Here is a 72089-nt window from a genome sequence, read left to right on the forward strand (position 1 = left end):
ACATTATCTGTGTTCATACCTGTAATCATTTAGGTATTATCATGTTCATTGATAATTTCACATTAGCAAATAAGCATTAATTCAGGAAAGGAAAAGGTTGATCAAAATAAAATATATGGATGAAATTTACAGGTACCAATTAACATAATGTGGACTTTGTATTTCATAGGTAAAATTGCCATTCATTTTTTTTTGTTTAACTGATTGTAAACCACGGCTACAGACTTCAGAAAAACGAATACAGATTAGAAACTTCTTCCTCCGAATGAAAGTACCTGACATATATTTTTTATGCAATCATTATTTTACCTGATAAACAAGAAACAAGGGCAATGTCAAATGAAACAGAGTACCTTGATTACATCGATGGCTATTTGTCTGTTTTAGTAACTTTTGTTTATTTACATAATCATATCATATTTTGTAGATAAAAGAGAATGATGAACGGACTTCAATTTCAAACAAATTCTAAACTCATCTCTAGAGTACAGTTGTGATTTTATTTGTCATATGGACGTTGGTATTAGCTAACATGTTATAAAATGTATGTTTCGATTATCTTATAACATATACATATACCAATTTATCTGCGTTACAAACGCAACAGGACAAAAGAGAGCCTGTGATTAGGGGGTAGTACAACTGATATGCCTCATTGCTTGCTTTATAACATTGAGACCTACTATAGACCTATAAACAAAAAAGGCGTTAGTGTCGTTATTACACAGGACAGCACGATTGTATCTACACGACGTACAGCTATCACATCTAACACGTAAGTGGTACTCCTAGATTACTTCAATGAAGAACTAGATAAAGAGTATTACTTTTAACATTGATTATATATTTATTTTGTTTTCTGACAGATAAATTATCAATTAGAAGAACACGTGAAATATTCGCATGTTACCTTTTTCATTTGGAGGATCAAAATATCATTATTGTTGTTTATGTTAAATATACTTTTTGTCAAATATATTAAATACCAGGTGTCTCTATCTGTTGCTATGTCTAAATACCAAATGTTAAAAAGAAAAAAAAACGTTTAAGTATTCATATTTTTTAACCAGGCCCTATGTTCCTTTTGTTTTCGTACTGCTTTGTTGAAAGATAAATGTTCTGCCTCAATAAGAGATAAAACAGCCCATAATATCAACGCTCCGTGAAAGGGCTTGTTTCAATCCTAGTTAATTGTGCATTATGGTTATCAGAGATTAAAGTTTATCAGGCAATTGTGACTGGTACTGACATCGATTGGTAGAGTATCCAATAGTTATTCTGATGATTTTTAATTTGTCCTTATTAGTGTGTGAGCAAATATGCCTTAGTCTCATAAACATAATGATGTGCAAGGTTAAAGAGTCACTATCGGTCTAGAATATCGCCCTCAGTAAAGATAATGTTCTACTAAAACAATATTAATTGCATTCACAATGAAAAATAAAATAAATGAAAGATAAAAAATAAAAAAAAAACTAAAATCGTTGTGTTTTGAGTAGTTTCGAAAAAAATGAAGTTTGATATATGCATCGTCAGTTCCTTTTATAAGGTCAGCAGGTGATAATTACATTATATCTTGGTAAACATAATATGACTTACATAATATCCTGACTTCAGTATAATGGTAGTTATATTTACTTAAAACAGTATAGAGGAAAGATATTTCATTCAGATGTACTTAACTTAATAAACCACACACGGAAGTATTATGCATACACGTCTGAAATAAGCAGAATAGAAATTGCAAAATACCTCATTGTCTTTTCGCCTGTTGCTAAAGGTAATTCAACACCAGTGTTTGCTGTTTAGGCATGACTAATAGAAACAAAAATAGAACATTGACTCAACGGGTACATTCTACATATACACCGTAGTGAAACAGGACATTGCTTAAGCAATTATATATAAGAGTATATAAATTTCTCATTCCTTGTTTTATATTACTCGAAATAAAATATGAGCTGTATTTTCGCGAGGGTGGAGAAAGACATTTGGGGTGTGATGACTGCGGTTGGAATAAACTTCTCGCAAAAGCATACAATATTCCTTTTAAACACACACATATTTGGTAATATTCGCATATGGTTTTTTCATATGAATATAACTTAAAATGTTTCATGTCCTTGACTTATCCATTTCTCTCTCCCTAAACCCCGACCCCTCTCAGACTTGTTTGCCATCCGCCTCGCTTTCGATGGATATATCACGAGCATATTGCGTTTTCTGTTGATAGAGATTAGAGAGTAGTAAAATAGGTTGTGGACAACATTGTGGTATTAGACGATCTATCTATGAAAATTAAACACATAAGTGAAAGAAAAAACAAAAACAAACAAACAAAACATATAGCGTTTCTTAAATAGTTTCGAAATAGTTTTTATATGTGCAGCTCGGCTTTCCTCTTATAATATCAGCAAGTGATCATTACAAGTTGAATTTTTTATATGATATCTTGAGTTCAGTACAATGGTAGTTACCCTAAGTTGCCAAAACAGTTGGTTTTTGTTTTGGGACAGGAAAGCCATTTCATCCACATGGACTGAACTTTGTATATAACACAAAATATCAAAATTAAGCATAACCAACACTTCCCGATTGCCTGTCAATATAACCAGTTATATAATGCATACCAAATATAGCAATCCATACCGAACAAAAATAGAACATTTGATATCTATCGGGATGCGTTTGACGGTAAGGGCACGTTGTATATGTACACGGTAGTGAAATAACGCGGTGTAATCGGACATTGCTAAAGCAAAGAAATAGATATAAATTTGTCATTTGTACTATACCATTCACTAGTTTTGTAACAATTGAGTTGTGTCCCTTGAGAGCAAACTTTAATTCTGTACCTGTACTGGTAACTGCGGTTGCCAAAGGAATATATCCTTCTTAAAAACAACTTATTTGAAAAACCAGGCCCAAATATATTTTCTTATCTATCAAACACATGCATTTTGATAACATTCACATCTCTGTGTTTTTTTTGATAGATACATACACTTTTAGAAATGTTTCATTTCCTTGATTCGTCAATTTCTCTCTCCTTGGGTCACTTCCGAATCTCACCCCTCATAATCGTCCTCCCCCCTTTCGATGGACATATGCATATACCATGTTTTTATTGATAGAGACTAGCAAAACAATCTGTAGTATTTTCAGTGGGTATTATTAAAATTATTCGAGTTCCTTGAGCCAAACACATCGTGATATATAACATCTTATCTTTCGTGGTAGTAAGCTATCACGGATGAATATTATTCAGGGAATTCACTGACACAACATTGTCACGTTAACTCGTTATCAGATTTCGATTCGCAAACATGATACAAATGAGACCACCGTTCATGCATTCAAAAGAGAAAGATCTGATAAAACGATAAAGAGTAAAAATCTTCAGAATAGAATGTTTGTGGATGTTAAACATATTGTCTACCTGGAATTCGGCTGATAATCTGTCAAGTGATACGTAAATAAACAATCTCGAGAATTGTTATTAACTACTGAAGTTTCGTGATATATATATATATATATAGACTTGTATCTACACGAACCGGTATAAAACTGGAATGTCCGTGTAAATCTCTCTTTTGTTCATATTTTGCCTTAGTGTTATTTAATTTGAGTTTGTATTATGATTATATTGATATGTTGGTATTTTTTGATGTTCTTTGTTATCAGTAGAGTTAGACAGAACTAAATATTCATTTTAGATAGCACAATTAATTGATAATAACATTTACCTTTTAAGAAGCTTGTCCTATGGACAGTTTTGTAAAGTGCCAGCTTTTATTATTCTTATGCAGCCGTCTTGTTAGTTTATTGAAAGCAAAATGATATTGCACAAAGATTTGGTTTAATTTTAGAAGGAAATATTATCACGGTAGAAATTTGATCGAGACAAAATCGGTATAGGTAAACAGCTACGATATAATTTACGAATGTCGTGAATAAAAAATGATCGCATAACCACGTCGGTTTTATAACTGATATGCTACGTGATAGGCCTCTGGATTTCTATTTGTTAACCTTTGACATTCGAACTCGAATTACTTTACAATAACACCCATTTTGTTGTCATAAGAAGATCATATGACCACCGACCGACAGTTTATCCCGGAAACCCATTCTTCATTGAGACGAACACCAACTCGTTAAATCTGACAAACAGTAGTTATTTTAACTTCAAAAAGCCAGACAAGACATTGGGAAGCCTATGTCTACCCATTAAGAGAGGAAATAACGTATGTAGTTGCTCAAGAAGTTTCACACAGATTACAAAATGAAAATACCTGTGTCTAAGCTAGGAAAATAGGTCTAAAATTGCAAAACAGCGTAGGAATAAACACTTTTCAAATTTTCATATCGCACTGTTAAAAATGTCGAACACATGCTGTTCTGTATCGATGAAATAAAAAAGAAAAACGGAAAGTACGATATATCATGACTACATAATGAATTATACCTATTTCATCACTCTTTGGTTCATGCGATATCTGCTTAAACACGACATCGTCATATACGATTCTTATCATACAACATACTGTATACTGTCATCCCGGTTACTGTACAACCAACAGGTGTATAAAAATGAAGATATATTGATCGAAAACAATAAAAAAGAAAATCAATGCGTAATTATGGTGGGGGATAGAGAAATCTTAATTTTTCATTTCAACCGTAATTTGCTGGGTATTTCTGGTTAGTAGACATTGTTATCTTACTGTTAAAATTATAATTGTATTATTCATTAACATATATTACATACCATAAACTTGTAATTTGTCATTCCCAAATCCTTTGTTTTTATCTAAGGACCATTAATGCGACTTCACATTTCCATTTTGATAATAAGTGCGGACCAGACGACCAACTATTGGCAGCTACCGAATTAAAGCTCAATATCCCGCACAAGGCAACTCCAGAAGGCTACCAAACATACTAGTTCAATATTGAATTGCCTTACTTTCTTATCGGTCACTATTTGGATGTTGTTTATAAATGTATGTAATTATTGCTAAGATGAGATCAAAGCGTCTCCCGATGATTTTTTTTCACTCAACTGACCTAAAGACAGACACTTTTCACCAGATTTTCAGGAAACTGGGAAACTATCGTTACTGTCATTAAACTACTGTGTTATTGAGATGCGTGGTGATGTCGGCGGGCTGCTACACTGTCTAGAGCGTAATACATGGGAATTGTTGTGTTGCTGACGAATTAACATTACATTAACCATATTTGTACATTCCCCACATACAATATGTTGTTTTCTGTTCACAAGGCCGTTTTTATCAGTTCAATGATAGGAAACAACTAGTCTCCAAAATTGAATTTTATGTTTTTATATTTGGGATATGACTCAAAACAAAGGTATGTTAAGTTATTATTTAAAAGAGCATCGAAATGTCAATCTTGCTATCCATTTCATTACCGTATTATTATTTACAATAGTTGCATTTGCCTAATTATTAAACTATTTTTGAATAGCCGTGTTGTCAAATCAAACAAAGGTTTCATCTACTAATTTGTTTGATTTATGGTTTGCTGTATTCAAGAATCATGATCTATATTTTATTACAACCATAATACGGATGTGTTTCTATATGCCTTACAAAAGCAAAAAAAGAATAGCACCATTTTATACAAAGTTTGATGAAATACAGTACAATGAATTCAACTGCAACATACAGATAATTCGTCTTTCTAAAACTCGAGACTCGACAGTTATGCTACGAGTCTAAATGGTAAACCATTGACGACTTAGGAGAGGTCAAAATGATGAGAAAATTGTCAAAATTTAGATATATGAAATACATTGTTTGCAGTTTATGTTTCGGGTACTATCGGGAAACATCACCACTGCTTACATCAGGCTTCTTTGACATAAACACATTTCTTACTGCAAGTATCCGTTTATTTGCAGATTCAAGTCACTGTTTAGAATTCTATGAACATACATATTTGTCACAGTGTCATACTTTTAATGATATTAAATATAACGAATTTCAAATTATACGTAACCCCAGTAAATTGATTATGTATTTCCACATTATTATTCTTTGCCAAAACTGCATGAAAGTTTTAGTTTTGGTGCTTTATTTGATATGCTCTGATCATCTACTTCAATTCAGATTATCACCGAGTAATGAAATATATCCTTGCCGTATCGAAAGTTGATCACAAAAAATATATGCATATGTTCTGTATTGACGCTTTATTAATATGGGGACCTGCAAAACAAAGAATTTAAAGAATAAGTCCAGGTGCTATTTTTGCCATTCTAGTAATTAAACGGTCCAACTGGAATTGCTTTAGTCCTAGTTGATAATGCATTGCCTTTAACTTCTGAATATCTGTTGTGTAGGTATTGGTGACATTGATTGGTAGTTCATAACCGTAATGTTGTGTGTATCTATTTAATTGTCCTCACCTAGACGTAAACATGTTATTGAATTGCTGACGTGGCTCTCGAAAGCCTCGCATTTTTTTTATTAATTTCATAAACACACAGACGTGCATATCTGTTTTGTCAGTGTTAATTGCATAATATCATTATCCTCGTTTTATATCTCCATGATATTTAAATAATACTAGGCATTGGGATTGCCATTTCCGTTCCTGTCTAATCATATCCAAATGGCAGTATACAATTCTTTATGTATTGTTAAAATCACAGGTAGTTTTCCATTCATTTTCGTTCAGTAAAGGTGTTGCAGAATATGTGACCCTGAATTTCACACTTCAGGAATTTCATTTCAATTCTTAAGACGCTCAAGCCAAATCCAGCAAAATGACTGGCTGTGCGAAATATTAATTCAGAACATAAATACAAATGTAATTTTCATCTCTTTTTAAGATACTGGAAATGTGCTTATTTTAGTGGAGACTTGAAGGTATGTTTTATGAACGTGGACATTAGTGTAGTCGGTTGATTCAAATCATTTTCCAATATCGGGTAGACCATATTTAGCTTGATATTAGATATGTTGGAACACAAACGTGTTACATAAGTTACATAAGGCATCGGCACGCAGGCGAACACCGCCATGGCCCTGTCTATGCTGACTTGTGCACAAGTATTTAGATAATTAACTACAAGTAACATTAGCTGTAGATCAACAAAGACTGACTATGTGTTAACCAACATGTGATCGCCTACCATATCACAACCTAGAAGCAGGGTACTTGCATATGTCTGCTTTTTACATTCGTATTTCAAACAATTTTTTCATCAAATCAAATTTCTAAAATAACCTGTAATGGTTCAATATTAAAGATAAGCAGCTTTACATCTTGCAGTTGTACTCACCCCAATTGGTTCCATATTACTATCAACGGCTCTGTAATCCGTATTTAATTACTAAAACACACTACCGCTGCTGTTAACTCGACAATGCTGTCGATAGAATGGGGTGGCGGTCGACACACAGATTATATATACCGTAGAGACGTCACGTGTCATAACGATGATTATTGCTTAAGCATTAACATACCTTTCGTGTGTATTTATTATTGCTGGTTAACATTGCTCAAGGAATGCATGAAATTATTCAATATGTGTGTTTAGTAAGATTGTACCATATGTGTATACGTAAAATATTACATCATGAGTGACATTATCTGTGTCCATACCTGTAATCATTTAGTTATTATCATGTACATTGATAATTTCACATTAGCAAATAAGTAATCATTTAGTTATTATCATGTACATTGATAATTTCACATTAGCAAATAAGCATTAATTCAAGAAAGGAAAAGGTTGATCAAAATAAAATATATGGATGAAATTTACAGGTACCAATTAACATAATGTGGACTTTGTATTTCATAGGTAAAATTGCCATTCATTTTTTTTTTTTTTTTTTGTTTAACTGATTGTAAACCACGGCTACAGACTTCAGAAAAACGAATACAGATTAGAAACTTCTTCCTCCGAATGAAAATACCTGACATATATGTTTTATTCAATTATTATTTTACCTGATAAACAAGAAACAAGGGCAATGTCAAATGAAACAGAGTATCTTGATTACATCGATGGCTATTTGTCTGTTTTAGTAACTTCTTTTTTATTTACATAATCAGATCATATTTAGTAGATAAAAGAGAATGATGAATGAACTTCAATTTCAAACAAATTCAAAACTCATATCTAGAATACACTGGTGACTTTATTTGTCATATGGACGTTGGTATTAGCTAACATGTTATAAAATGTATGTTTCGATTATCTTATAACATATACATATACCAATTTATCTGCGTTACAAACGCAACAGGACAAAAGAGAGCCTGTGATTAGGGGGTAGTACAACTGATATGCCTCATTGCTTGCTTTATAACATTGAGACCTACTATAGACCTATAAACAAAAAAGGCGTTAGTGTCGTTATTACACAGGACAGCACGATTGTATCTACACGACGTACAGCTATCACATCTAACACGTAAGTGGTATCCCTAGATTACTCCAATGAAGAACTAGATAAAGAGTATTACTTTTAACATTGATTATATATTTATTTTGTTTTCTGACAGATAAATTATCAATTAGAAGAACACGTGAAATATTCGCATGTTACCTTTTTCATTTGGAGGATCAAAATATCATTATTGTTGTTTATGTTAAATATATTTTTTGTCAAATATATTAAATACCAGGTGTCTCTATCTGTTGCTATGTCTAAATACCAAATGTTAAAAAGAAAAAAAAACGTTTAAGTATTCATATTTTTTAACCAGGCCCTATGTTCCTTTTGTTTTCTTACTGCTTTGTTGAAAGATAAATGTTCTGCCTCAATAAGAGATAAAACAGCCCATAATATCAACGCTCCGTGAAAAGGCTTGTTTCAATCCTAGTTAATTGTGCATTATGGTTATCAGAGATTAAAGTTTATCAGGCAATTGTGACTGGTACTGACATCGATTGGTAGAGTATCCAATAGTTATTCTGATGATTTTTAATTTGTCCTTATTAGTGTGTGAGCAAATATGCCCTAGTCTCATAAACATAATGATGTGCAAGGTTAAAGAGTCACTATCGGTCTAGAATATCGCCCTCAGTAAAGATAATGTTCTACTAAAAACAATATTCATTGCATTCACAATGAAAAATAAAATAAATGAAAGATAGAAAATTTTAAAAAACTAAAATCGTTGTGTTTTGAGTTGTTTCGAAAAAAATGAAGTTTGATATATGCATCGTCAGTTCCTTTTATAAGGTCAGCAGGTGATAATTACATTATATCTTGGTAAACATAATATGACTTACATAATATCCTGACTTCAGTATAATGGTAGTTATCTTTACTTAAAGCAGTATAGCGGAAAGATATTTCATTCAGATGTACTTAACTTAATAAACCACACACGGAAGTATTATGCATACACGTCTGAAATAAGCAGAATAGAAATTGCAAAATACCTCATTGTCTTTTCGCCTGTTGCTAAAGGTAATTCAACACCAGTGTTTGCTGTTTAGGCATGACTAATAGAAACAAAAATAGAACATTGACTCAACGGGTACATTCTACATATACACCGTAGTGAAACAGGACATTGCTTAAGCAATTATATATAAGAGTATATAAATTTCTCATTCCTAGTTTTATATTGCTCGAAATAAAATATGAGCTGTATTTTCGCGAGGGTGGAGAAAGACATTTGGGGTGTGATGACTGCGGTAGGAATAAACTTCTAGCAAAAGCATACAATATTCCTTTTAAACACACACATTTGGTAATATTCACATATGGTTTTCTCATATGAATATAACTTAAAATGTTTCATGTCCTTGACTTATCCATTTCTCTCTCCCGAAACCCCCACCCCTCTCAGATTTGTTTGCCATCCGCCTCGCTTTCGATGGATATATCACGAGCATATTACGTTTTCTGTTGATAGAGATTAGAGAGTAGTAAAATAGGGTATGGACAACAATGTGGTATTAGACGATCTATCTATGAAAATTAAACACATAAGTGAAAGAAAAAACAAAAACAAACAAACCAAACATGTTGCGTTTCTTAAGTAGTTTCGAAATAGTTTTTATATGTGCAGCTCGGCTTTCCTCTTATAATATCAGCAAGTGATCATTACAATGGGTCTTGTTCAGTTGAATTTTTTATATGATATCTTGAGTTCAGTACAATGGTAGTTACCCTAAGTTGCAAAAACAGTTGGTTTTTGTTTTGGGACAAGAAAGCCATTTCATCCACATGGACTGAACTTTGTATATAACACAAAATATCAACATTAAGCATAACCAACACTTCCCGATTGCCTGTCAATATAACCAGTTATATAATGCATACCAAATATAGCAATCCATACCGAACAAAAATAGAACATTTGATATCTATCGGGATGCGTTTGACGGTAAGGGCACGTTGTATATGTACACGGTAGTGAAATAACGCGGTGTAATCACCTAAAGCAAAGAAATAGATATAAATTTGTCATTTGTACTATACCATTCACTAGTTTTGTAACAATTGAGTTGTGTCCCTTGAGAGCAAACTTTAATTCTGTACCTGTTTGTCTCCTATACTGGTAACTGCGGTTGCCAAAGGAATGTATCCTTCTTAAAAACAACTAATTTGAAAAACCAGGCCCAAATGTATTTTCTTGTCTATCAAACACATGCATTTTGATAACATTCACATCTCTGTGTCTTTTTTATAGATACATACACTTTTAGAAATGTTTCATTTCCTTGATTCGTCAATTTCTCTCTCCTTGGGTCACTTCCGAATCTCACCCCCTCATAATCGTCCTCCCCCCTTTCGATGGACATATGTATATACCATGTTTTTATTGATAGCGACTAGCAAAACAATCTGTGGTATTTTCAGTGGGTATTATAAAAATTATTCGAGTTCCTTGAGCCAAACACATCGTGATATATAACATCTTATCTTTCGTGGTAGTAAGATATCACGGATGAATAATATTCAGGGAATTCACTGACACTAAATGGTCATGTTAACTCGTTATCAGATTTCGATTCGCAAACATGATACAAATGAGACCACCGTTCATGCATTCAAAAGAGAAAGATTTGATAAAACGATAAAGAGTAAAAATCTTCAGAATAGAATGTTTGTGGATGTTAAACATATTGTCTACCTGGAATTCGGCTGATAATCTGTCAAGTGATACGTAAATAAACAATCTCGAGAAGTGTTATTAACTACTGAAGTTTCGTGATATATATATATATAGACTTGTATCTACACGAATCGGTATAAAACTGGAATGTCCGTGTAAATCTCTCTTTTGTTCATATTTTGCCTTAGTGTTATTTAATTTGAGTTTGTATTATGATTATATTGATATGTTCGTATTTTTTTATGTTCTTTGTTATCAGTAGAGTTAGACAGAACTAAATATTCATTTTAGATAGCACAATTAATTGATAATAACATTTACCTTTTAAGAAGCTTGTCCTATGGACAGTTTTGTAAAGTGCCAGCTTTTATTATTCTTATGCAGCCGTCTTGTTAGTTTATTGAAAGCAAAATGATATTGCACAAAGATTTGGTTTAATTTTAGAAGGAAATATTATCACGGTAGAAATTTGATCGAGACAAAATCGGTATAGGTAAACAGCTACGATGTAATTTACGAATGTTGTGAATAAAAAATGATCGCATAACCACGTCGGTTTTATAACTGGTATGCTACGTGATAGGCCTCTGGATTTCTATTTGTTAACCTTTGACATTCGAACTCGAATTACTTTACAATAACACCCATTTTGTTGTCATAGGAAGATCATATGACCACCGACCGACAGTTTATCCGGGAAACCCATTCTTCATTGAAATGAACACCAACTCGTTAAATCTGACAAACAGTAGTTATTTTAACTTCAAAAAAGCCAGACAAGACATTGGGAAGCCTATGTCTACCCATTAAGAGAGGAAATAACGTATGTAGTTGCTCAAGAAGTTTCACACAGATTACAAAATGAAAATACCTGTGTCTAAGCTAGGAAAATAGGTCTAAAATTGCAAAACAGCGTAGGAATAAACACTTACAGTTGATTAGTGGTGGACTGATAACACATCTACTATACCTTTGTAAATTTTCATATTGCCCTGTGTAAAATGTCGAACACATGCTGTACTGTATCGATAAGATAACATAGAAAAACGTAAAGTAAGATATATTCTGACTGCATAAGGAATGTACCTATTTCAAACACGTTCATGCGATATCTGCTTAAACACGACATCGTCATGTACGATTCTTATCATACAACATTCTACATACTGTCATCTTGGTTACTGTAAAACCAGCAGGTATACAAACATGAGGATATATTGATCGAAAACAATAGAAATAAATCAATGCGTAATTATGGTGGGAAAGAGAGAAATCTTAGCTGTTCATTTCAACCGTGATTTGCTGGGTATTTCTGGTTAGTAGACATTGTTATCTTACTGTTATTATAATTCTATTATTCATTAACATATATTACATACCAAAAACTTATATTTTTGTAATTCCCAAATCTTTTGTTTTCATCTTGACCTACTGTACTTCTTTCTTAGGACCATTAATGCGACTTCACATTTCCATTTTGATAATTAGTGCGGACCAGATGACGAACTTTTGGCAGATACCGAATTAAATCTCAATTTCCCACACAGGGCAACTCCAGAAGGCTACCAAACATACTAGTTCAATCTTGAATTGCCACACTTTCTTATCGGTCACTATTTGGATGTTGCATATACATGTATGTAATTATTGCTAAGATGATATCAAAGCTTCTCCCGAAGATTTTTTTTCACTCAATTCACCTAAAGACAGACACGTTTCACCAGATTTTCAAGAAACCGGGAAACTATCGTTACTGTAATTAAACTACTGTTTTAGTGAGACGCGTGGTGATGTCGGCGGGCTGCTACACTGTCTAGAGCGCAATAAATGGGAATTGTTGTGTTGCTGACGAATTAACATCACATTAACCATAATTGTGCATTCCCACATACAATATGTTGTTTTCTGTGCACAAGACCTTTTTATCAGTTCAATGGAAACAACTAGTCTCCAAAATTGAATTCTATGTTTGTATGTTTTGGACATTACTTAAAACAAAGGTAAGTTCAGTTATTATTTACAAGAACATCGAAATATCTTAGTCAATCTCTCTATCCATAGCATTACTGCATCATTATATTTACAAAAGTTGCATTTGCCTAATTACTAAACTATTTTTGCATAACATTGTTGTCAAATCATTTCATTTCTTGTTTGCTGTATTCAAGAATTATGAGTATTTCTAAGATTCGGGAATCGTCAGATATGCTACTAGTCTGAATGTTAAACCTTGGAGGACTGAGAAAGGGTCAAAGTGATGTGAAAATTGTCAAAGTTTAGATGGGGAGGTGCATTAGCCCTATAAATAAATAAATTACGTAATTTTCATATATCTGATAATTATATAAGAACGTCAGGTATATGTGTTTCTTCTGAACATAGCCACTTTTCAAATGAATCAAAACGCCTGTTGTTGATACGGAATGTCCATTCAATTCCTGTATTTTAAATGCTAAGATGTTTAAGAACAATGCTAGAGCTTATTCGTTATTTAAGACTGATATATTCACTGAGGAAACCTTTTTAAAAGAAAAAAATACGATCGATCTAAGAAGTTACCTACTTTTCTGCAGTCGATATTAGTTTTCCTCGATGTTACTTATTTAGACTACAATGGTTTTGTAGGATGATGACGAAGGAAATATAAAGTCAATAAAACAACGGGCGAATCATTGGATACACTGAAAATCAAAGAGAAGTTTTTCGAGTATCTATTATGTTATTTTGTTTCTTTTTCTTGCTACTTTCCAGAAGAACCTGCGTTTGATAAATGAAGTAATGGAGTATTTCCTTACATCATTGTCGCATCTGCATAACGTTGATTTTTTTCACATCAGTAATGTCACCAACGCGCATGACAAGTGCTTGAAAATGAGTCGTAGATCATTGTGTCTTACTCCGTTGTATCGAAGGAATTTTACAAAAAGACACACAAAAACACATTTAGATAATTTAGAGCTAGGTAGAGTGGAGCCGAACAATGAATCAAACTGCATAATTCAGTTCTTTCGTCCTTCGAGGGCTCACAAGTCATACCAAGGGTCTGAATTGTGAAGCTTAGGAGGCGACTAAGGAAAATCCAAAGTGATCAAAAGCAAAAGTAAAAATCTAGACCAGGAGAAATAGCAGCGCCATAATTAAATACATTTGTTAATTTTCATATTTTTTATTTTAGAACGTCGTCAAGAATATGTGTATTTTCTGAACCATGCTAATATTCGAACCACGGGAATTCGATCAGCAATGTCTATCAAGTGATAACTTAAAATATTCGACGAAAGACACACAAGGTAATATAGAGTAGAGCCAAACAATGGATCTGACTACATCATACAGTTGTTTGGTCCTATTAGAACTCGTCAGTAATGGTAAGGGTTTAAATTTTTGAAGCCAAGGAAGCGACTACGAAAAAAGTCCAAATCCACATGAGGAGGTACAGCAACCCCATAATTACATACATCGAACCCAGCTTTGTGCTTCTATATTTATTTTAATCAATCATGTCCGTTACCGACAGCATACCTGTACATTTCATTGTATATGTAGCTGGCGGTTTCAGCGTAAAAGATGTTAACTTGTTGCAAACATTTTTGCACTCCTCGAAACGATCGGCAGGGATGTGATTATAGCGTACTTGATCCTTTGTGAGGATAATTGTGGATTCGTTTTACAGTCACTAAAATATCAGTTCGCATTACATTGAACAGCTCTTCCTGTAGAAACAATAAGCATAAACTATTCAAATAATGAATAGTTGGATCATTTGACCTTGTTTTTCCGTGTCCTTTAATAGTTTAATGTCTGTTTTCTTTTATTTAAATGCTATTCTGTAATGTTATGAAACGTGTGTAGATATTTGACGAATATATTACGACTACAGGCTAATTAAAGTGCTGATATAGATTAGAAGTGTTGTGAGTGACATTTTCTTGACTTCGTGTTTAAAATATGATACTATAATTATGTATAATGATACCATCAATTATGTTATTGCATTGATGTGTAAATGCCCTCAAATTATTTCAAGGTGACAAATTTACATAATCCTTAAAGTTGCCTTGTACAAATAAATTACTCCTTCATCGTCTTTTTTATCTGCTCATTTTTGTTCACCTGCTATGCAGGTATTTTCAAAGACCACCTTATAACCTGTTAGACAGTTTGCAAGCCTTATATACATAGGTATGACCTTACACGTTACCAAGCAAGAACAATGTCTGCCACTTTCTTTAGATACGCCTTTGAACAAGTATTCGAACAATTCAAAAAAGTTTATTTCATTGTCTTCTTTGTAACATAAGTGCGGCTCAAGATCGAGTTTAATGTTCTGATTTCTATACGCTTGGTATATCGTTAATTCAGCCAGTACATGAGACTGATCAAACTGGGGATTTTCATGAAGACCAGTAACAGTGACAGAAATTACAATCAGATTATTTTGTAACAACTACAAATAAGGTAAAGATTAATACAAGGGAGACTTATTTGACTTCAGAACAACTTATCACGTGGAATGTTTAAGCAAATTATTTTCAAGAGAAAGACACTGTTTGTAGTTAGTATAGCTAATAATGGAAAAAGGACCATCAAAAAATAAGTTTTGTTGATTTATTTTAATTTCTGATGATACATATTGCCGTTTTTCTAAGTTATGAATACAATTTTTTACGCTTAAAATAATGTCCTGTTCGTGATTCCTTTGTGTCATGTTTTTCAGCTTCCATTGAACCTGTAGCTATCTGAATTAAGTTGTATGTAGAGCAGTCAACGTTTCCATTAGTTTTGATTTTGTTTTTCAGTGAAGAGGGATATGGTAATCAGTGAATTTGTCCACATTACATTTAGTAATCACACATCGATGTCAGTCGTGAACTATAGATGATGTCCTGTTTTAATTATCGCCTGTGTATTGGACACAGTCAATAGAGCTCACTAATCTATCTCTAGAACTCACTCATTTTTATATAAAGGTCACTTAAGTCTCATTGGAGGATTACAACGCTTTGTAAGTAGGTGCTCACCAGTCACTATAGGTCACTCATATGGGAATAAAGGTCACCCATCTTGCAGTATAGGTCACTCACCGGTTAGTAGAGGTGAGTTGCATGTCAGTACAGGCAACGTATCCGTGACTAGAAGTTACTAGATGTTAATCGTTTTATCAGACATGTGCCTAACTTGACTATGAAGAGATCAACCTCATATACTTAAAAGCTTAGTGTTAGTTGATTGCGTGTTAGTTGAAAACGTAGAGGCAATATCTATATTGTGTGTTTATATAGTGTTCGTTGATATCACCAACTCACTGGTGTCTTCTCACTTAGCCAACATTTTGATTTTTGGGGTATACAGGTAAGGTATTGTTGGCCAGGTGAGACTAGGTGTGAAAGGTAGAACAATAGGAGATAATTACAGGTAAGGCTATAGACTGCTTCATAAAACTTCCTACTTTCAAGAGAAAAATAACTCTGGATATTGAAGAAATACATGTATTTTTATTTCACATTCAATACATTTACAGTATTAACTTACTAATATACCCTATATATAAGAAACATAGCTACTATTTTAAATTATAGACAAACAGGAATATCAGAAAGAATACATATATCTACTATTTTTCAATTACAGAATCATAGAAAAACATAAAAATATAAGAAAGTACACGTATAGCTACTATTTTTCAATTACAGAATCATAGAAAAACATAAAAATATAAGAAAGTACACGTATAGCTACTATTTTCCAATTACAGAATCATAGAAAAAACATAAAAAATATAAGAAAGTACACGTATAGCTACTATTTTTCAACTAGTTCAATTATTTATGTATAAACACATATATAGACACATAAAGTAGCCAGATTTCAAACGTCCTTTTGAATAGAAGTATTATAATGTTCTGTGCATCTATAACATGTATTAAGATTACTTATTAGTAATTAATGATAAAAGCTTATAAAAGGTGTTCCCATACAAAAGGAAATGAATTAATTCATTTCGGTACTAGAATGTTTTTTTCGCAACAGAATTTTTCATAACTGATAATTCTTTTTTATGCAACACATGCAGTTTATTGTTGGGAAGCAGCATCAGCATAACCGAGCACATCAATATGTCCATTTCTGTATTGTTCCTTTAGTTGACAAAGGCGGAAGTCTATGTGGCGGTATTTCCTCTTCTTTGGTCTTGGTCTACCTCCGGTCGAAGGTTGGATCATCTTTGCTGCATCGGTAGTCTGATTTTTCTTTAGAAGCTGAACAGCCGCAAAGATGTTCGGGTGCGCATGCTGACAGAACTTGTTGACCCTGCTGTGCTATCCCTCAACATGATTTGTTGTCCGTGGGCCATCGTTGTCATAGTGGTTCTACAAAGCTAGTGGCCGGGCACGGTCTCTGTACACATCTCCAATCAACTCTATCATTACGTCTGGTCCTGACGGAAAACTTGTAGTCTGCATGAAGAAGATAGTATCCACCCCTTCCATTTTCTATGACGTTGATGTTGGCCTGTGCATGAGCCATAATTGAATATGAACGATTTGAGAATATGAACATGAGCGCAAGACCTTTGATATGTTTTATCTTAATTCCAACCCACCCAAGCCAAGAAGAAATGGTAACACCCATCCAAGTTTTAATGTCTTCTTTCATCACATCCATGTTTTAATTAATATGAGTTACAACAACACTAGGTACACAATTACCATTATTTCACGAACGGACTATCAAGTGATAAAACAACATTTAAGCAATTAATGTTAACAATATCTAAATGTATTTAACAATTCTATCAATTATGTAAGTGATTAACAGAAGACACAACAACATCTGATAGGACATTATATATTTTAGAATTACTGGTAGCACGAAATAATATTTTTTTTTGCGTTTTCAGTTCTAAATCTGTCATTTTGAAAAAAATAATATTGATTAAAACACTTGTAAATACATTTCTTATTGATTTAAACTCTTGAGATTAAGATTTTAGAATATATTACATAATGCATGTAGATTTTAGTACATATATATTGAGTAATTGCAGCAAACATTTAAGACTTCAATATGATTTCCTAAACGAATTGATTTAAATCGTTATTTCATAAATCATATTCAACTAGTCATTTTTTATATTTTCTGTCAAGAAAAGTAGGAACAGACTATAACTGAAAATGAATCAGGTGTAAAATTTGACATGTTGGCCAAGTAGTACAGATAAATTTCAGAATGTTGGCTAAGTGAGAATGAACCTTACCTTACTTACTCAAAACTAAAATTATCAAGTGATGTCAGATCACGTTTGTACATTTTATCATTGGTCACTGGTGTATTGTTATTTGAGCTCACGTTCTAGAATATATGTATAGTAATGAAGTCAGATTATCTACAGGAGTTGTTTCCATCTTTGCAAAAACCTAGCTTTTACGTTCAGGTGATATATCTACAAAACAATTACAGCTATGCCAGGTTATGACTATATGGACGACGATTGGCGGCGATTAGGGGTATGGGGACGATATCAATGCATTCAGATAGTTCTTCAGTTAACTACGGTGATATCTGAGGCTTTGCATCTAATGGTTATAGTCTTCATAGGTAGGTACATATGTAGGCGTTGTTGTTACCTATTAATATCTAATCAGCTGGTATGCGATTTTTAAAAAAAAATATTTCCTGGTGTGTGACATTTTAATTTATAAGCTGGTGTGCGACCGTTTAAATATTTACATGTGTGAAAATGTTTACTTAACCAGCTGGTGTGCGACTGTTGAAATATTTCCTGGTGTGTGACATTTTAATTTACCATGAAGTGTTAAGACGCGACTGTTTGAATATTTGCATTTTTGAGACAATTTAATTTGCCAGCTAGTGTGGGACTTTTTAGATATCTGCTGGTAAGCGACAACTGTCTTTTTCTGCTGATGTGGGACTGTTTAGATATCATAGACGTTCATATTCTACAGTGTGTATATGCTGGGTTTCACGATATTTTGAACCAGCGAAGTTGAATCTCTGCAAGTACCAAGCAATATAAGTCGAGTACATAATATGATGGGTATTATATTTATATAGCAAACCGCTCCTCACCCCTTGGACCGTATCGTTCGGTAGTTCGCCCAGGTGAATAAGAAGCTCACCATACGATTATTACGGAAGACCACGAATATCATACAAAACATAAAGCAAGCATAAGGAATATAAAGGTTTAGAATACACACGAGGTAACTCTATGAGATAATTTTGCCTTTGAATAGTTACATTTATGGTACAATCATCAGTAGATAATCTTACTGGCAGTCTTACTAAACACAGTTAAGAAAGGCGAACAAAGTCTTCATTCCATTTTCATTGAAATAAAATTCATATTTGAATAAATGATTTACATACATGTTTATGAATTCAGACAAGTGTATTTAGATCCTTAGAAGTACTACAGTATTGTAATACATGGCATATTTTTATATGTCACTAGATTAAGATAACGTAGTGCAAGGGAAACAACTCTTTACGGTATATAGCGTTGACAATATAGCACGGGCCATATGATGATATGATTGGAGAGAGAGATAAGTGGATAAAACACAGAAAAAAAATAAAGAGAGAAAAAAAGGAATAGAACGAAATATCAAGATACCAAGTGTTCCAATAGGAGTAGTAGATATTTTAATACCTTCAATGCTTTAAGAACATGCATTGGAATACAGCACATTAACAGATGCACTCCTTCATAATAATAAACTTTATTTATTTTACAACAATAACGCAACAAGTTTTTCCAACTTATATTAATCACTCTTGTTGGCTCGGATGGAAGCGCGCGAGAGGTCTTAGTGTGGGATGAAACCGGAGTACCCGGGGAAAACCCATGTGGTCGGGCAGGTGACCCTATGCCTTTTCACATCCATTCCGGGAATCGAACCCCGGACGGCTAGGTGAGCTCCTTAGAGAAGATATGAGAGAAAACACATAGATGAATGATTATTAATCATTAGCCTAAAAGTCTTATCAAGAGATGGTCATTATCTGTTTTTCAGGCTTCCCAGAACCAACCTAACTCTTTGCAAAATATTTCAGGAATGGAACATCTAAGCAGTCCTGTAATCATTCCTAAAGCCTGTAGTTGTACCAATTCTTATATTTGATACTTAATTTTGTTTATGGTCGAGAACATGTATGTCATCAATAAAAATCATTCTACCTGCAAATATATTTGTAATTGAAAAGTAAGTAAATTTGGCTTTAAAAGTAAAACAATTCAACAGTATCAATTGATAAGGTCTTCTGTTCATATACATAAACATTGTATTATGAACTAATGCCAAGGGCAGTATAAAGGTCACCGAATGTCAAGCTGATGATTGATATTTTGTATTCCTTATTTTAACGTTCAAGCTTCATGACAAAGGCATTATATTGGTCAATAACGATCACAAGTCTAATCAGAGTCTAATTTCTCTTCAATGCCAGTAAATATCAGATATAATTGACGTTAGTAATTAATTAAATTATTTGATTTATGGTTTTATATCACATTTGTTTCCATTCAACTAGTCAAATATATTTCTTCAGTTAAGTTTGAAGTAATGATTACATTGAAATAAAATATTCTTTATATGAAAAATAAAAAACAATCTGCTATTCTCTCCGAAAGTTAAAAGGCAGAAGCTAACCATGGGTTACTCCTGGTCATATGGTTATGCAATATATACCATGTAAAACACCTTCATGGGTCCCTTGCAGCAAGACAGAATCATTTGCCCAAGCACAAGGATACGTCTAATTAATATATACATTACAGCGGTTTATTTGCCTATATAACCTAACATGTTCCCGTGATTTCGCCCGCAGAATACTAACAAGTCAAAACAAACACATGATAAGTGATCAAAGCTTAACGTAAATAGTAATTTTGAGCTATTTTGGAGTGAGGATACATATCAGCAAAGTTTTAGAATATTCTATTTCCGGTCTTTTTATGCAATCGGTTGCGTAAGCTGCTAAAGGAGTATATCGGACCAATACTCTATACCTGTACGAAGTGTGGAGAAAACAAGGTATATAAGGCTGATAAAAGTGCATTCAGATAGTTCTGCAACTAACTTCGTCCTTGTCCAATGGTTGCAGTTGTTATAGGTGTAGGTAGTCCTTTTTTTATCACAATTTGATATCTTTGCAACAACATTTCAACATACCCTTTAGGGATACAGTGATTTATACCATGAACATGTTTGTCAGATATACACTTATTTGATTTAAGTATTACATGCATCATAATACACGTACATGTGAACATTGATATAATTTACAGCATCAATTTGTAATATTACAATACTTTGTATCATGTTTAAAGCGCGTTCAGATTTTTTCCAGTTGAAAGATATATTATTTCAATTTGAATTTAAGCCAAGGGTCAATAAGAATAGTATTTGTTTTTATCAATATCAAATATTTTCATTGCTAACTTTAATGTTCCAGTCTTCTGTCAGATGTCAATGTGTCGGTCAACAAGAGTCACGAATCAAATTTGTCTTCAATATCAGTCACCATTGTATGTCAATTGTATTGATTATCAATAGTAATAATCGATTGAATATATATTTCAGGTCAAATATTACATATTATAAAGCTTTAAATACGCAATACTCTATCCTTACTTTTCCTTCCACGACTCTGTATTTATATACAGCTGGAGGCTGAATATTGGCTATACCTAGGTTCATAATAAATTAGTACCATGTACACACCCTTGTTTGTTCCCTGTAACGACCTACATGTACATTCATAGCATAAACCACTGAAACCTCAGACAACACAGAGGCATTTGCTATATACACGAATTTTTATATTAGCATTCTAAATAAGTACAATTTTTGAAAATTAACCTTATCATGTAATTAAAAAAAGACTAACGGTCTTATTTGTTCATCGTTTAATAAACAAAACTCTGAAAAAGACTATACTTTGTCAAGGATTACGAACCTCTTCACATAATACAATGTTTTGAATTAATGGAAAGCATCATACAGACCTTCATCTAATTCAGAAGGTTTTATCACTGTTCGATGGATTTCAATGTGTTTTTATTCTTTGCTAGTGCGCGATTGTTTATAGCATTTTCTTGTTTTCTTTCTTCTGGGCTGATACTAAGGGTCAAATTTGTAACAGATTGGCAAAAAACTGGTATTGCTAATGTAGTTATTAATGTGTTCAAAAGTAATGATGATACTGACACGGGAAATCAGATATGATAAAAACAACTTCTGAAACAGAATATAGTAAATAAAGCAAGAGACGATTAGCTTTTCTGAACACCTGGTCCAATTTTCCTTCAATTTGGGTTTAACTGAAGATACTGGTAACATATCGGCGTTTCCTTGTAATTACCCATACGGGCAAAATGATTACTTGTTAAAATGTGTGGGAGTACTTGTTTATAAAAGTGTAGAAGTTTTCACTTTTGTCATTTTGTTTGATGTACTTAAACCACTTTAAACTCATAAATATAATTTGTAATCACACAAACGTCAAGGATTAATATAGTTTGGTCATACCTTCATACATATACTTCAAATGGAATAGTGTTGAGAACCCCAACCCTAACCCAGATTTGAATTGTTGCTTAATATGATAATGCATCCTATATTATAACAATCTATGTATCAATTGCTGGTAAATTCATGTTCATTTGGATCCGAACGAAGTCAGAGGAAAACAAGAAAACAATTGTCTATTGGCAGACTAGCTGTGATAAATTTATGTCATAACAACGTATCACTGATTCTAATCTGAAGTTGGACATGTTTGATACTCGTTAGTTTGCCTGTTGTTTCCGTTGTAATAAACCTTTTTTTTAAATTTAGAACAGAACATTACTTACTTGATCAAACCAAGGTTTACATGGCGAGTGTCGTTAAAGAAGCAGAAGACGCTTACTCTACCGGAACACCTGATCTTATTATTCCTTATTCTTTTTCAGGAGTCTCCGTGAGAATCTTTCGTTTGTTTATATATTGCCGTGGTTCTATTGAATTTGACAGGTTGATATTTTAAACTGAATTGCTTATGCCTTAGGATATCGTCCATCGTATCGGTGTGCCGACCTTGTGAATACAACCATATACGACATCCCGTCCAATGTCAGTTTTACACATCTGTACCAGACATGTCACATCGATGTCACAATGAATAACACAAACACGACTCTGATGACCTTGTCACCATGTCCTGAAGGATATACGTACGATTTGGAGAAGACTCGAACGTTTGTTACAGAGGTAAGTAGTATGTATGCGTAAGTCTAGAGAAAGATTGAACGCATACGATAACAAAACTTTAATTATATAAATATATGTACAAACGGATGGAATATATAACTATTGTGATGTGTTAAAGCGACTGAGGAAACCAAAACTGAAAAAAAAGCACAAATATCAATTCAAGAGGAGTACAGACCCTGTGATTCAAGTAGAATACTTTCAATATTTGATGATTTCAACAAAAAGAGCATATGCTTTTTTGGATCTCGTCACCATTTAACTAAATTACTACGTAACATTTGTGATAAAACAAACCGCAAAAGACAGTTTATTGGATAATTATAATAATGTCGGTTAGTACTTGGTGTGTGATGAAATACAGTCAAAATGGATTAAATTGACTTCGAGCTTTCGTCAGTAATATTAGGGATCAAAACCATTTATGTTATATTTTCTGACAAAGTGGGATCTTGTCTGTGATGGCGCGGAAAGAGCAGAGGTGTCTCAGATGTTGATGCTGGTTGGACAGATGGTAGGTGCGGCCTTCTTACCACAATTATCCGATAAATATGGACGGAAGGTGATTTTGGTCACCTCACAGATCGTTCTGTTTGCCTCCGGAATCGGCGCGTCTCTTCTCCCCAGTTTTACATACTACATCATTATGCGGTTTATCTGTGGATTGGCACATCAGGTATGTGAATTCATATTGTCTTATGTAAACCGAAAAAATAATGTTCTTAATATGTTATCTGGACCAGGACTTCAATTTTTCTTTTTTAACTTTTCTTCATCAATTTCTAGTAATACATATTTTTTTTTATTTATCACTCCATATAGTATCTATTATTTAGATATCTGATGTAATCTTATTTTCAAGTCCGCGAAAATTTATCTCGAATTATGAAATCTGAAATCTTAGTTGAGAATTTTTCTATACATGTATGTCTAATTGCAATATTATATGTTGCTATTCATATCGAGTCAAGAGTTCGTTTGATAATACAAGTTTCTTGCGTATAGTAGAACATATCAATGGTTACAAAAAATAATCAGTAAGAAAGAGATAGAAATGATAGAAAGATGAAAATAAGAAACAAAAATAAAATGATAAAAAACGAACAATGAGCTATTTATGCTTTTTACATTGAAAAAAGTAGTAAATGGCTCGGAGAGCTGATTTCATAATTCGATAGATGTTTAGCAAATAGTGTATAATAGCTAAATGATATAAATACATGACAAATGACTGTCGTGTATACAGTTAACTGTTCATACTACACATTTATAAAACTACGCAAGTGAAGTATTAACTTGAATTTTTGTATCAATCGAGTGTCGATCCTCCTCCAACTGCTTCGGCATGTTTTATGATAAAACTGAGCTGTGTGGCAAACATTATCATTGTTATTTTTGAGACAGATATCAACATGTTCAAGAATAAATCTTACACTGCTGCAAATTTTATCAAATTTATTTGATATCCGACAATTCTCTGGAATGTATCAAATGAATTAAACGTGACAAAAAAACCTTCTTCACAATATAGATAACTCCTCTGATCCTACGTATCAATCACACCCAGAAAGAAGAATTGATATTTAATTCTACTTTCCTTAGATTATCATTAATCGATATGCAATTTCTTTAAAAAATTTGTCTATAACGACGACAGTACGAGATCAATTCAATGTGTAAATGGTAACATCTGATGAATTCCACAGATGAAATAATAATTGATAGTGAATTACATTAATAAAGCGGTCGTTGAATCACAAAAAATGAATTTGTATGAATGTTAATAAAACTTTATGGCCGTAGCTATTGTGTTTATTATTACAGGGAATGGCTACGGCTAGGGCTGTGATGAGTGTTGAAATTTTACCAGAGGAAAGTCGATACATGGCAGAAGTGCTTGGCAGTACAGCCTGGGCTCTAGGATTATGTATGATTGCACCAGTTGCTTATATCATGAAGGATCTGTCCTGGAGATACCTGTATCTTGTCCTATCGTTAATGACGATTCACAGTCTTCTCGGATTTTGGTATGTTTTGGTAACATCATATTGATAAAAAACTGACGATTTTTTATTAATGCGTTGCTTTTTAATGTTTAAAAAAATATATCTGTTTTTGTTTTATTTCTTTGACAACAAGTGAAAAGACGAAGCGTATTCGAATAGAAAGATGATATACATTGTTCTTAATATCACTCACAAAATTGATCAAACGCAACCAGCAATGACATATATGATGATATAATTTAAGCATGTATTTACATAAAGCTAAATTTATGGAATGTCAAATCTATATAGACATGTCATAATTGAACATACAAAATATCTAACCTTTTTGGGGGGTATGTTTTCATCTAAGGACCTTTGACGAATCTGTTCGTTGGCTCCTCTCAAATGGAAAAATACAGCAAGCGAAGACATTGTTGAAAAAGGCTGCAAAAATGAACAAAGTCAATGAGATGGAAGTATTTCATCTTGTTGATAAAACTACACCCATGATTTTAGCAGCAAAGGAACCAATGACGGAGCAAGGGGAAAGTGATATTGATGATGCCAAAAAGGAAAAGCGGAAAGAAATTATTTTGGAGCAGCCACAAACAATTTTACCAAAATACACGGTATTGACTTTATTTACACGGCGTCGTCTGGCAATGATTACTGTTATCATGACATATACCTGGTGAGTTAATATCATAAAGTAGTTAGAAGACATGTACATCAGAGATGGACTCATTGTAAAATGTATTGTTTATTTTGTCGTAGATTGTGTATACTGAACATGTTGTTTTACTACTGATAAATATGCAATCAATACTAACTTGGTTTCTGTTATACATATCCGATCCTTGCGAAGGTTAGATTTTATAACATTTGATAATGTGTCCAACATAGATGTTTTCAGGTATGTCCTGGAAACGGTTTGGATGAGAGAAATGGAAATTAAGGTTAAAAAGGAGTTCACAGTCAAGTGTTAGGAGTATTTTCACTTTTAATTGGTGATAAAATCCTGCATGATGAAATAGCTTGAGCCAAATTGCTGGTTGCTTGCGTGTTAGACAATGCCACTGTTAATACTGTAAATTAAATAGTATCTTACATTCGGTTTCATTTCATGTCAGAGGCTGCACATGCTCCCCGGTTAGAACGTTGGCCTGGGTAACCTCAGATTAAGATCTGAGGTGCTTGGTTCGATGCCATCTATCCGTAACGGTTTGTGCTTCTCGTAAAACTGAGAAATGAGTTAGGCTGTGTTGATGTGATTGTGACTTCGGGTAAGACGGACCGCCGTATGTTCCAGAGAGGTAGCCACCAGCTACTACAGGAGATCCACGCCTAAAAATCACACTGAAAATAAAAAGCAGACAGTTGAGACTTGATGAAATGAGTCTTGGACGATTTTGTTTTTTGAGACAAGTTTTATAAAGTCTCATATAACATAAAATTTTGTGATTTTGTTTACCGTGTAATTCGGGAAAATACTTTTTATAGGTTAAAATGTCAAAATTTAGAAAACTAAATAAAATGGAAAAAAACATTTTGAAGTGTCATCTACAATAACAACGTAACGTCATTGTCAGTATTATTATAAGTGATATCACAATTTATTTTTTCACTGGCGCAGCCACTGTTTCAGGGTATATAACACTAGTGACATAAGCAAACATATAAACACGAATTCAGTGGATAATCGGGGGTGATTTTGTGATAAAGATATTTCATATTTTTCTGCTACAGGACTGTCAACAGCCTGACTTACTATGGATTGTCTCTTTCATCTGCCTCCCTGCCTCTAGATAGATTCTTAAGCTTTTTCCTCCTTTCTATCGCGGAACTACCAATACCAGTGATAGAATATTTCACATTTAACAGGTAACTGTCATACTCTTGATATCTAAATAGATGATACGTTCCTCGAAGGATGAAAAAATAATGAATGATGCAGTTTAATTCATTCTTTTTTCTGTATTGTAACCGATTCTAAATTTGCAGTGGAAATTGCTATTAACTTTTGTGTCTATTGTACAGTTTTTTAACAGAATACAGATATAATAGCCATAAGTACATGTGTCGGCAATCTTGACATGCTCATGTCCATTCTTTTAAAACTGCAGCAAGTTACAAATTAATATATTATACATATTATATGAATATATTGTTTAAATTATGTTGTTTTAAACTTTTGAAAACTGTTTGAACGTGAAAACAGTTTTCAACAGTTTCCAAGTTTAAAAATCGTAATGATAACAAAATATCATTAACAGATCAGTACTTTATCCTTGAATCTACAATTTTCATCACTGAATTTATCATTCATTGATTTATATCCAGTACTATGATCTTTGTAACAACTTAAAGTAGAATATTGAGCTATACAGAGTGAAAATGATTGTTGTATTGTTTTCAAGTTTGACGTTATCGCAACCACTACGATAACAGGAAAACAGATTGGTATAGAAAAATCTGCCACCACTCAAAGACGGGCATTTGTTTATACAATTGTATTGCACCGTCACAACGATATGTATTTAACAAAGTATGTGTAGGACATGCCAAACGGTCAAATCGTTATAACAACAAGCTGAAAACTGAAAGAGAGGCAGAGAGTACTATACATTTTAAATATGCAGACATTTGTTTGAATTGGCCAATTGGAATGATAACCTGCGTTGATGTAGGCTCAGTGCTAGGACAAAAAGAAGATGAGAAGCTAATTCGATGTCCTTTGGAAACGTTTCTTTTCTTGATGCAGCAGCTAAAGAATTTGCTGTGTTGTCACTATGAATTTTAGAATATCTACAGAAGTTTTTTTTTAGAATGCATAACAATAAATATCAACATTCAACACAAATAATGAATTAGACTGCACTATACAGTTCCTTCTAGGTATGTCAATCCAGACGGCAGATTTGCAAAACCAATATCTATCGAAAATTAACAAAAGACGCACAAGTCAATAACACCTTGCAATACAAATTTAGATTTTGCTGAATAACAAACTTAACTACATCATACAGCTTGTTTGTCCTTCTACAACTCATCAGTGATGCTACATCATATAGCTGTTACGTCCTTCTAGTGATGCTAACGGTATAAATTGCTAGTTCCCTAGACTTAGGGAACTCCAAATTGCTCGAAGTAGATATCAACCACAATATCAAAAATATTCTTTCAAAGGAATATCAAGTACATGATTATGTTACCGTAGAGTTTAAACATAGATAATTAAATGAGAATTAGAAAATATTTATAAAATTCTGACTTTTTTCTTGCCAAAATGTATTAGTCTTTTACATCATTTGTTGAGCTACTTAACTGTGACGTTTTTTACATGGTTCAGACTAGGTAGAAAGAAATTGTGTATCATATTCCATGCCGTAGCAGCTGTAGCCCTTATTGCGGGAACTGTCGCAAATTATTTATCAGGTAAGAAATAATAATTACTTATGATATCAAGAGCATATCTTTTCCACTTTTTCATTGTGTAAATGTACTAACGGTTGGAAAAATATCTGGCATGATATATACCACTTGTGGTAGATGACCTTTCGGTCTTTTCATTGGTTGAGACGTTGACTTTTGACGCTTCACACGCAAATTTGCGAAAATGAAACCAGCAATAAGTTGTTCACGACTCCTTTCCGAAAATATGATTTCGTGTTGATTTCTATCAAATTATTGCTTTGTAGATGATAAAATATAACGTTTTCACATGTTTCTGAAATCGTCAGCTTTGCATATTTATAAGCGTCAATTCGCTATGTGTCAAACCGTTGCGTCCCAACTGATGTCATAAGCAAACCACACATTGGAATAGCTATCTATTGTATGTGGCTGTTATATATGATATTTCTTTCACTTTCGTTAACTATTTTCAAACGTTTCAAAAACAATTCCTAATGCTCGTACTTTTTGCAATTTTCGAACAATTATTAACGCGAGTGAAAAAACAATCTATTCATTATACATTTAAGGAGGCATATATGTATGTATACACACTGTGCGATCATCACTCTCCTTCTTTCAAATGTTCAAATGTGTTTATTATGTTCAAAGTGACATGAATGTATATGAATAAAATTATTTCTGTGTTTGATCTACATACGCAAATAATTTTGAATTTGCCATATCGTTTATTGTTTTGTTTTGTTTTTTTTCCTCTGGTGATTTTTTCTGGGTTCAAAAATTATCTTTTACAAGCAGAAGATGAATCAGAGAAGATATGCTTTGTAATATACAGCAGTATATCGTGATTATTATCTCACGCGTAACACAGACAGTAAAAAAGGGATATTTGGGATAGCATAATCACGTTACACCACCGAGCTGGCAAATTAAATCTCGAGAAACTAAAAAACAAAAAAAAAAAACATCAGACGTGTGACTAAAATCCGTGAAAAGGCGGTTATTAAATTTAAACTACTTTTGTTGTTTTCATTTATGTGTTATGTGTGTTTATTTTCCTGAAAAGATAGAAAAGGTGCTGACATAGCTGTGATGGTATTTTACTTTCTCGGGAAACTCGGCATCGCTGGCTCTTTCAGCACACTTTTTCTCTTCACTCCGGAGCTGTATCCTACTAACCTCAGGTCAGCATTTTATAATACTCTATATGTTAAAATCTTATAAAAGTTACTTTTTAAATGTACCATTTATATGATAATATAGGTGAAATGTACCGCCATTGTGCTTCAAAATTTTGGTAATATTAAAACAAAATAAATAAATATGTAAGGAAAATAACTTTTACACTATATGATATTAACCATCTTTGATGCAATATGACTTAACATATTCTACTGGAGTTAGTTCCCCTACTGTTACAGTAACTTTAAGAAACACAATAGTTTTCCTTTTTGTAAACATCACTGGAAACGTACCATGTAAGGTTATATACATATATAAGTAATGAGTTGTGAAAAAAAATAAATACAGAACAAAAAATACATAAATGATTAAGTCGTGTATTGTAAACTGTTTTTACAAACATAAGTGATAAATGTATTATTATATTGAACAGGTATGCTCTTTGGAATGTAGAAGCTTACCTTTTTTCATTGCATGGGCATGTACATTTTTGTACTCAATGACAGCTGAATAAAAACAAATAACGTTTAATGTGTTACCGATGACCACTTAAACAGGCTTTCGGCCTCATAGACAATTGCCCGCAAGTAAACACACCAATCAATTCAGATTTTCAAGCGGGGAAAACCAATAGAGATAAGAGAATGTTCACAATTGAGATGGCGTTGTCATTTTCACATTGATTGTGTACATGTGTATTATAAGCGGTGCCACTATAAGTTGTAAATATTATGTTGGTATATCAGCGTACAATGCAACAAATGATTTTAGAAGAAAAAAACAAGAATTATTTGACGTTGTCGGACAAAGGATCGCAAATAATTGGTTTCGCGTTAATCAAGTTATTTGATTAGCATACAAATAGTGTGATATAGGTCTCACAACTATGATATACTGATATAGAAAAGATAAGTGTCGTTACACATGATTTTCACATTAACATCATACAGCAGTTTCGTCCTTTTAGGACTCGTCAGTGATACTAAGTGCCTATATATTTGGCCTAATATGACTTATATTCCACCAACAGTGTCTATCGCCTTCAATTTATTATACAATAGACATTTAAGTGCATAGTGCATTTCAATGCATATATAAATAACATATGTTTATGTATAAATATAATTTTTCATTATTCAGGAATGTTGGCATAGGATTTGCTTCTGCTGCCGGAAGAATAGGTGGAATGTTGGCACCATTTGCTGGTCCGCTTGTGAGTATATTTTCTAAAATTGTGATGCATATCATAAAACAGAAAAACAAGAAAGAAAGAAAAAATAACTTCATTTGTATTATGGAAAAAAAATAATCAAGAAAATACCATCATAGCAACATAATCATAATCCAAACTCAGATTCAATCAAATTAGGGCAAAACATTAACAAAAGATGTACACCAACACTCCTGCAAAACGTAATAAGAGAACGAGAATAAGAGCATATGCTTCGAAAGGGAAAATGTAACATCAAGAACAAAAATGACTAAATTAATGTATGGATTCCGTCCTTCTCTTATCTTGTAAATTCCAATCCAGTCCATTATGTTACATTTATCACTCAATACCCAACCGATCTTGCTACAAAACATGTACTATGTAATATCGTATTATACTCATGTCGACAAATAGCACTGAAATGTATACCTCATTCTCTATTCTTTCAGGCAGAGAGAGTAAACTGGGCCCCGGGTGCGATATTTGGAACAATATGTTTAACGGTCCTAGTACTGTTGCCTCTGTTACCAGAGCCTACTGGACACGAGCTCCCGACCACAGTTGAGGAGCTGGAGCGCTGGTACAAACAACACAGCGGCGTAAAAGGAAAGAAAAAAATCGACAATTCATTGTAGATTTAATATTACCAAGAAAATTGAGTTAACTGATGTATTTGCGCCTTTTAAAAAAAAATATTCCCTGTAAGATAATTATGCACGGCTTGTGGTTGAGGTCCTTATTTTACCATTGACTACAGATATCATTTGGAATAAATGTACAAGCGCATCACAATTTGTTGTTTATATTCATTGGACATTTAAGGACCTTGTTTATTGGATTGATTAAAATACACTGAAGTGAAAATACCTTGAGTTTCAACCTTCTCGGAAAAGACAGAGGTTCCAATGGCTTGAAGCGTGGAAGTTTATAAAGCCAGTTACGTAAAGCCACAGTCGATTAAAACAGGGAATAAATCAAATACAACAAGATGGAAATACAAACATGTAAACATAATAATGATTTAAACTCAAATTCAGTAAAACTAGGACAAAATATTAACAGGAATGTTTACACGGAAACTCTTGAAAAAGTACAAGAAAAATAAGGCTTAGTGTTCCGAAGGAGTACACGCCTTCTGCTTCATTATCAACACCCGCTTTATAAATGTTGACCAATCAAAGTAAGCAGTGTAACATTCTCAAATGAGAACAAGGTAACGAAGCCAATAAGCAAACTTACCAGCATCAAACACGTCACATTACATATAATTCCTATAAACGAGGCCACAATGACAACAAAACAGCCCTCATAATCTTCATCAACCTGTATAAATCGAAACTTTAAACCCCGTTTATGTGTTTGTCAGGTCAGTTGCTGACATCTTGGACGAAATTTGTGATTTTGGGAACAAGTCCTTGAATATCGACTGTATACATCATAGGTCGAGATTACGGTGATGTTTGCTAATTCAGAAATGGACCGATCTCAATAGAGATATTGAAATGATTATATGATGATCAAACACTTTGGTGAGTTGTTGATTCTGTTGTGTGAAAATTTCAATGTAAACGTTAAATGTAAAAGAGTCTGTCCTGCATTTTTTCCCAATTCTGGTTCGTATGTATGATGGACATGGTCCATAGACGTATCTTAATTAAATTATAAGTTATCATCAATACATATTACATATTGACGTCATCAATTATACTTAATATTTTCCCTAAATCCTCAATATAGGTAAAGAATGAATCAAGGTGCGATATCAACGTTTGTCAACATAGATATATTGAGTAAATTTCTGTCTCAATTTTTTACACTGCTGTGTATAATCATTTTCTAAATTGAAACATGGATGTGTGATGAATTCCAGCTAAATCGGCAATCAATTTGTACAAAAAGGTTTTTTGAAAACAAAAGAATCGCATCAAATGAAATCATTTCATTGTTCAAATTAATGAATATTATTCTTATGCGTGTACATTTATACATTTGTAGAAATTGGTAACAATAAGATAAAAAAAGTATAAACACCAAAAGTAATATAGATGCATATGTTATCAAAGTCAGCATTTCCTTTAAAAAAATAACTATAAAGAAAATCAAGTATTACTGTTATATTGTGTAAGTAGTAAATATACAAATGAAAACGCACACACACAAAATTTAAGTAGACCTATACATATAAGTGTTCACGTCGAGCCAGGTTTGTTTCCATACTTCGTACGAATTTAAATAAAAGTACAAGATACAAGTGCATATTTCTAAGAAAGAGTTAAGAAAAGACAACATTCTTAAATACTTGACAGTAGGAAAAATATATGATCACTTTGTCTGTGTTTCATTTTCAAATCATAAAAAAAAAATCCTAAATTCAAAACCGTTATACAATCTAAATAACCTAAATTATCCACAATATGTGGGAATGAGATATTTCCCTAATATCAATAAAAACATCCGATAAGTTGTAAACCGATATATCTAGAGACAGTTATATTTATATGTGAGTGAAATATGTGAGGTTACTGTTCAATATATCGATACATTAATCGACAACATATTTATATCGGCACATATAAAATTTAGGAATCCGCCAGTAATAGATACAGTTCATATCTGCTATTTCTTGGTTTACTTGTGTTCTGTTTTGCAATGTTTATTCTCTGAGTAATTAATGAGTATTCAATTTATCGATACTGATGACTAATCGGTGTGTACCCCTTGTATATTCATGGTTAGATTCAATTCATTATATCACCTAGTCCGCCGGAGTTCTCGGAACGGACGTGAAAAGGTATGGGTCACCTGCATGGGTACCCCGGTTTCCTGTCACAGTAAGACTCCCGCGCGTTTCAATCTGGGTCAACAAGAGTGGTTAACATGCGCTGAACGTCCTTTTTCGAATAATTGTAAACCAAATAAAGTTATATATTTAATGTATTGGTAACAATGATAATTAGTCCTTATTGAATATATCAATGATCATATTATGTTCGAGATATTAAATATTGCATTATATTAATTGTCGGTCTGTGTTTCATTGCTTGCCTCTACTGTATCTAACTCTAAATTATCAAACGGTGCTATTCACGTTTGTACAATCTTATTATCAGTTTGCATTCAGTCAGCAGTTTTGTGAAATTCAGCTATTGGTTTATCGATAGTATACTGAATTATAAACTTGATTTCACGATAGAATAGAACACAGTTTACATACCGCTATTAACATGCATTTTCTGTTTAAGTACAAGTATATGTGCCGTCGTTCATATCGTCATACCAAGCCTTAAGTCTTGATAATTTGCATTTGAAATAATTTCTTACTGACAAATGATGTAAGAAAATCATTAATGTTGATTCTTTAGATTATAGTTAGTTTACATAGAAGGTATCTGCCTGCAGGTCTACCCCGTTTGAACTGTGTTTAAATGTATGAAGTCTGGATGAAAATTTTAGAAATCCGGCTTGTCTCAATCTTCTATACAATTCTAAATTTTTGGGATTTTGTGACTTGTCTGGAAATGTATATGATATTCCGTGAGAAACTGTTTGATTCTAGGTAACATTCCACTGTCTAGCAGGTACTCAACCACTGCCCACCTCGTGGCCCTCTACGTCAATCTTCAATACGTCAAGGTCACGCTGAAATACGGAAGTGAGATACAGGCATTAAAACATCAGACACTTAGTACTGCCGTTAATTTATATAAAGCATTAATACTGCTAGATACAGCAATTGTGAAAACGTGTCTAAAATACTATCATGATGTACAGTATTAAGCTACCTTGTGTCGTAGATATTCTTGGAACATGTATTCGCTTCCTGAAACATCTTGACGCATTTCGATATTTATGTTTAAACGAAAACAAAAACAAAAACAAAAAATGAAATCTTACTTCACAACATGTACTTACATCGGCGTGACCTAATGCTGCCATTATTGATTTTAGTGTCATCACCATCCAGGTTTGCTTCTTTCTTACATATATATCTCTTCTTGCTATCAAGTCTTCAACTACCTTCACGCCAATACCAAAGAAACACATTACTAACATGAACTTAATTCAAAAATAACAAACAAATTCATGGAATTTACATAAGCACGGAAATGAACCGACCAATGAAATCAAAGGATACCTCATTAGTATGCATATTTATTAACAGATGACACTGATAGTCAACCTCAGTTTTGATGACCCAAAGATGCATCTGCTGACCAAGTTTCACCCAAATTGGATGATATTTGGGGAAGTTAGAACACGGAAACGAAAGTGTGACAGACAGACGGACGGACGGCCGGACGGACGAACCCGTTTCGGTGATGCGCTTCACAAGTTACCAACGTAGACTATTGTAGACTATGTGTGTTTCATACAAAATACACGCACACTGATGTTTCATACAAAATACACGCACACTGATGTTTCATACAAAATACACGCACACTGATGTTTCATACAAAATACACGCACACTGATGTTTCATACAAAATACACGCACACTGATGTTTCATACAAAATGCACGCACACTGATGTTTCATACAAAATACACGCACACTGATGTTTCATACAAAATACACGCACACTGATGTTTCATACAAAATACACGCACACTGATGTTTCATACAAAATACACGCACACTGATGTTTCATACAAAATACACGCACACTGATGTTTCACACATATTACCAACACACTGATGTTTCACACATATTACCAACACCCTGATGTTACACACATATTAGCAACACACTGATGTTTCACACATATTACCAACACTCTGATGTTACACACATATTACCAACACACTGATGTTTCACACATATTACCAACACACTGATGTTTCACACATATTACCAACACACTGATGTTTCACACATATTACCAACTCACTGATGTTTCACACATATTACCAACACATTGATGTTTCACACATACTACCAACACACTGATGTTTCACACATATACACAACACACTGATGATTCACACATATTAACAACACACTGGTGTTTCACACATATTACTAACACACTGATGTATTTCGCACATATCGCCAGCATCCTGACGGCTACTAATCCAAGACCAACAACAACATACGTTACAGTCCATTTTAATGATGTATCAGATCTTCCATTTGTTATCCAAGCATGTTATGATATCGTCGTATATAAACATCACATTTACTTTAACATTTATTAATAGACCCATACCTCCATTGTATTTCGAAATTTTCAAAAAAAAAAAAAATAAATAAATAAATAAAAACGTGATTACGCAAATTTTGATATTTTAATCAAGAACATGGAACACAAACATCAGAAAAATACAACTGACACCAAATTATCACATTGTTAACACATATGAAGTCGAAATAATTGACAATGTGACAATCACTCAAGTCACAGTAGACAAAAGTTACTTCTAATTTATTACATTTGAGTATAGATAGTAGTCTTACCAAACTTTATACTATTATATACAATCCACAGCTTGTGTAGAAGCTGAGGGATCTTGTATAGTGTTTCTTTAGTTTCTATGTTTGCGCGTTGTGTTGTATTGTATGTATGGCTGTTTGTTTAGTATAATATATATTTCCTATGGTTCATAATCTCAGGGGATCGGGGACGCCATATTATAGTCGGACTGTTGAATATGACAGGCTATTAGAGATGAGATGTGACGATGCTTCTAGGAATTAGGAAATCTCAAACATACCCAAATGAATATACTAAACAGGGTCGACCAGGATGATATTTCTCTTCTAAGCAGATTTTAAAGTTACTGCGGGCACTTATATTCCGACAAAACTAATCCACCGGCCTCCTTTTGTAATCGCTGTAATAAAAACACAAAATGAATCGAAAGTAAACGTTTTATTTTGTATGACATGTTTGATGACATATCCATAATGTAAGGGTAACCTTCAATAATCAGTACAAATGATAAAGTTAGATCTAAACATAAACCCCCCATTGTTTCCCTCTTGTCAAAATAGCAAAATACATCATTTCGTTCTCCGTTTAATATACATGTATTTGTAACGAAAAAAATGAAAATGTGTATTACATGTAGTAAAAGACTTAAAAATCTCCTCCTGTTTACAAATATTTCTGTAGTACAGATTGTATCAAATAGAGTGATGATCCATGCGAATGGAACGCTTCCTCCATGATTCTTCGATGTGATCAAACGAATTAGGGTCTCCTGCCTAAAATATCATACATATTGTAGAATAAGATGTTTAGCTTTGATCAAATTTTAAGATTTTTACAATTTTTTATTTTCGATTTCGTTAACATTTTCTATTATGATATATCTCACTCCTGATATCCACATGTGCTAAAAGCCACGTCAATAAGCATCCACTAATGATATCGCGGATATAGGAATAAGTGGTACATGATTGGCCACGAACTACACGAAAATTAATTTCCCACGAAAATAATCATGATAATGAGGAATTTCTTTTATTCATCGCAAGGGTACAGGAAAGCATGTATTCATCAAATGTATTTCTGGAACATGTGCATTTATCGTTAATGAAACAGATGCAATCAATATAATTATGATTGTATTCCCTCTGCAGCAAGGGCCCCAGAGAGCCTATTTTGTTTACTTGCTTTCCTCTTTACATAAGAAATGACATCACTGGAGGGAGTGAATTTGAAAACTTTCAAATTCATCCTAAACTGCATATTTCATATTTCTTCTTCACAATTGCAAATGAAATAACATAACATACACATATATATACGATATCACTATTATTTAGAAGAGAATGTTCTATCTCTATCACCTTCAAAAATCGTGGATATCAATGTCATTGATTGATCAAACTTGATATCTCATCATCTAACATGTCATTGGTAAAACGGATGTCCGTATCTCATGTTGATAGAGAAAACGTTATTTAAGGGTAAAGGTTATCAACTGACCATTTGAACTGAATCGCCGTTCATCCCAGCATGTTAAAGAAAAAAAATGTAATCTTGGGCATCTTGTTAAATGGGAAGAATTTAATTCAAGACTGAAATATACATTACAACATGTGACTTTGAAAGTGGCCAAGGTCATTACTTTGCATAAACCTTGTAATCATTCATCACATGAAGTTACATTCCGAGTTTTGTAACACTGCTTTTAATAATTGTATGCATGTGATCTATTTCAATTGATATCGACAAAAGACCCATACAATTTATCTGAACAATATGATTCCCTTCCTTCCATCAGGATGCTGATCAAAGTCATGACCCCAAATCGTTTTACAAGTATTAGGAAGATTTTGTTTAAACGAAACAGTGGGAATTCTGTTTTTTTTCTTTTTTTTTTAAATTTCATTTTTGGCTTTAATCCAATTTAAGTTAAATTTTTTTAGTCATTTGAGCCTTATCAATGGCATGTATCAGCAGAGAAAACATGCTTTACATTCAATTAATTGAAGTTCGGATTCAATGTTTACATACATTAGAAATAAGATATGAAGGACGGTATAGAAATCTGTCGATATACTACATGTTAAAAAAGTGGTTATGGTCAATGTAATGTACACACTGTAATGTCAAATAAATACTTAATGATTAATGATTCTTCGGATATATTTCTGACTTGCTACCTTACCTCCTTGGCAATAAAAGAAGGTATCAATATTATGTTCTGATTTTAAGAAAGATTGATAAATTAAACAATAATGCATACTGTTAATTTTTTTTTTCGGTGGGGACTTATTTTCGTTCAATTCATAGGTGCTCTCGATCCAAGAATTCCAATGTTTGCGAATTAATGTAATGCTATAATTTTACATGAATGATCAGTATCAAAAGATTTCGAGAAATTATTCACAAACGAAATCAAGAGGCCATTAAATACAGTTTTTTTGTTTGTTTTTTTAACCCAAAGACAAACAAACAAAAGAAAGAAAAATACAAGGAATTGAATTTATCCTACAGTATACAATTCTTAATGAACTGGTACAGGTATAATATATATTCTGTATAGATAAACAGTTACTAGACATACAGTTCCAGAAAAGACGCCGCTTTCCACCAGTCTGTGTTTGTAACTGATTCTTTCATATTATCGGTAGGGCGTGTTTGGTACCAATCACTTTCCTCAACTGGGATGACGGGTACATGTTTATTCTTCGTCTGTTTCTCTGTCGTGTTTGTTATGATTGGCTTTGATCGTGTTATTGTAGTATTCGATCCCGGCGGTAAAGCTTTCTTGACATCGCTTTTTCTATGAATAGAAATGTCTGAAGGTAAAAAAAAAAGATATTCAAAGATAGAATTTGAATTAAGAACGTCTTCAAGAATGGTAAGATGTTGTGGTAGAGGACTATTAACCCCAAGATATCCCTATGACCTGCATGCTTTTAGTTCTTTATAAATAGCGACAAAGTTCAGTATGTACGCATGTACTTGACTTTCTGGTAAACATTATCAGATAAATGAAATTTGTAATATTTACGGAATCGTGGCACTGGTGTGCCTCCCCACCTGGACATTTTTTTGTCCCCGTCCAGGTTTACCAATTTAGGTACTTACCATCGTTGACGAGTCCTAGAGAGATGAAACAGCTGTATACTACAATTTGTTTCGGCTTAACTGTATCTTATGTAAAATTTGCATTAAGATATGTAATTCATGTGTGTGTGACTTTGTAAATCTTATATATGACATTCAATATTGTGTTAGTATTACTGTGAGATGTCTTATAAAATGATAATCATGCCGAGTTATAATTGACATTCACACACGGTATTCTCTTAGGATCTCAATATAATTGATAATATGTTTATTGGTCCTTCAGCGTCTTCGTTACTGAACCAGGATTTCCATTGCAATAGGGAAATCGTTCATTTCAACTTCTTAGGCTCACTAATTAAGCAGAAGAAGCATGCGTCGAGACATTTGCTTTGAGGGTAGGATGCTTTAAATGTACCAAGAGGCTATATATATCAACTCATAAACCCAAACACCTCTTTTTCAAATGTCTCTTTTGACACTACCTTACATATGTCACTGAGTTTAACATCAACGTGAAGAAGGCTATGGATTGTCTCAAAATCGTGAATTGATCGTCATGTTACCATGTCAACGGTTTGTCATTTCAGTGTGATGGCACTATAAAAACGTCCGTAAATAATCGTTATATGCATGAAGATTGCATCCATGTAATCTTAACTGTTGCAATGATGTTTTCTTGAGCTTCCAAGTCTTTAAAAAAAACATGGCCATATTGTTTTACGTGTCAGCTTATACAAGCAAAATTGTACACAATAGACTGCCATGTTATCGATTAAATTGAAACACCAATATTTTCAACCTTCCATTTATTTGCGTTCGGCCAGGGAACTCGCCAAATCTCAATGCACTGACCAGGAAACTTCTCTATGATCGATCAAATCTACAAAAGACATTATTGTATAATTCTAGTGATGATAGAGTACGTCATCTACCTTTACTGCAGTGGGTGATGCAACTTGTTTCATCAAACTTTTTTCTCAAATTCACCGAAATAGATACTCTCCTTAAGGTTTGTATATGCGTTACAGTAATGTAATAGATTTCTCAAATATCGGGCTGGTGTTATCAATGTACAACTGACGTGGGAGCTAGAAACAATGAATCACGTGTCTTTCTTTGAACAAAAAGATGCCAAATGAATGTTTACAAAAATAAATACATAGGATGCAAAATAATAAAGTATGTGACCATAATTATTGGTCAATGTAATTTCATTTGCAAATCAACAATTAAATCCCTGTGACATAGAATATGGAGCAAGATCAATCCTAAAAACCTCGTCTGAACTTATCCAAGATACTTACATTGTACCAGGCAAATATGTCTCGAGGACCCTTAGTTAATGAGAAGAATTCATTTAGATGATTATAATCAAAATAAATTATGCCAAATGGACGACAGACGAAATCCACACCGCGACATAACTCGTGCCAGCTGATTTAAATGTACACTCTGTTTACATATAATTGATTCGACCCGCACTATAAATATCACAGATGAATATCATTGCCAACTAAGTAGAAACTAATAAAAAACTAAAATATATAAATGTATATAAATGAATAGCTTAAAACAATACTCGATAAGCAGAACAAGTGTATAAGTAATGTCCATATCGAAATTCCAAACACGTATTTCCAATTCCATAGCATTTTGATTGTCTGACTGCAAGAAAAACGGATATCATAGTATTTAAAAATGGTAAATTTATATGTTTTAGAATCAATTCATATGTACATAATATATGATGCCAATGGTCTCTTTCAACTTTCTTATAAATTCGGCTTAATTATTGCATGTTTTTACATGTATTTGGGGCAAATTAACACTGTTTAAAATTTATGAAGTAAACACAATTCTCCTTATGTAATTCACGAATGCATAAAGACAAAATTCAACTTCACAGATCAACGCCCTCGCGGAATAACAACTACAAATATGTAGCTGACATGTTTTCATTATTATCAGTTGAGCTTTTTTGTAAGCGATACATTGATCATGCTTTAAGCTTATCCTGTTTCATCGGGATATGGCGTAAACAAGGTTTCATATAATACCGCCATGATATCAGATGAACAGACTGACATTTGACAAATTAGTATTATAAGCAGTAAAAGATGTGTCATTAGTGATTGGCTTTTTAAATAACTATCGACACGAGACTTCATCAGAGTTCACACATAGAGGCGACAGTTGAGCTCATCGTAATAATGACTCGCCTCGCAGTAAGATACATGTACAAGTGTATAAATTGATCAGGTACAAGAGACAGAGATTAAATTTGTCAATATCTCCAGAACGTATTATTCTACAATTAGCAAATTTATTTACATTTACTTCACTTTAACATTTGGCACACAGTTAAAATTCAGCAACGTTTATATGTTCCGGAGCTTGCTACTTAAGGAAAAATCACTTATACATATCATGAATAACTTTCGAGTCGTTTAGAATACTGACTCTGACTACTGTAGCGTTTGAAATGAAATAAAATAAACATTTGAACTTAATAGGAAGAATTCCGGTGAAATGGTGGAAAGACGTGTGTGTAACGTGATAAATATCACATTAGGAAAGTAAAAACTGTTTAGTTATTTGAAGGTAATGAATTATGCGTGTTTTAAAATGTCAGTGCAATTAGTGAATGGAACTTAAAAAAAGTACGGATGTAATGAATTTAACTTCACCTGTCGTATACAAAATTTTAATAGAACCTAAGATTGTGACCACAATAAATTGTAACGTTAATGTTTTTAGCGGTTAAACAAAAAATCAGTAAAAGGGAGTGTGGAAGTAATGTAACATAATATCAGCAACACGAGGTGTGGTAGTGATGTAACATAATATCAGTAACAAGGAGTGTAGTGGTGATGTAACATAATATCAGTAACAACGCGTGTGGTAGTAATGTAACATGATATCAGTAACACGGAGTGTGGTAGTAATGTAACATAATATCAGTAACAAGGAGTGTGGTAGTAATGTAACATAATATCGGTAACACGAGGTGTGGTAGTAATGTAACATAATATCAGTAACAAGGAGTGTGGTAGTGATGTAACATAATATCAGTAACACGGAGTGTAGTGGTGATGTAACATAATATCAGTAACAAGGAGTGTGGTAGTAATGTAACATGATATCAGTAACACGGAGTGTGGTAGTGATGTAACATAATATCAGTAACAAGGAGTGTGGTAGTAATGTAACATAATATCAGTAACAAGGAGTGTGATAGTAATGTAACATAATATCAGTAACACGGAGTGTGGTAGTGATGTAACATAATATCAGTAACACGGAGTGTGGTAGTAATGTAACATAATATCAGTAACACGGAGTGTGGTAGTGATGTAACATAATATCAGTAACACGGAGTGTAGTGGTGATGTAACATAATATCAGTAACAAGGAGTGTGGTAGTAATGTAACATGATATCAGTAACACGGAGTGTGGTAGTGATGTAACATAATATCAGTAACAAAGAGTGTGGTAGTGATGTAACATAATATCAGTAACAACGCGTGTTGTAGTAATGTAACATAATATCAGTAACAAGGAGTGTGATAGTAATGTAACATAATATCAGTAACACGGAGTGTAGTGGTGATGTAACATAATATCAGTAACAAGGAGTGTGATAGTAATGTAACATAATATCAGTAACACGAGGTGTGGTAGAAATGTAACATAATATCAGTAACAAGGAGTGTGGTAGTGATGTAACAAAATATCAGTAACACGAGGTGTGGTTGTAATGTAACATAATATCAGTAACACGAGGTGTGGTAGAAATGTAACATTATATCAGTAACAAGAAGTGTGGTAGTAATGTAACATAATATCAGTAACAAGGAGTGTGGTAGTGATGTAACAAAATATCAGTAACACGAGGTGTGGTTGTAATGTAACATAATATCAGTAACACGAGGTGTGGTAGAAATGTAACATAATATCAGTAACAAGAAGTGTGGTAGTAATGTAACATAATATCAGTAACAAGGAGTGTGGTAGTGATGTAACAAAATATCAGTAACACGAGGTGTGGTTGTAATGTAACATAATATCAGTAACACGAGGTGTGGTAGAAATGTAACATAATATCAGTAACAAGAAGTGTGGTAGTAATGTAACATAATATCAGTAACAAGGAGTGTGGTAGTGATGTAACATAATATCAGTAACAAGGAGTGTGGTAGTAATGTAACATAATATCAGTAACAAGGAGTGTGGTAGTAATGTAACATAATATCAGTAACAAGGAGTGTGGTAGTAATGTAACATAATATCAGTAACACGGAGTGTGGTAGTAATGTAACATGATATCAGTAACACGGAGTGTGGTAGTGATGTAACATAATATCAGTAACAAGGAGTGTGGTAGTGATGTAACATAATATCAGTAACAAGGAGTGTGGTAGTAATGTAACATAATATCAGTAACAAGGAGTGTGATAGTAATGTAACATAATATCAGTAACACGGAGTGTAGTGGTGATGTAACATAATATCAGTAACAAGGAGTGTGATAGTAATGTAACATAATATCAGTAACACGAGGTGTGGTAGTAATGTAACATGATATCAGTAACACGGAGTGTGGTAGTGATGTAACATGATATCAGTAACAAGGAGTGTGGTAGTGATGTAACATAATATCAGTAACACGGAGTGTGGTAGTGATGTAACATAATATCAGTAACAAGGAGTGTGGTAGTGATGTAACATAATATCAGTAACAACGCGTGTGGTAGTAATGTAACATAATATCAGTAACAAGGAGTGTGATAGTAATGTAACATAATATCAGTAACACGGAGTGTAGTGGTGATGTAACATAATATCAGTAACAAGGAGGGTGGTAGTAATGTAACATGATATCAGTAACACGGAGTGTGGTAGTGATGTAACATAATATCAGTAACAAGGAATGTGGTAGTGATGTAACATAATATCAGTAACAAGGAGTGTGGTAGTAATGTAACATAATATCAGTAACACGGAGTGTGGTAGTGATGTAACATAATATCAGTAACAAGGAGTGTGGTAGTGATGTAACATAATATCAGTAACAAGGAGTGTGGTAGTGATGTAACATAATATCAGTAACACGGAGTGTAGTGGTGATGTAACATAATATCAGTAACAAGGAGTGTGATAGTAATGTAACATAATATCAGTAACAAGGAGTGTGGTAGTAATGTAACATAATATCAGTAACACGGAGTGTGGTAGTAATGTAACATAATATCAGTAACACAGAGTGTGGTAGTAATGTAACATAATATCAGTAACAAGGAGTGGGATAGTGATGTAATAAATTAAATATAACTGGGCGTGTGACCATAACAAATAATCATGATCTTGGAGTGTGATAATAACGTCACAAATGAACCGGATCATTTTTTTATGAATGAATGAATTAATAAAGAAAGAAATACAAAAAGATGGAAAGAAAGGAGGAAAACAGCGTAGTATCTATGTAAAGAGGATGGGAATAAAAGAAAATATCTTTGACAATATAAATGTCCAGATGTCTATGTATGTGGTATTTGATATGCATTAAACCTTTGAATTGTTCAACATTATAACTTTTTCCCTTCCTCTCTTTAGCGCATTACAATTTATAAAATGAATATAGGTTCAATATTCCAGATATCTAAACACATTAATAGAAAACGACCTACCTTTTTTAGTCGATGATACGCCATCGTCTAGGGACAGGTGGTTTGAGGTTTAAACTGCAATGCTCGGATCAACCAATGCACAGTATACCACCCTTCTATGCAATAAAGGCATTCTAGCTGGTAAATCGCACGATTTGGTGACTGGATACGTTTGTGGGCGGCGAAATAAACTCTCAATCAACTGACATTTCGAGAACAGAATCGGTATGAATGCCAGGTAGAGTACATTTTAAAGGACGGATATTAATGACCACAAATGTCACAAAAGTCATTACATCATTGCTAGAGTATAACGTTCAAAGGGTCTTAAAGACAAGCGACAATACATAAAAACTGTGCTTTCACATGTCTTTTAAATAACTGTATTTTCATCTGCTCCTGACTAATGTTAGCTTGACTCTTTTCAAAAGTATGTGAGTGTTCTTAGCGCTGTCAAAGACGAAAATGATATCGTCTCAAATTTGAACAAAAACCCAATACTGTATGTCACCAAAGAACGGTAAGAATTATACTAATTTTTCATGGTATCATTGAACTAACCGCAGTCATTTAACAATATCTCGATATTTAAGTATTTTACCGGGAGTAACAAGAATGCTGACAGAGTATTTACATACCCCATATAATCTTTATCAATTCACATTAGCATTATCCACATTACCATTATTCTCTAGTGATAAGATATGAATACGTCATTTTGTGCGCTTCGCATTATCTGACGTCGTCCGCCCTATGTTGTTCTCACGCTCTATGAAAATATCGACAAACATTCTTCAATGAGAGAAACACTTTTCTGCAGACAAAAATATCGAAAAGTATCAGGATGATAGGACCTGTTGTATCGGAAACATTATTACTTCATTTATTAGGTTGGAATGTCTAAGGTAAACAGCGTATACCTTTCAGTCACGTTTATTGAACACAGCTAATATATGCACCGTAAAGACTGCCTGATGACCTACCTTACCTGCAGATATGTATCTATTACACATTCGCGTCGTCCTTTCATTGATTTAGAACAGAAATTAACATATTCTCATGTCGGTAATTTATCGTTCCGTTATGGAATTTTATACGAAATAAAACCACGCCCAAATAGAATGAGATGAACACTGACGGAAAGACATCGTTAGAAATAGTTTACCACACCTTTGCACGGGCAAATTAATTGAAGTGCCAGCCATTTGTATTGATGCTGAAGTGTGTACATAGACTACACCAGATTCCTTAAGAGAACATATGAACTTTGATTTCAGCATTAGATATTATAACCCTTAAAGTCGCTGCAAAAATGTTGAAAACCAAAACAAATTTTATCTTGTTTGATTTTTTGTGGAATATACAAGTTCCTGTTAAGGTTATAGAGAAAAATCTGTATTAACTTATGTTAGCTAATAGTGGTCAGCAGCTTACATACTAATAATATAGAAGACGTTGTTTTATATGATTAATCTATAAGTGGATTTATACTTTACGAGTTGAAAAGAATAGATCACTAACGTTTAGTGTGGAGCGTGACCTTTATAAAATATTAATACCTTCTGTTGAAATATGACCTCCAGAAAATACTGAATTCCTTCCTTCATAGCGTATGGTCTCAATGATAAATTTACATGTACATATGTAGATTCCCGTTGTTGAGTTACCTTAATAATATAATAGATCCCTCACGTAGAGTATGACCTCTATAACAAATATAGAATCCTAACTGTGGAATGTGACCACTATAACACCATGTACATCTCTCCTGTTTCAGATGTGATCCTGAAAGTAAGTATAACTCTCCCGTTAACGAATGTGACCTTCCTTACAGAAATACGTGTATTTTTGATATTGCAAAATATATAAATACATCCCTTCCATCATATGATGAGACCCTTTGACAGCCTAATTCCAAAACTCCAGCTTGTCTTGAATTTCTTTCTGGACCAACTTTCTTTTCAGAAAAGATCGTGTTCATACAAATTCACCCCGACCTCACCATTCCTACAATGTCCATATGATTCAATATGCATTTAGCAGCCTTTGTTACCTTGCTGGCCGATTACTTTCTGCCTTTTGTGACCTGTGCTCCTGCCATTGATGTAAGTGGTTGTTGTAGTTTTACTGATCGGCTGTGGAAACCATATGAGGTCATGTTGGATAGTCTCTCAAAACACCTCCTGATTAGTCTGTTAGTGATTATATTAGTGAGAAAACTTTGCAAGTCGGAAAATTTCGGGTCCTTTTTAACTTGTTGATTATTGGTCGTAATATCTTAGGAAATGTAAAGACAAAGTATCCCCTGACGACAAGTTATACGGACACTGTAAAGCAACAACTACATGTGATATTATGAACAAATACACGAGCCAATTCGTAATTTTTTTTCTATTCCAAACAAATTGGTAATATATATGTCGACATGTTCAGAAACAACTCCACAAGTCTTGAAATATTTAATCGGCTTTAGGAGAAACAGCTCCACAAGCAGACTTGAAACGAAACTACTTTTATTAATGATTATAACATATGGTGTACTTTTTACAATACCATAACAAGTTCTTCAGTATAAAACAGATAATATATGATACAATATGTTAACAATATTTTTTGGTTTATTTCGAGTTTGTTGGCGTAAAGTCGAATTTGATAAACGTGAAGAATAGCCAGAACTTGTCTGTACAATTAAAACAATATATTTACACGGTTTTTGAAATCTAAGATGTAAAAGCCAGAATTTATCTTGATATATGCTGACTTAATTCATAACTGGACAACTCGAAATTTATTGCATCATGCTTCAGTTGAGGAGTGTGACATATAGATGTACATGTATATAACAAATTGATATCATTGTATAGTGTGACCTCAAAGACAAACATATTACTCCGGTTCTGTAGTCTGACCTCTAGAGGAAATAAATTCTTTGCGCTGTTAACTTCCATAACAAAAAAAATTAAAAAATTGATAAGCGTAGATGTATGGTTTTTTTTAGTATTATGATTATATCTATTTATATTTACATTTGCTCTGCCAACCACTACATGAAAATTTCGAGACAAATGGCTTCTATAAGGCCATGACAGTTAAGAAAGTCACATAATACCATACACGCGTGGTGATTTCTTTTTTAAGAGAATCCCCCATCTGTCACATGTCTTTCGCATAACAAATAATGAAAAAAATAAGAGTGCTTTTAAAGATGCAGAAATATATATATGTGTGTGTGTGAATTCACAGAAACAGTTTATTTATGTGTTTAATGCATATCGACAACAAAATTTTACCAATTTTGCCGTCCGCCTTGACCATGATCATGACGGACACCGCGTAGATAAGCTCTTAGCGAGGATGAAATGTCCAGAAATTGATAAACTGCTGGAAAGTTTACACTGGATTAAAGACAAATAACATGTATTATGGATATAGCTTTTACTTAGGAGCATAGTTGACACACTCACATCTTAAACGGTTCCAGCAGTTTAGCGAAGCCATATCACTGTACCGTCAACAGTGGTATTGAACAACGAGAATGATGTTGATGATCGGGGTTAATTTCACGCTCTTGTGTATATGCTTATCTTCAAGTTTTGCGAAAGTATAAAATATTCAATATTAACAAAGTGGTCTCGAGATTAATCCCACAGCAAAGTGTTTTTAAATGATTTTCCCAATGATAAGAATTATTACGGTGCAATAAACATCACACTATTTTTTTAAAATAAAGCTAAAAATAAGATAGTTCATCGTAAAAATATGGATACATGGACTGAATATCAGTCTTTTAAATAAACTGTCATTGCGCTATGAAAGGTAAGCGGTTGCTTCTATATTTTGCACGAAGCCCTTACGGGCGTCAAGTCATATGGAATGTAATCATTGAACATGAAATTTAAAATACTTACTTTCAATATAGATATATACATGAATAATCACTTTTATTTGATAGTCAATAATGTAACTTGTTCCTAGAATCCCAACCTGACTGAAAAATATAGTTTGATATGTAACTCTACATATCTAAACTAACTTTATTTTTCAGTAACTGCTTCGTGTATGAGTTAGGAAAAGTCAGGAAACTTTACGGGAAATCACTTTAATAAATTACAAAAGCTTGAAGCTTTAAGATGTTTACCGATATTGGTAATTTGTCCGTAATTGCAGAATTCAACAGAAATGTCACACATATAATAATAACATATAATCGACATATGGATTACTTTTCAAGAAAACTTGGACGTAATAAGAACTATAAATAATTGTCAGCCGCTTTATTTCAAGTTGTATCATTCTATGTTACCTGCTTAATTGTTATTGCCATCTCGTCATTTCCGAATTCATTTGAAGTTTTGCAAACATATCTGGTGAACCGATCATCAAAAACCTGAAATGTAAGTCGGAATCTGCGTTCGTCATTGAATAATGGTGGACAGCGCTTAGTCTCAAATGACCCAAGTTCCTTGTTATCATCACTTTCATCACCATGTCCTAGTGTGGATATCTTGATGAGTTTGCCGTTGTGGAATTTATACCAATGGATTATAGCACTTGGTGAACCCGATCCGCTACACACCAGGGAAACCATTAACCCTGCCCTTTTTTCTACATAACTGTCTCCAGTGCTGTTGACATGTATTTTCTCTCCAAGATCTTCCATGGTGGTGCCACAATGTTTCTCGCTATATACATCAATATCTGCCAAAGCACCAACTACAAATAATGAGATACGTGTTATTATCAATTTACATATTAATGTTTGTAAAAAGTCATCTAACAACATGACGCCTGTTATCAAAATAGACTGGCTGTATAAGTAATGAATATCTGACGGTGTGCATTCCTTGAAACTCATAGGGTTACGGTATCCTCTTCTACTCGACTTGAGCATTTCTTAGTTATATTGAAAGCACAAGTGAAGTAATTTAAGTCGTCTTGAGCAGGTTTCATGAGACAAAAACGGACTGAATACGCTCCTTTGAAGATTACAAAGGGCCAACACCATGCTTCAAAGCCACGGCTACGTACCGTTATGTGACCTCAAGTATCGTTTGATCTACATCGAAGGGTCAGCATAGTCTTATCTATTCACAAGTTTTCGCACACGCAGCCTTCGAGTTTTCCATGAATGTTCCAAGGGTGCAGAGAGAGAAAATAATCGTAGCCCGAGGAATATTCTTAAGTAAAATCGTAGATACTGGCGAACTGGAATTTTTATTGGACAATCGAGTGTTAAAAGATCATATATAATGGCTATCTTTATAGGGTATCACATTTAGCAAACATTGATATTATTATTAATTGTATACACAAAAAAAAAAAAAAAAATCATCAGAGGACAAAGACATTTGTGTTACATAAAGCTGATCTGATCTGAGTGCGGTTGACATATTTCCTTTGCTAAATGAGTTGAATTACGAGACTAAAAACGAATGACATACAATGTAGCAAATTATCTGATGACTTTTTAAAATTCCATATTACATAGGCAGGAGTATAAGAGTCTATTCATCTTATAATCGTTATATCTGACTGATATCGACGCGTTTTTTTTAATTGTAATCAGTTGTTTAATGCCAGCTCATGAATCGTTGACGAGTTGGGATTATGGTAAGAAATTAAAATGAGGTTGTCTCAACTGATGATAAAAAAGAAATCGACAAAGATAGATATAAGCGTTTATCTGCTTTGAGATGGTATTTATAGGCGTAGCAAAGGGCTACTAGATTAAGGCGAAGTCAATGTGAAGTGCCAAAGCGTTTAATTTTCGCTTTATCCAACTGGCATTCATATTGCTCTTGAGTGCTAACTGAAAGCAGTTGAGAGCATATATTGACAAGGTAATACAGAAAATCTTAGATTCTTCCGAGATGACCCCTTTTACAGTGCTTTAAAAAATATGCCATTACGATCCATACAAACCATGGATAATTTGACTTGATGAGAAATAGCGTTAAGCCAAATATGTTTTAATGTAAATTATGTCGAAATGTACATTTTCTCAATTGTCACTGATTTCCAATTCACACGATGCAAATGAAAATCCAATTTTACGATTGCTAACCCATGCAAAAATATCTACTGTTTAAATATTTTTCAGTGACTGGGTGCAGCCGTGTTTATGACAAGGGATCAAGTTAGTGTTGATTTCAATTTTACTTCACAAAGATTCAGTGAGATTAACTTGATTATAGCCTTAAATCAGAAATGATTAATTTTAAACAAACTGAAATTTATTTTCGTTTTTCTTCTCAGAAACTTTCATTTCTGATGTTCTGTATACAGCGTTTTTGTGTGAATGTCAAACAGACTTGTTATCATATTTTAAAATATTTCTTGATTTTTTAGAGCTATGATAGGTTTATACACAAACATTAACGAGGATTTGATATCAATCGTCATTGTGACTTATGCAAAACATTTATGCAGTTATAGGGTTTTTTCCATACTTAAAATACCTGCTACCAAAATGGATACACATCTTTAATTGATTCATATGCTTATAAGATATTTTGAGATTCGTCTTAAGTGTCTGATGATCTCGACATTTGTTTGCACGTCTTCTTATGACAGGGCTTGGTATCGAAATATCTATTGAAATTGTGGGAAATATTATTTAAATCTGACTCGATTAATCGTCTCATTTCATATCTCTTAGATTCATCTTTTGGATTTATTAGGACTAAATTCCATCCAATCAACGTACAAATGTCCTACACAACGATTCGTACGACAAACAATCATTACTATTTATATGTTTAGTGTCTTTTTACTTCTTGTTTTAGCCTTGTTATTTTGTGGAGTACTTTAAAGTGAAACACAATGCACTATGCTGTATATACTTTTCAATTGTTTATACTTTCGTTCTATTCTCATTACGGTCTTAACTTACAGTTCACCCTGATCTTGATATTCTGTATTGCGGAAGTCATAGAGAGTTTGTTGGTAGCGATGCAACGATAGGATGTACTACAATGTCGGGACACGTTTCGGATCTGAAGAAGTTTCCCTCTGATACCTGGATAAAACACCAATAGTTAATGTATGTTAGTCCTTGTATAAAAGGAAACAGAATGAGTTGAAATCGGTAGAAATTTCTGTTTTCAAGGATTATTCAAAACAAATATTTTTACCTGGCTTCTAAAGTAAATGTAATAAAAGTATTTGATGGGCTGTTTTCCTGAGAAATTGCTACAAGGAAAATTATCACAGTATGTAAACAGTCAAATCATTGAATAGAGTAAAACATCCGAACGCCTATATCTGATCGGAATTGCCTGTGTAAACAGAGGAGTGTTTCAATGACACTTTGCATGTCTAACAAACGTTTAGAAAAACAAGAGCATTGATGTCACAGTTTCAGTTGAATGACCTACATCTGATGATATTTGATACTTCAGGTAACACAATAGTTGCTCCATGCCTTTAATATAAGCTAACAGTCGCCACAGTTTTATGATGCAGGCCTTAAAATGTATTTCAATTTATAGAAGAAAAAATCCACTTGCGCTGAGATGCAATTAAATACGCAATTTCTTAAAAGGATTTTTTCTAGAAACAACAAGTGTTTTAGAGCATCTTAAAATTCAGATTTTATAAAGAACTGTGGTAATCATAATATCATTTGATAGCAAATGTCTATATTAGGACGATCCGCAATTATTTCCCTAAATAAAGAACTTACCTATATCATGGAATGAAACCTTTCCTTTTGAGTCAGTTTCTGATATTTCCCAAGAAATAGACGGTAAGGGAAATCCTGTAGCATTACACCACAACTTCACTGTATCGCCTTCTTGTATGACGGCATCTTTAGTGTAGGCTGCTTCGGGAATAACGGCCTTACCTTAAAATATATGTCTTACAAAAGTTAAATTTTAGTTTCGAAATTCAAATTATAATATACAAACGCGGCATTTATAATTCGTATTCCTTGAATCGAAGAAAAGTCTTTTTCTTTATGTGTAAAGAAGAAAAATCGTCCAACTTACTTTCTATTCTTAAATCATATGCTTTAAGGACCTCTTCTGGTTTTGCTGCAATACATTCATACGTGCCACTATCCTCTTTTTGTACTGTTATAATGAGGTCAAAACCACCATAGTCTTTGTCTATGCATCTCTTTGTGGTACCAAGTGGTGCTCTGGAGCGCTCGTGACAAAAATCGTTTATGATTTTTTCGGTCCTAGAAGTTACAATATTCCAGTACATTAACTGAAAAGTAAAAATGACATAGTGTTATTTTGATTTTACAATGTCGAGTACTTCAAATAGACAGAATATAAAACCACAGGAAATGAAAGAGCGATAAAAAACCAAACAACGACTCATTATCTATACACTGAATCTATACAAACAAGGAATATTACCAATGACATCCTTAATCAGAGGTCTAAATAGGCACCAAAGAAGACAAAACCATTGAATTATTACTTCATGAAAAAAGGAGAATTAGAATGGTATAAGCACTAATACAATAACACTAATTATGTTAAAGATCATAGCGACTGTACAACAAATACTTATTGACTTAATATGATCATCAAGAGAACATTGTACAAGGTTTACACGCCGAAATATTTGCTATTAAATTCTAACTATTTCTCCTAACCAATGCTGCCATTTTGTTTATAACACTAAACCATATGCGTGTTTGAAGGCGTCAGTATTGCAAAGCTATCAAACGGCTTGGAAGTTACTCCAAATAATTATCGGCTACTCTTTCTTTAAGTAGCAAGCTACTACCAGATTATTCGTATAGTTCCCTGTCTACTTTGGAGCAAACAGCCGATACATTTACGTAGCTACAACAATGTTTGTAGTTTTAAACAAAGAACTCGGTTATGGCTGAGGGCTCAAAGCTCTGCTGGAATACTTTGTATATTTTTTATATATATATTTTTTCCTCGAGTCTAATATCTTTCGATATGAAACTAAAGAATACCAAATAATTCACAAAGATCGTTTCCCAGCAGACAGGATTTTTCGCGTTTCACCAGGACCGATCTATCATGTGTTACCATATTCCTTGGGCAATATTAGAATAATTTCTCGGAAAGAGCTGCATTTTAGATACACTAATATGTAAATAGCTATGAATGGTTGGCTTGTAATGAAATTATAATAACAATACTGAAGTATGATAAGATGAATAATGATCAATTTGAACTTAAATTTTAACTCTTCATATCATCCCCTCATCATACCTCATTTTCGCTGCGTCTTGGACAAACAAACTTCACTTCTTGGTCAAGCTTGGCGCTCATAGGTATCACTGTATTTTTTAAACAATCAAATATCATTTACATTGTTAGGATAGGAGGAACCCAGTAATTAGTTTAAATGTCCCACTGAATATGTTTTTACATAATATTCGTAAACCATACCAAAGAACTTAAGAAAAATAATGTTAAATAATTACTTAGTGTGATAGGCAAATAATGTGTTTTTAATCCATAAAAAGATATTGGATTTGTCTGTTTTTGAAGGCCAAAGGAACAACATACATATTCAGGAAACCATCATGGTGCTTAAGCTTGAAATCTAAAATCATGAGAGAAGGTAAAAAGAGAGAAAAACTTAGATAATAAAAATAGCATTTTACTAGAAATTGAAATTATCAAATATCAGATTTACAACCAAAACTCTTTGAGAATGAGCACAATATGGATATGTGAGGAAGAAAGTGGTTCATGAATATAAGCCCTAATCAAACTGATGTAATGCCCCTACGCTCTGTACTTCCTGTCACACACATGTCAATTACTATATTGCCATGTTGAGGAAGTAAATGACAACTCACATATCAATAGCTCTACATACAATGGGCAGACACAATATATTGATATATAGAATACTCAGACGATAAACAACGACACACATTTTCCTGTTATAAATAATTCCATGCTCATTTCTCCTAAAACTTTCAATTTTCGTATATTTTTGTCTACGCACAGACGTCTTATTTAGTGAAACTCCGTCCGTCTGTCTTCAAAAACCGATCTGTTGTTCTCTCTATAGCATTTGCTAGTATCCTTAGGGAAAGGGGTAGGGTATTCTACATTTAGCATTGTCTCGTTTCATAGCTTAAAGTTTAAAAACAGAAGAAAACTATCCTTAAGACCTATACCACTTGCATATGAGATAACAACTAGTGAAGAATTATTGTTATTATTATCTTACCATCACTGTTGGTTATTGTTGCCTCAGTTCCCAATGCCAGTACAGTAACAATGACGTAAAACCTGAAAAAAATGAAATAAAATAAATAATTGAATATTAATAAACCATCATATGTATTCAAAACATCATTGATAATGCTTTTCGGACAGAAACTGTTTTATAAATATGTTAATTATATAGTATCTAAAACTGAAAATGCGAGAAATTTCTGATTTATAAAAAAATCATAATTTCATATTTGTCTTCCTTTTTTATCATTTCCGCATTCAACGATGCTATGATAACAGAGACAAAAATATGTCCTTGACACTTCAGAAACATGTAACTTGTATCTGGTACTCCCCATTGTGTACCGCCCCCTGACAGCATCGTAAAATGATATATATATAATACAGTCAATATCTATATCTTAGGTATTGAAATGACACTAAAACAGGTGTATATTATAGCAAAATCACATCTGATTTTTATAAAAGTGATGAATATATCTGTCGCCTCTTTTTCGTTTAGAAACACCAAATCATTTTCCTGTCAATCTGATTTTTATTCATTTCTGTTATTCTTTATCATTTCTGTTATTCTTTATCATTTCTGTTATTCTTAATCTGGTTAGGACTCGTTCCTGGTGTGATTTGATGCCAAAGAGAGTTCAGTTTCTTTACATATAATGTATTACATAATAGTTGATATTCACAGGGAATTGACTCGTATTTTTTAATAGGATTAATTTTTTATGTGAAAATTGGTCTCTGATCACTAGTCCTTGTATGTAGCTGGTTGTTAGAACAGGACATTCATCGCATGATTCATCAAACATTTACTACTTGCTCAAAACAGATAAGTACATTGCACTTGGCATACATACTTGTATGAGATGTCACAATGTGTTAAGTACATATCAAATATCCATGTTTTAAGCATCATAAAAACCTCTGAGGAACATATCTTTTTGGAAAGCTTATAGTTTATAAATGTACTTTTACGATATGCCCGTTACAAAATGTTTAAATATAATTTTCAAATGTTGTTCATTAAACGTAATTTGATGAAATCGAAGTGTTATAGGCAATATCATGTAATTACACTAAGATGTCTATCATACACTGTGTTTTGGTATCTGTTTGTATAGCACAATGTACGACTGTCACTATATATGTTTAATACATGCATCGTAGTGATAATATTGACATATATTTATATGTATTGTATACATATATCGGAACTCTAATGCATATTACTACAAAAGACCAGAATTTAGTAAAAACGTTAAAAGCATCGTCGGAATTTAATATAGATGAAATAACATAGACTTCTGTAACTAGATTATCACCATATCAATACATGTCAATATTATAGAACATACTAACCTTCTGAGCACATGGCCACGAAGTAAATAATAAATAAATTATCAAAACAAATAAATAAACATAATAGAATTATAAGTTCCAGTCTGTACAATAGGAACTGATCAAATCGAAATATAACAAATAATTTTCCCCCAAGTCTTTGATTTGTATTTTTTTCTTTGTGTGTGGTAAATCCCAATTAAAATAAAGATAAAAGCGAGGTCAGAGTCACAGCCACAGTCTATATACATTTACCAAAGATGATTTACCTTTCCAACATGTCTTTGTCTACCAAACGTCTTCTTCTTTATATAAACAAATCCTGAAAGTATTTTACATGTCGGGAACGTGGAAATAAGTCCGGGTCATTTGACCTGAAACATTCACAACAGCACACATTATTGCTAGACTTGTGTCAAACAAGGGCAGTGTGTTGTGTTACGGAAACGAAATACTGAAAGTGAAGGGCTTAAGGAAATGACGCTGACAGCAAGTACTTTGTTGTACATAATGTGTTACATTTATGATATACGAGCAAATGACGAAGAGGTTTTAATAGAAATAACTAGTTGGACTAAATATTTCTGGTCATTTTTTGACTTAATCAATGTAGCATTTATTTATTTTATCCATTTATTTGCGTTATCTCTTTTTCAACGGCTATATGTAGTATTTACTTTATTATCGTAATAGAATATGTTGATGGCTCTATAAATAGTCTACCCTTCATCGGAATCATGTGACATCTTGTCATTTGGAAATGAAATATTATCATTCCTTTTCTAGTCTGGTTTCTCATAAATATTTCCTCACACTTTGAATTCTTTTTTTTTTCAATGTTATACTGTTATTGGTAAATTGCAATCGGATAAATAGGATGAAACTAACGTATGATATAAAATACACTGTAGGTACAAGGAGTTCAAAACCAGGTGCTCCGGAAGTATGGGTGTCTTCTGCTTCGGCGACACCAGCCATGTAATGTTAATCACATTTCTAAATGAGATCAAGGTACATAACTTTGTAAATATGATTAAAACATATATTAACATACATAATTTTTAGACAGTGTTAATGGATGCAGTGCATTGCTTTCAGTCGGCATTTACAGACGATATGAATAACATCTGGCCAAAGACACTTTTTTATGAAGTGCGTCTAAATCGATAAGGTAATATAGCCTTCGTTATATTTGTATGTTATATAAGTGCTTTATTTAATGCAAAATGCCCACTTTTCTCACAGTAAAATAGTTGAGTATTATACAGCAAGGTAACAGTACGAGGGGAGGTAACCTTAACTTGTCTATATTACTGTTAACGTATTCGTAAGCTAATTGGCAGTTACAGTAATGTGCAATTGCATTTGGTCAGATCATAAATACAACTATACATTAAATATACCATGGCAACTTCTTAGATTGGTAAACAGATATGGTTTCGATAATGTGTTCAAATGATATCATATCGTTATGTTAGCATCCACCTCGAACTTTTACTGTCGATATCGTCCATGAACATTTTGATTAACATTTAAGTGGAGAACCGCATTTCATTCAGCGGCATCCTGGGATTTCAATACACGAATTCTTCTCCTACTTTATTAACAATAAACCTAATAACATGCAAAACTTAATCGTATGCGTGTCTGATCAAGTATCGAATTATATTTTTATTTCTTTCTGCCTCGCACAAACAGCTATCTATATTTTCAGTCATTGATATACGCATGCATGTTACATATTTAAGGCGAAAAGAACCAGTTCATAGACATTGAACGGTCGATTATACAACATAATCTGAAATTATGGAGGGTGTTTGATTGTTTATACCTAAGAAACGAAGACATGTCACTCCTTTTTAACCTTTCAATCACGTGACACATATACTTGTCCTTCGTGAACGCGACACTTAAAGTGGAAATACTTTTGTTTGTTGTTTAAAGTTTTTTTTTCATATGTAGGAGGCCAGGATATACGTAGACATCAACGATAAGTCAATCTCTAATTTGCCATGGAAACGCAAGTAAAAAGAGATAAAAATCATCACAGCCCTGTGTGTGCTACAAATGCATGACCTACGGCACCAAATAGTCTTGTGAAGAAGTACTTTTAAAGTTTTATTGTTTTTTTTTTATCATACTAAAAAAGTCCGTATAATATGATATGGATACTATATAGTTCGTCTACAAGGGTCACTGCGGGTCCTGGTTCGTCTTTGTATACGTAGTACATACTACAAAACAAAACTTGATGTACAGATTAATAAATACAACAAACATTAATCTAATTTTAGACTTTAACTTCGTATGGTATAAAATAATATATCTTGATTTTGGAAGTCTCATACTTCGCCACAAGCAAAGTTAATTTTTCCATGACGGACTTGATTCAAACTTGTAGAATTGTATCGTTATTAGTATAGAATGGAATTCTGATGGTATACACATTGTTAAAGCCTAAAATAAGCGTGAAATTGATTCCGATGTCATCCCATCATCAATCATCTTTTCAAGATGCTTAAGCGAAAATCAAGTATTTCTCAAACATGTAAGGACATATAGGTGCTTACATAGAATTGTAAATTGACCGACCCTCAAGATTCATATCAAGCCTTTTGGAGAAGGTAACATTTATTATAAGTTATACAGAAAACTCACTTTTTTGCACAAATTGGTGAATCTCAACTTGACGTAATTCACGAATGTTTATAATTATCAGCATAGGATGGCGAATCTTATTGTTACACTGATCACATTTTAAATTTACGTTACGGGTAAGCTGCAGTTCATGCTAACTGACTGTGTTCTCATTTGAGAACGTGACATTACATACTTGGATTGACCAAGGTTTACACGGCAGGTATCGTCGATAAAGCAGAAGACGTTTACTCTTCCGGAACACTTGGTCTTATCATCCTTTTACTTTTTCTTTCTTTTATCCATAATTTTATCCGCAATGTTATGGAATTTGAGTTCGAATTATGCTTATATTGCCATGTTGGTATTTTCTTGATGTTATTTTGTTGAAAAAGATATTCCCCTCCCATTGCAATTTTTGTCAACTACTTTACAGAAAGAGCGATCGCTGCTATTAACCTATAAAGTCAATGTTTTTATTTATGTTACCTAAATGTTACTACAAAATGTATCAATTTCTGTTTCACATTATCCAAAAGTTTCTAACCTGTTTTTGAAATAGTCATGTCTCTGTCTACAGATAACGGATTGCCACTTATCTTAGTCTGTGATAACTTAATTTTTGTCTCAGATTATCCCATGTCACTGATATAAGTCTTTGAGAGTCATGCTAATATCTCCGATTAACCCTAACGATATTGACAATTGACAAGTGATACCTACATTATTGTCTCAGAGTACTATTTAGTGATTGGCCTTAGCCTGTGATACCTCTATCTCTGTCTCAGAGTACTTCCGAGTCAATGACTGTAGTCTGGGATACCTATATCTCTGTCTCAGAGTACTCCCGAGTCACTGACTGTAGATTGTGATACCTATATCTCTGTCTCAGAGTACTCCCGAGTCACTGACTGTAGATTGTGATACCTATATCTCTGTCTCAGAGTACTCCCGAGTCACTGGTCTTAGCCTGTGATACCTATATCTCTGTCTCAAAGTACTCCCGAGTCACTGACTGTAGTCTGTGATACCTATATCTCTGTCTCAAAGTAATCCCGAGTCACTGGTCTTAGTCTGTGATACCTATATCTCTGTCTCAAAGTACTCCCGAGTCACTGACTGTAGATTGTGATACCTATATCTCTGTCTCAGAGTACTCCCGAGTCACTGACTGTAGATTGTGATACCTATATCTCTGTCTCAGAGTACTCCCGAGTCACTGACTGTAGTCTGTGATACCTATATCTCTGTCTCAGAGTACTCCCGAGTCACTGGTCTTAGCCTGTGATACCTATATCTCTGTCTCAAAGTACTCCCGAGTCACTGGTCTTAGCCTGTGATACCTATATCTCTGTCTCAGAGTACTCCCGAGTCACTGACTGTAGTCTGTGATACCTATATCTCTGTCTTAGAGTACTCCCGAGTTACTGGTCTTAGTCTGTGATATCTATATCTCTGTCTCAGAGTACTCCCGAGTTACTGGTCTTAGTCTGTGATACCTATATCTCTGTCTCAGAGTAGACTACTCCCGAGTTACTGGTCTTAGTCTGTGATACCTATATCTCTGTTTCAGAGTACTCCTTAGTCACTGGTCTTAGTCTGTGATACTTATATCTCTGTCTCAGAGTACTCCCGAGTCACTGGCCTTAGTCTTTGATACCTATATCTCTGTCTCAGAGTACTCCCGAGTCACTGACTGTAGTCTGTGATGCCTATATCTCTGTCTCAGAGTACTCCCGAGTCACTGGCCGTAGTCTGTGATACCTATATCTCTGTCTCAGAGTACTCCCGAGTCACTGACTGTAGTCTGTGATACCTATATCTCTGTCTCAGAGTACTCCCGAGTCACTGACTGTAGTCTGTGATACCTATATCTCTGTCTCAGAGTACTCCCGAGTCACTGGTCTTAGCCTGTGATACCTATATCTCTGTCTCAGAGTACTCCCGAGTCACTGGCTGTAGTCTGTGATGCCTATATCTCTGTCTCAGAGTACTCCCGAGTCACTGGCTGTAGTCTGTGATGCCTATCTCTGTTATCAATATAGCTGTCCTTAAATTACCGAAAAAAAGTCTGATGTTAGTATTTGAAAGTCATGTCTCTGCTCATAAATGACACTAAAGTTATTTGCTCTCGCCTAAAATAGCCACGTCTCTCAGATAGCCCCCAAATCATTTATATTGACTTGTGATATTCAGGTCTCTGTCTCACAGTACCACAAAATAACTTGTATATATTGTTCATACGGTTAGTGTCACGCGTTTAAATAAATGGGTGTACATGTTACTAAATGTTTAAAAGGGCATTTACTATACATTAACAATTACTAGAATGGGAATTGGTTTATTGGCTTGGGGTCGAAGAGTGTATCGTTCTGTACCTTTAAGTAATTTAGTTCATCTGGACTTTGTAAACGTGTCCATTACTGATGTCTTGTTCTCGATATGTGCTATCCGATCTCAGTGTGCTTTGATCATAATGCATTAATTGGATGTACAATACCCTTCCGCATGTCATAATGCATGAAGAGGGTACATGTAATTGATTATATTACTATTATTTCTGTGTCTGAAATATACCATTGCTGCACACAAATAGAGCTTCTAACCTACCATTCAGCTGACCATAGCAGTGATAAATGTCCTGATGGCGGAGTCAAACAACAATTACGGAACTTTAAAAAGGTCAGAAGGATAACTCGAATTTTTAAATGACCTGTTCAATTACGATTAAATATAGGACTTTAACTGTATTATTTATTTTATTTGGAAACCTGATACAGATAATAAACAGCTGTTTCCGACTAAATGAACTTGTCTAACGAACTGTATGATCGCAGTCCAACCATTACCAGTATTTATTGTGTGTATATCTGACGGGATCAACACTAATCGCCTCGACGGGGGAGACGTCGACAACATCTCATTTTCTTTGTTGTAAATGTGTTTCTTTTGTGAAAACGTCAGAAGTGGGCAAACAACGCATACGTATAGGTGAGAATTGTTGGAGTGATGTACGTTTTAAAAATGTAATTCACACAAGGAATAGACAAAAACAGGGATTACCGACAACTCATTCCAGCATTCTCAAGAGGAGACAGGTAAGTATAGGCTACTGCATTTCAGAGTGAGACTTACATTCATTATCCAAATGAGTCTGTTTCATTTCTGCGATTACTGCACTTATTTTACTAGTTTTTTTAAAGAAAATTTTTCACATATTGTTAAATGCATATTCAAAATAGGCCACGGGAGCACTTGTTGAGTGTATGGTTTAATTTTTCTCATTCAGATTGTTAAGTACATGTATATATAGATTGAAAGTTTTGAATTTCAAGAATGCTTAGACGAGTTGTCTTTCTTGAAATAATGCATTGCAGCTGCCAAATTTATGTATGCGAGATTAGCAATTCGTCCAGTTTTCGTTATAATTTTGTCACTATTTCATCTCATCCTTCAACACCTTAAATAAGAATTATACTTTGGCCACACAGGCCATTCGATTTCTTTTCTTTCAATATCATTATCTACGTCACTGTTTATACGGTTCACACTTGTTATGCGGCTGTTGAAGGTTTCACTATAGTCATAAAAACCTCACACATAAAATTCTTACTAGTTGTAATATAACACTGTTATTTTTACTTGTTAAGCCTTTTTACATGAACAAACCAAATATAAATTTGATATGGTATTTGTTTAGATAGTAGTACTATGATATCACTATCTACAAACATCCCCCTTTGAAAAAAACGTTGATCATACAACACACACATAAAAATAGGCAATGAGGAATCTCAAATGAGTGTAATGTTAGGAAAATGATATTACTATAACGTAAAATAGAATAATGTAATGTCTTCAAATAAAAAACGAAGATAATAACATACATATCATCTGTTTACAGTTATATTTGTTGTTCATTGTCACGTACGAGTGGTTTGTTAATGCATGCAGCTGTTTTATGGATAAAACATACTTTTATCAAATTCTACATCGATTCGAAACAAATTTAGGTTTCAGTATAACAGTTCATTTTTACAAATGAAAGTCTCTTACAAAGCATAATAGTTGTTTTTTTTAAACAATTCTTGAAAATATTGTAAACCACATCTACGCAGTACGATATGGCGTGTGCACAGCTGTATGGCCTCTCTTTTAAAGCACACATATATAAATGGCGCGTTTAGTTATCTCGTCTACCTAATTCGCATACTTAATTACAAAATCTCTTAAAATGAAATATTTTCAGTTATTTTTTATAAACAATTGTGCAGTTACCTATCTCTCGTGACCTATTGCTCTCTACTAACATAACGTCCAATTCGATAACTCATTCCTACATCAAAGACGGTCCCACGTAGGCTGTTAATAATCATTAAATGGTGTTGATAGACGTGCTCGGATGAACGGACAGATCCATTTAAATAGTTCTTTAGGATAATCTGTTGTCGAAAATCAATTATCAAATTACCTCCGACATTTGTTTGTGTAGCACCTGTGCGAAATATAGTAATTAATTTACGTGGGTCATGGTTTTTAAGAGATGATTTATGACAAATGTTGTCATATCTAAAGTTATCTTTAGCAGCACCGTTCCATTCGATGCCTGCACGACCAAGACCTAAACTACACAGCCTATCTCTGTATAAGATTTGACCTGCACTGGTCGTCTTACCGTTTGAAGTAATTGTTATTGCAGTGATGTTTGAGATCGTCGTTGATATCATATCATTGCTGTTGATAGTTTTGGCTATATCTTTTCAACACTGTGCATACTTATTAATGAATCTGATAAAGTACTTATGCTATTTCTATTGCTGAAATACGAAGCTTAAGACAAAACAACAGAACAGTTACATTACAATATTGTAAATCATTTGTTTCTGTTTCAAACAGTAGAAAGGGGCTGCTGTCAATCACTTTCTTCATCTCTCTAGATTTCTTTTGTGTTTTCTTTTTTTACTGTAAAATCCTTAATATCGGATTTAAGAAGTTCAACAACTCAACAACAACTCAGAATATTTGTTCACATATAACATTGCCGATCTAAATGATAACACATACTTAATGTGTGATATTTTGTTCGACTAAGCGAATGCATGCATTATATGACCTCCCATACTCTAGTTCATAAATATTCTTTTATTAATCTAAGTGCGTTAAAAGTTACTGGCCAAGCTTGCCAAACAACAAGACAATTACACAGAGTGAGATTTTAATTTGTGGTTTCGGCAATAAACTCTATCGTTCAGTAATAAGTGTAGGGTTTCACAGAGAGATTATAATGACTCAATGTTACCCTAGGCATAGAATACCCTTGTACCACTTACATAGATTTACACACTGAAATTGAAACATTTAAATATATATATATATATAACAATTTTCTAGCCTTGTTTTATCTCTGTAAAGGCGTTTATATGAAATATGAGAGAAATCCTAGTCCAACATCGTCATAGGGAAGAACATACAATGACAGCTGCCATGTTGTTTTTCATGTGACACAAAAACATGGCATTTTTATTGTTTGAAGATAAATTTATAGACGGGTTTAGTGACAAAAACCTAGACATGTCTTCAAAGTAAAGTTCTCGTTACCATATTTCATTATCATTTTCACACATACAAACAGAGTTTTGAAAATATCATTCAAGGCGTGAATTATTTTGGCTATTTCTTACATTACTTTCAGTTGTGTGTACAAGTACAATAACGATTGTACTGTCTGCTTATTTACGTATTAAACTTATTGCTGGACATTCGTAATAACAGGAAACATTATGTTTGAACGATTCCAATCAGTAGATATCCCACCCCTTTGTCCAAGACGGACACCTTTAAACGTATGTAATATCATTTCACCAGTAATATTATTTGAATTTTTTCCCTTTTCGCTTAAATATGAATGCGATTATTACAATTTATGTATGTTCTTTACTCATCATATTTCAATTTGTTAAAAAAAATAGCAAAAAATGAAAATTGCGTTAATTGTTTTTAATCTCAAATCCGATATATTTACAATATTTCGAGTGATTATTAATTGACTAGTGACCAATCTTAATATGAGATCATTTTACCATTAAAAATGGTATTAAATTCATTAATTTTCAATTAATTTGAATTACATTACATAATGCAAAGAGCACATCATTTGCTTATGCTGTTTTCGGCTTCAGGACGAAAAATACATCCAGAAAAATGCTTAAACTGACGCATGATGCATGTCATTACGCCTTCATCTACATATCTATCATAGGCCATCAATGAGATCAGTGTACGGCACATAGGCCCTTTTATTTAGATATTCTGTCGAATATATTTTGAAATCTATTGTTTGTAGTGGTGTTTCGTCAGAATAATAGTAAAACCATTCTAGAACAAATAATGAAAGGATTGAGCTGCTTACAAACTGTCTGTCTATGAAGCTCAACAGTATTCAAACATTAATGTATAAAAGGATAAAAGTAAACGGTACTCTGGACTAAACGACATTACGTTTGTATCAATCAATTCGCTGGACACAACGAATAAATGTTGATATAAGCTTATATAAACGTTTAGTTCTTATCATTGTGGCTGTTGTCTGGCGTTGTACGAAGTTTTGACTTCTGGGGGTTGATGTGAATTCGTATCGCTTAGATTGCAGACATTTTTGTACGATGCTGTATGTATACAACCAAAGCAATAAACGGAATCTTCTAAACATTATAAGGTAAATCAGGTTTACTAAATCCAAACGCTCACTAAGCTGATAAAAAGCACAATTGTCTTTATTGCTACTGAAACTCTATCGCTTGAATATATGCTGTACACCCTAAAGACATACAAACCTGTTTAATGAATTGCCTGAAATACTGCAGGGGGCTATATCTTTTGTGTTTTCTTTTTAATTTCATTATAAGAAAAAAATCGATGTATATACAACTAAGAAATTGATAAGAGTTTGAAGCCAGTATGAAGTCCTAAAACGAAACCAACGGAACAGCTTTCAAGCACGGTCTAGATGATAACAGCTGAGTTTCCAACCTACAATGTTTAAATGTCCAGGTTGATTAGATACCCAAGGGTTTGTTCACAGTATAACGAGTTCCACCCCAAGACATTGACAACTGAGAGATAAGATCAACATACAAGACATTGAGAAAATCATGCTGATGATGGTTATGGATCGTTTTATGATTGTCATGATGATCTCGTTGTGCAATCCTGGCACAGAAAATAGAGGATATAGATTATATAAGTCAACAAATGGTTTGATTTGCCGTTTTAAATGTAGCCATGGGATTGTATGTCGATCTGTAAGTAGAGAAATAGCCCAAGAAGTCATTTGTTTGTGTAGTAATTATGTTTGACTTGTTTGAAACACGCAACGTTATGCCGTCGTTAGACATAGCTTGGTTTACAACACATGTTGTTTAGATTTTACTTCTCTTTGTCTAACTATACAACGAATTACTAATATAGCGAATTACAATTAAAGGTCCCTTGTTACTGTATCAAGTATTTAGCAAAATCCCAATGATCTTCTTGCTGTGAATTTTGATACAAGTTTTAATGGTATCTTGAACTTATCAAGATTGACAGGTCTGGAGTCGTCGATAAAACAGGATAATTTACCGAACACCTGATCTATTTTTCTTTTCTTTTTTTAATTATCATTGTGAATGGGCCATCGTCTGTTTTGCATTTTTAGGGGGAGGGGCGCCGCGAACGTTGTCCTTCTTTCTTTTATTCCTTAGATTAGGCTTCTATCGATATTTTCTTATTGTTGTAGACTAATTAGACTTGTAAATTATCTCTGTATTGAATGTATGTGACAGGCATTGTTATGATTTTATATCTGATACCAACGATGTTTCAATCAACAAACAATTGGTAGCGTTTGCATACTATCATAACACACGATCCTCAACGCTGAATGTAAGATCTTGTCTTCGTTTTTCTAGACATATTTGATACACGGTAGTATGCCTGGTAGATCCGCAGCTATTTACATGTTTCCATATGGGAACATGACATTGTTCACTTGGATTGATAAAGATTTACATAACGGGCATTATCAATTAAGCAGAAAACGCAATCCCTTCCGAAACACCTGACACCATTCTACCTGAAAGTTTCTAAAAGTATTCATGTAGATGTTCCTTTTGTTTATACTTTACGAATGCTTCATCGATTTTGATATTGCACCACGATTCTCTTGACATGTCAGTATATTCTTCGTGGCGTAAATATGCCTATCAGAGGTCGCTATTTTGGGTCACATGAGTGCGTTTATTGCAACAAAGTAGCCTAATTTACTTGCAGCACAATATTGTTTATCCGATATCCCAATATTAATACAGCGCATAAATTTCAGAGGAAGGGTTACACTATATTGAGTGATGAAAGAAAGTATGTCAGTAGCGTCATCATGTAACATATTTTCATCTCGTTTCAGAAAACTTTAACAACAAATGTAAATCTACACAAAGAAATTATTTTCTTTTGAAGTCTTTCTAGAGTTTGTATCTAACAATGTTTCGAACCAAAATGTTGTTCTGGTTTAAAGATATTTTCTCTATGTCTTGTCTGAGGTTGTATATTTAGAATTTTTGTCTGAAGGTGGTGTACGTACAGTCAGCATACAGTGAATATTGTCGAATAATTATATATTCAACTTGCATACCACTATATTTCTTAACTGTGTGTTTAGAAGGTCATACTCAATAAAAAAAAAATCACAGGGTACGTCTAGAGTTCTGTAAACATCAAATGCATTTCAATGGAAGTTACTTTCACTTAAACGAACTGTCAAACTAACATGTTTGGCTCAAATTTCATGGCATGAACCGGATACCGTATAACCTAATTTATTTCTTTTTGGTACAAGTACATGCACTCTCCACCGTCCAGATTTCAAAATATTTTAGTGAACAACAGAAATTTTACTTTATAGGCTAAGGTAAGCTAGGCAGTTTTATGGTACATTTGTGGTTCGTTTGAAAAGAAAATCATAAATATTGGATTCGTGGAAATCAGCAACTGTACGATATTGAAATTTAATGTAGAGGAACGTAGATTTTGTGTGTATTGATTTACAGGTTGGCTCAGACCATAGACAACAAATCAAATATTAGGTGTTGCTGAGGCTGCTCCCTTTGATACAAAGTCAATGGACAAACCTAATACATCCAAAGTTTGGTTTATATCTGGATGTAAGCAACATAGTCATAGTTCATAAGAAGGAAAGCCTTGGTTTTTAACCTTCATGAAATAAAAGCGATTGGTGCCTAAACAGTCTGCTTCATGCAACATTGTTACGACAATACATATTATCTTTACTGCTTTCACAACGACATTCCTGAAGTACTACAAGTGTGTATCTTTTGATTGTACTTATCCTTTTATCTATGAGTTGGGTACATTATGGTTATGTTATAGACAAAATGCAATAAGACGCAAGTAGTCTGAATTTCTTAACAACAGTTTATGGAATATTGATATTGTTTTCGAAAGCAAATGCGATACAATGATACGCTCGAAAAATCAGTCTACTTCTACTCTGTTGAACTTAAAAACATTTGTGTTTGTAAACTACTGATTACTTAAAGCCCTTACCATTCCAGCGTGGTCAACTATATTTCCAGGACAATGCTTCGTAGTTTCAATGATTAAACATTGTCGCTGATTAATTAGTTTTCACATTGTTACATTGTGACAGAAGCAATGTTATTTAATTGCAGTTATGGCCCTCAATATAGAATACCTTAAAACAATCTATTTAGTTAATTGCTTTTTTATATACAAGAATGTTGCACTGTTTTAGGCCGTCAGTAATTGTATCAGAACTGTTGTTAGATACAGTTGCTTCTAAACGCGCTAGATTGATGCAGTACAGAGATGAATTGACGGTGTGAACTTATTGTCTATCAGTAACCATTGTCTGCATTACATCGTATGGCATCATTCCGTGCAAGCGTGGGTTTGTAACAGGTTCAAGAGAGCTGATATTTGCGTCTAGTAACATGAAACTCGTGACGTACAATGTAAAGCCTAAACCCACATTGGGAATTACAATCAGATTATGACCGCCACTGAAACAGACACGGAAGGTAAGCAGAATATACACTAAAGTTTGGAATACAATCGAGGCAGCTTCATATTAACACTGGCCAGTTAGATTATTCCATTTATACATATTTTACTACTTATTCCAAATTATAATCTTTAGGGTATGTAATAATATCGTATAATTTAAATCTTTATCAAGTAAATTCAAGTCAAATTTCCTGACATTCATTCACTACGAATGACTCATCAGTAAAATCATAGTGTATGAAACTGGCAAGGTAATGTCCATAAAGCGGTCGGCAACGAAAATATTAATATAATCTGATAATAGACGTTTTTGTGTTACAATTGTATTAATATAATGGATGACAGCGATAACATACACATACGTAATCATCACTAACTTATTTTATTAGAAATGAATCATAGCAATTATCAGTAATGTTTCGGTGCAATGTTTAAATTCTTGATACACTGCATTCATATCTTTTTACTTATTTGAAGATATTTTGACACCAAGGATTATACGGGAAGCTACCAAACAGTTGTACTTAATTTGATCTCATGACACTAATTAATTAGCCACTCATAATTTAATATTTAATGAAATGAGATAAAATGAAAAAAGAAACCGTAATAAAGGAAAACCGAGTAAGTCCCAAATCATTCCGTATTATGTATTTTAGTTGTAGTTTCATGGCTCTTGTACACTTATCATCAAGTATTACGACGGAATAGTTACAATATTATCATACAGATCTATGATTTTTCAAAAGTCGAAAATGTCCCCAACCTGATGTATATTTATAGCCTGCGTCTTACATCTCCTACCGGAGTTGTTTCTTTCGTTGGAGGGATATACATATTGCGTCCCGTCTGTACGTTGTTACAACGATATGTTCAAGTGTGTCCATCTTTCATCATCGCTTTAGTATTTTCATTGCTAAACATCGTTGACAAGGCATTAGGTATTCGTCATTTCATGATAATATCTTGAACAGAGTCGTTTTTCAAGGCGCTAACTTTGAGGTCACGGCCGCTGTGACCATTTTCAGAAAATCCGTGTCAGCGCTCAAGCAGTTTTGTTTCGAAAGGGTTCAAGACCAAGCTTCACAAAGTTATGAAGGACTAATAAATATCGGAGAAATTCGAGTTTGCGGGTTATAAAATCTAGGTCAAGGTCGCTGTAACTATTTTTTAAATCCTAGATAGCCTCCGTTGTGACCCGTTTGAGTTTTTTTTTGTTCACCAAACTTCACACAGTTTTCCATACTCTTTGCCATCGGTTACGTCACCATTTCAATCTTGTACTTTCACGTCAGGAAGGATAATCGAACCTAGATTTCGATCAGACTGAGTGCAAATGCGTTATGTTGCACAATGAACTTTGGTGTCAATACTAGATTTGGTTACATGTACATCTATATTTCATGTATGTTTAGTTTCAACTGTTGTTGCATAAACAATAAGGCGTTTTGCAATGATCGAATTTTATCGAAATTTAATATTTTTTCTGAGACATTGTCGATTAAGAACCAATTAGCCGTTGAAAATATATGTTAGTGATGTGAGGAACGCCAACACTTGGTTAAGGTTAACAGTCAGTGAATAATCATCCTTTACATTTAAGACTTTAAGACATTAAACGATAAAATAAACTCATTTATCATCGCTGGAGGCATTTCGATATGAATTATTAACAATTATCCCGCGAAGTTGGTACAGGAATACAATAGCCTACGTTAACGTAATGACTATTTATGGTACTGTCATAAAGTTAGACCCAAGGCATACTTAATGTTTTCCTGCTTGGTGATTTACAGCGGTTCTGGAATAATAAGGCAAATCCATCTCAAAATAACAAGACACTTCCCTTATTACCTGTCGAAGTACCGGTAGACAAGAGACATATTATGGTTTAGTTTTTCTATCAGAGAAGTGAAGTCGCAACCATACATGAAAAAGGTCCCATCATAGTAGACTTCCGTTATAGCTCATAAAGTTCATCCAGATTTAGCAGCAGATTGTTTATATATAAACTTTATGCGTAAGACACATATAGACGACCCTTTCTTATTACAGTTTGTGTTTAAAGTTTACTCTGAGACACTTATAGCCGAACTTTACTTTCAATTTTGATGTCTAATACACTTTAAGACACAAAAGAGGCCACTATTCACTAAAGGTTTTATTTCTTAATGTTATGTAGCAGGGAGACACATATACATGATCTTCATTTACTACATGTAATAATATATATATGCAATGCTTACGTTAAGACACATAGATGTTACAGGTAGCCGTTTTTTACCAACAATGTTAATGTCTAATATTTACCGTTAGACACATTTGTTCATGTCTTGAGTTGGTGTTAAGACACATATAGGTGTTCTTTACTTATATTCTGTATGTCTGATGATTATTTTTAGACGCATATATAGGTAACCTTTATTCAGAATTTGTTTATATTCAAAAGGATATTG

The 72089-nt window shown here is 33.4% G+C and overlaps 3 protein-coding genes and 1 pseudogene across 4 annotated transcripts; 2 read left to right on the forward strand and 2 right to left on the reverse strand.

Moving 5' to 3' along the window:
• The first annotated feature begins 18578 nt into the window (after positions 1-18578).
• Positions 18579-25108, forward strand: LOC132565278 (organic anion transporter 3-like). Its single transcript, XM_060229914.1, has 4 exons — positions 18579-18714; positions 23191-23393; positions 23839-24069; positions 25100-25108. Exons 1-4 carry the CDS (start codon positions 18579-18581, stop codon positions 25106-25108), a joined length of 579 nt encoding a protein of 192 aa, XP_060085897.1.
• A 214-nt stretch (positions 25109-25322) lies between these two features.
• On the forward strand, positions 25323-31825 carry LOC132565280 (organic cation transporter protein-like). Its single transcript, XM_060229915.1, has 7 exons — positions 25323-25420; positions 25752-26072; positions 27128-27262; positions 28731-28816; positions 29862-29979; positions 31118-31190; positions 31640-31825. The coding sequence occupies exons 1-7, from the start codon at positions 25323-25325 to the stop codon at positions 31823-31825; spliced, it is 1017 nt and encodes a 338-aa protein (XP_060085898.1).
• Positions 31826-34559: 2734 nt separating this feature from the next.
• Positions 34560-45430, reverse strand: LOC132565281 (uncharacterized; annotated as a pseudogene).
• A 4038-nt stretch (positions 45431-49468) lies between these two features.
• On the reverse strand, positions 49469-57291 carry LOC132565286 (hemicentin-1-like). Of its 2 annotated transcripts, XM_060229921.1 has the most exons (7): positions 57183-57291; positions 55568-55629; positions 54592-54659; positions 53377-53599; positions 53070-53231; positions 52278-52403; positions 49469-50098 (listed from the first exon to the last, which is right to left on the reverse strand). In XM_060229921.1, the coding sequence occupies exons 1-7, from the start codon at positions 57191-57193 to the stop codon at positions 49680-49682; spliced, it is 1071 nt and encodes a 356-aa protein (XP_060085904.1). In that variant the 5' UTR covers positions 57194-57291; the 3' UTR covers positions 49469-49679. The 2 variants fall into 2 exon arrangements, with proteins under 2 accessions (XP_060085904.1, XP_060085905.1); XM_060229922.1 differs by lacking the exons at positions 54592-54659; positions 57183-57291.
• Between the last annotated feature and the right edge of the window lie 14798 nt (positions 57292-72089).

Source organism: Ylistrum balloti, unplaced genomic scaffold (genome assembly GCF_031769215.1).
Source record: "Ylistrum balloti isolate Yb309-2 unplaced genomic scaffold, AGI_CSIRO_Ybal_v1 Utg369710, whole genome shotgun sequence".
Taxonomy (NCBI): domain Eukaryota; kingdom Metazoa; phylum Mollusca; class Bivalvia; order Pectinida; family Pectinidae; genus Ylistrum; species Ylistrum balloti.

Bases quoted from the DNA above. Each gene is read 5' to 3' on its own strand.
- LOC132565278 (XM_060229914.1), top strand. From the start codon at position 18,579: ATGCCAGGTTATGACTATATGGACGACGATTGGCGGCGATTAGGGGTA. The intron at 18,715-23,190 runs GTAGGTACATAT...CTTATGCCTTAG, and splicing joins AATGGTTATAGTCTTCATAG to GATATCGTCCATCGTATCGG. The intron at 23,394-23,838 runs GTAAGTAGTATG...TTTCTGACAAAG, and splicing joins CTCGAACGTTTGTTACAGAG to TGGGATCTTGTCTGTGATGG.
- LOC132565280 (XM_060229915.1), top strand. From the start codon at position 25,323: ATGATTGCACCAGTTGCTTATATCATGAAGGATCTGTCCTGGAGATAC. The intron at 26,073-27,127 runs GTGAGTTAATAT...TTTCTGCTACAG, and splicing joins GTTATCATGACATATACCTG to GACTGTCAACAGCCTGACTT. The intron at 28,817-29,861 runs GTAAGAAATAAT...TTTCCTGAAAAG, and splicing joins TGTCGCAAATTATTTATCAG to ATAGAAAAGGTGCTGACATA.
- LOC132565286 (XM_060229921.1), bottom strand. The intron at 54,660-55,567 runs GTAAGATAATAA...TAAAAAATACAG, and splicing joins AACAATAACCAACAGTGATG to TGATACCTATGAGCGCCAAG. The intron at 50,099-52,277 runs GTAAGTTAAGAC...CATTATTTGTAG, and splicing joins TATCAAGATCAGGGTGAACT to TTGGTGCTTTGGCAGATATT.